General features: G+C 40.8%; 11 protein-coding genes across 11 annotated transcripts; 2 read left to right on the top strand and 9 right to left on the bottom strand.

Moving 5' to 3' along the window:
- Window positions 1-7,470: 7,470 nt before the first annotated feature.
- LOC115379537 (olfactory receptor 1019-like) lies at window positions 7,471-10,303 on the bottom strand. The gene is made up of 2 exons (XM_030080244.1): window positions 10,268-10,303; window positions 7,471-8,328 (listed from the first exon to the last, which is right to left on the bottom strand). The coding sequence occupies exons 1-2, from the start codon at window positions 10,301-10,303 to the stop codon at window positions 7,471-7,473; spliced, it is 894 nt and encodes a 297-aa protein (XP_029936104.1).
- A 761-nt stretch (window positions 10,304-11,064) lies between these two features.
- LOC115379536 (olfactory receptor 1D2-like) lies at window positions 11,065-12,024 on the bottom strand. The gene has a single exon (XM_030080243.1). It carries the CDS (start codon window positions 12,022-12,024, stop codon window positions 11,065-11,067), a length of 960 nt encoding a protein of 319 aa, XP_029936103.1.
- Window positions 12,025-18,478: 6,454 nt separating this feature from the next.
- Window positions 18,479-19,411, bottom strand: LOC115379951 (putative gustatory receptor clone PTE01). Its single transcript, XM_030080936.1, has one exon. It carries the CDS (start codon window positions 19,400-19,402, stop codon window positions 18,479-18,481), a length of 924 nt encoding a protein of 307 aa, XP_029936796.1. The 5' UTR covers window positions 19,403-19,411.
- Window positions 19,412-28,000: 8,589 nt separating this feature from the next.
- Window positions 28,001-28,939, bottom strand: LOC115379535 (olfactory receptor 1D2-like). Its single transcript, XM_030080242.1, has one exon. The coding sequence runs from the start codon at window positions 28,934-28,936 to the stop codon at window positions 28,001-28,003; it is 936 nt and encodes a 311-aa protein (XP_029936102.1). The 5' UTR covers window positions 28,937-28,939.
- Window positions 28,940-36,959: 8,020 nt separating this feature from the next.
- LOC115379534 (olfactory receptor 142-like) lies at window positions 36,960-37,895 on the bottom strand. Its single transcript, XM_030080241.1, has one exon. It carries the CDS (start codon window positions 37,893-37,895, stop codon window positions 36,960-36,962), a length of 936 nt encoding a protein of 311 aa, XP_029936101.1.
- A 3,863-nt stretch (window positions 37,896-41,758) lies between these two features.
- On the bottom strand, window positions 41,759-42,679 carry LOC115379533 (olfactory receptor 6N1-like). The gene has a single exon (XM_030080240.1). The coding sequence runs from the start codon at window positions 42,677-42,679 to the stop codon at window positions 41,759-41,761; it is 921 nt and encodes a 306-aa protein (XP_029936100.1).
- A 1,682-nt stretch (window positions 42,680-44,361) lies between these two features.
- On the top strand, window positions 44,362-45,282 carry LOC115379532 (olfactory receptor 6N1-like). Its single transcript, XM_030080239.1, has one exon. It carries the CDS (start codon window positions 44,362-44,364, stop codon window positions 45,280-45,282), a length of 921 nt encoding a protein of 306 aa, XP_029936099.1.
- Window positions 45,283-49,689: 4,407 nt separating this feature from the next.
- Window positions 49,690-50,598, bottom strand: LOC115379982 (olfactory receptor 6N1-like; the record flags this gene model as incomplete). The annotated part of the gene is made up of 1 exon (XM_030080980.1): window positions 49,690-50,598. A coding segment is annotated over exon 1 (909 nt), but the record flags the coding sequence as incomplete, so codon positions are not given.
- A 4,835-nt stretch (window positions 50,599-55,433) lies between these two features.
- On the bottom strand, window positions 55,434-56,369 carry LOC115379531 (olfactory receptor 10J4-like). The gene has a single exon (XM_030080238.1). The coding sequence runs from the start codon at window positions 56,367-56,369 to the stop codon at window positions 55,434-55,436; it is 936 nt and encodes a 311-aa protein (XP_029936098.1).
- A 5,578-nt stretch (window positions 56,370-61,947) lies between these two features.
- Window positions 61,948-62,880, bottom strand: LOC115379530 (olfactory receptor 10J5-like). Its single transcript, XM_030080236.1, has one exon. The coding sequence runs from the start codon at window positions 62,878-62,880 to the stop codon at window positions 61,948-61,950; it is 933 nt and encodes a 310-aa protein (XP_029936096.1).
- Window positions 62,881-70,092: 7,212 nt separating this feature from the next.
- LOC115379529 (olfactory receptor 11A1-like) lies at window positions 70,093-71,028 on the top strand. The gene has a single exon (XM_030080235.1). The coding sequence runs from the start codon at window positions 70,093-70,095 to the stop codon at window positions 71,026-71,028; it is 936 nt and encodes a 311-aa protein (XP_029936095.1).
- The last annotated feature ends 322 nt before the right edge of the window (window positions 71,029-71,350 follow it).

Raw genomic sequence — 71,350 nt, 5'->3', positions numbered from 1 at the left:
CTGGACCACTCACTGTCAGATGGCTCGATCACCCCGAGATCAAGCATCTTCTGGACCTCATCCTTTAGGCACCCCACCAACCGTTCTGGAACGCAGTACGGCCTCTGACGTATGGGAGGAGTGTCTGCCTTTTGGAGACGGATGGTGTGCTGGATCAGTACCGTTCGTCCTGGACCATCTCGGAAAAGACCAGTCATCTCCCGGAAAAGCATCTGCAACTCCTGCTGGTGTGGTGAGGGCAGGTGCTCCAGGTTGGGGGTTTTTGGCTGGAGAAGTTGTTGCAGGTTAGAGTCAGACTCACCATCTTCCTCTTTGACCTGACGCACCAGCAGCACCTTGGCAGGCTCACGCTCCTTCCACTCTTTGAGCAGGTTGATGTGGTAGACCTGGGTTGCTTTCCCCTTGTCTGGGTGAGCCACCTCGTACGTCACTGGTCCCATCTTCCTTAGCACCTCATAAGGCCCCTGCCATTTGGCTAACAGCTTGTTGCAGCTGGTTGGGAGTAAGATCAGGACCTTCTGACCTGGTGTCAGCTCCCTCTGCCGAGCCCTTTTGTCGTACCAGAACTTCTGGTCCTGCTGCGCCCTCTTCAGGTTGGCTTGGGCCTCCTCATGGTACTTCTCAAGGCGTTCACGCATTTGGAGTACATAGGATAGGATACCTTCTGGTGCTGGTTTCTTGGTTTCCTCCCACTCCTTCCTCAGGAGATCTAGTGGCCCCTGCACTGGCCATCCATAAAGTAGCTCAAACGGGGAGAAACCGGTTGATGCCTGGGGCACCTCCCTGTAGGCAAACAAGACAAAAGGTAACCACTTGTCCCAGTCACGGCCAGTATCAGAGACAAACTTACGCAGCATCTGCTTCAGCGTTTGGTTGAATCGCTCCACCAAGCCATCAGTCTGTGGATGGTATGGAGTCGTCCGAATGCCTTTGATTCCCAGTTCCTTCTGCAGCTGCTTCATCGTGCCAGAGGTAAAGTTGGTAGCTTGATCTGTGATGATCTCATCTGGCACTCCTACACGGGAGAAAAGCTGGACAAGGGCACTGATTATCTTTGGTGTTTTTATGCTACGGAGAGGAAAAGCTTCTGGGAACCGGGTGGCATAGTCACAGACCACAAGTATGTACTGGTAACCAGAGCTACTTTTCTCCAGAGGACCCACCACATCCATGGCTATGCGCCGGAAAGGGGTACTGATAATGGGTAGTGGGTGTAATGGAACCTGTTTGGCTTTGATGTGTGTGGTGACCTGACACTCTGGGCATGTGGTGCAGAAATGTTTGACATCATTAAACATTGTTGGCCAGTAAAACCGTGACCCCAACCTCATGTATGTTTTCTGCTGCCCTAGATGGCCTGCCCATGGTACTGTATGTGCCAGATGTAAAACAAGAGGCCTACAACTGGTTGGTACCACTAAGCGTTTACCTGCATCCCCCATTGCATACAGAATGTCATTTTCCACCATAAATCCTGGACCACAATCTTGTTTGCCCCCCCCATTCTCAACCTGCTTGTACAAAACAGACAGAGTAGGATCAGACATTTGCAACTGGCTTATGTCATTGGGAATGTCCCAGTTAACACTCACAGGCTCGGGATAACTTTCTACCTTATCAAGGGGGCCTTGCATTTTCTCAATGCAACGTTGTCGCCTTGGTTTTCTTGGGCCTTTGAAACCACCCTCACACAGATCACCATCAAGATCTGGGAGGGGCTCCAGGCCAGCTTTAACCTGAGACCTTGTAACCATAGCACACATTTCAGTTTTCTGTTGTTTTTCTGCAATTAGGTCTCGCAAGATTGGCAAATCCCTCCCGAGGACACAATCAACAGACAAATGGTCAATAACCCCCACCTGCAGCAAAAATGCCTGCCCATCTACCCCTAGGGTGACTTCAGATGTGGGGTAGGGTTTCTGGTCCCCATGAACACATTCAATGTCAGTTTTGTTCCCATAGTCAATACCAGTGTCTGGCAGATAGCATTTCTTAATCAGTGACATGGAACTCCCACTGTCAAGCAAAGCCAACACTTGTACCCCATTAACAGTAACTGGATGGAATGAGGCATCTTCTGAGCACATGTTACCTGGATCTCTAGACACTTCTCTGTGGGGAACATAACAGTAACCAGACAGTTTAGGTTTTTTGAGAGGGCAGTCTGAGGCCTTGTGGCCTGGCTGCTGGCAGTAATAACAAATGATTTCCCCATAGCTGGAACTATCCTGCCCATATCTACTAGACCCCCGAGTCCCCTGACTGGCACTTGCCTGCTGTCCACCTCTGCTGACCCCTACATTCCCCTGTGTCCCATAGTTCTTAAACTTCTGACCTTCTTGTCGGCTGTCCCCTTGTCCTCTGTTAGGCTGGCGCTGTTGGGACCTGGTCTGTACTGGCCTCCGGGCGTTGACATACTGGGTTGCAAGCTTGGCTGCTTCTAAGCCCGTGGTGGGCTCACGCTCCTTGACCCACGTGCGGATGTCAGGTGGAAAGACTCTCAGCAGCTGCTCCAACACGATGGCTTCCCCGATGTCCTCCACACTGCACTGGTCTGGCTTGATCCAACGTCGATACAGGCCTTTCAAGCGTTGGTAGGTTTCAGTCGGCGTCTCTCCATGGGGTACAGCTGGATCTCTGAAGCGCTGGCGATAAGTCTCCGCAGAAATGTCAAATTTAGCCAGCAGGGCCTGTTTAAGGTCTGGGTAGGAGTCAGACTGCTCCTCATCCATGGCGGAGTAGGCCTCCAATGCCTTCCCCGTCAGCAAAGGAACAAGCCTGTAGGCCCACTCAGTCTCTGGCCACGCCCAAGTTTTGGCAATCCGCTCAAAGCGGAGGAGGTAATTCTCAATGTCCTCACCAGACTGGAATGGAAGCAATTTGGGGTCCTTCCGTGGGGCTGGTACTGGTGGCTGCTGCTGTATTATTGGTGTTGCTGATGGCTGCTGCAGGGTGTGAAGAGTTGCTCTGGATGGGGCCCATACTGGAGGTTGAGGTGTGGGAAGTGCTATTAGGGAGGCAGCGCTCCCCATGCTGGGACTAGAGCTGGCTGCTGGTGTAGCTGGCTGACTGCTGGCTTGGATGGCTGTCCGTAGTCCTCTGAGTTCCCCTAGGAGTGCTTCTTCCCTGTCCCTCTGAGCACCCATAAACTGGCGTAGCAGATCGACCATCTCCTGCTGTGGCGGCGCTGCAGGGGCCGGCTCCTCCTCCTCATCAGTCTCCCATTCCTCACCCTCTGCATCTGGTTCAGCTGACTCAGGATCTGTTTTGAGTTTGGCTGTCTTGCTCCTGGTTTGAATTTTCCTTTGGCCCCCCCTGGGGGCCTTTCGGGTGGCCATCCCACCACTGCCACCAAATGTCACACTCTGCCTTCGAGTGTGGGCAGTTTGGCCAAAGGCTAGCTGAAAAGGTGCAATTCAACAAAAAAAAAATGCTCCAAAAAAGATAGCAAAGTCGATTTAAAGGAAGAAAATGAGGTGTTTTATTGTCCTTTCTTACCAGCAGTAAATAAGGCAAAAAAAAAATACAGCCAGAAAAAAAAACACTATTTACAAAAATCAGTCTTGGCACCACTAGGTCTGCACCATACGCCAGCCCTTCGCTGACTGACTAGGAGGGGGTAGATCCCCTCTATTTAAAGGCAAGGCCCCTCCCACTGGACCATACCACCTTTAATTGAACATAGGAACAATTATTTTTCCAAACAAACAAAAACATTTAAACCCCTGTACATGATTGAAGTACCTTAAATCAGTCAGTCACATTACATTATTAATATTACACCATTACCAGGTTACATTATATTTTTATTCACTGGGATGGTGCAGTATAAGCGGACAAAGCACCTGCCTACTCATCAATCAGGCAGTATAAAAGGCTGCCTGAAACTGTGCTTGGGTCCTTTGACACTGCCCAGGACCAGGAAGCACTGCGGTAAGGACAAGGACACATTAGAAAACAACTCAAAATATCATTATCATTATTTAAATAAAGAGTTCTCACCTCACTTAAGTGTTTGTGTGTGTTTGTGGTAACCTTAACATGAACAAATAGCACAGGAAACAGCATTGTTGTCATATGTAGCTCAGTGTGTGCACCCACCAAACTATACAGAAGCATGCTACCTGGCTACCCTGTTGCATGTGGAGTGAGTGATGGTGTGGTGTGCTGCTGTGGTGTGTTACTAGTGGCAGGGGAAACTGCCACAGTTATCATCTCTAGAATAAAGTCATCAGTGATACTCATGTTGGAGATGTGTGGTTTGATGTCTCGTCTGATGTATGAACATTTCTCATTCATTCCCTGGTAGAGTGAATGGAGGAACACTCCCTGCACTAATGTGCTGTCATACTGAAACCCAGTCCTTTTTTGGATGCAAAAAGCACACGCTGTTTCAACCCCATTAGCCTGTACATAAATTGTTGTGGACTCTCTTTGTCATGTTGTTTTGCATTACTCAGCTCCTGGAACAATTCAGTACTGCTTTTTTCTTTAAGGTGTGCCCTGAGAAAACGCTTCAGCTCAGCTACAGTCAGGCCATCTTTTGTGATGAGCATGTCTTTAAAGGTACCAGACTTAATGATCTTAAACACAGTTCTAATGATCTCAGCCTCTGTGAACCCTTCAGCTAGCCCTTCATCAAGTTGTTTACACAGATTGTTAAAACTCAAATCAGAATCAGCATCAGAAATTTGACCACCATGAATCTTATATTCTCTACGCGGCAGCAATGCTGCGACATCTGTCAGTCTCACTAATCCAGTTACCTTGTCAGCAACCACAGATGTTGGTGCTGCCTTGTTCATCACTGATGCTACAGCTACTGGTTCAGTCTCTGAAACCAACTCAGCTTCCTCTTCATCAGATGCATGAGTCTGTCCAACAGTTCCCTGAGGCGATTGCAGATCATCGATGAGGTCACGAAAAACAAGCAGGCGAGCCATCCCTTGGTCCTCAAGACTCTTCAGTTGTTTACTTCTCAAAAAGTCAACACGGAAGTCAAAGAGTTCCACGACGGTCGCTTCCATGCCTGGCAGGTCTCCTTCCACCTCGTCCTTGCATGATTCGGCAAGCTTGCAGAGGATGTCTGTTCTGGCAGAGCTGGTCAGCTGGTGAAGCTGTTGCTGGATGTCCCATCGCAGTTCCTGTAGAGAAGCCATCTCTCGATACCTGAAGTCTGTCGCTTAGCTCATCAGCCCAGGAAACAGCAAATCAGGATCCCGCAGTTCTTGGATGATTAGCACCCGTCCACCAGGGGGCGCTAATCCCGGACGAGCCCCCAAAATTGTTGCCTCCCTAACTTGGTGGTCAGGGGGCAGCAGGTTCTCCGTCCTGTGGTAAGCAAAGGAGAAACACACACGTTGCACTGGTGTTCACAGCACCGCAGGAGGATTTATTCTTCAACAAAACATACTTCAGGTATCAAATATATTTTTGTCACCTAATGACCTTAGCTATAGCTCTGGATCTTTATAACACTGACATTTAACATCACTGAGCTATAACAGTGACCATTTTTCTTATAACACTGACATTTGGCAACACTGAGCTATAACTCAATTATGCTGCTCAAACCCCTTAAACACATTCCTATACAATATTTTCAGAAAACACATTCACCTGAAAATAACAAAATATATAAAACAAGCCATATCTCTGGCTAAAACATATAAACACAGTAGCAGAAACACTACAGCAATATAAACAATTTTTTTATAACATTTAAAATAATTTGCCATGTATTTTCACCTTTTGACACTATTCACTGAAACACAATATCAAAACCATCCCATGAAATATGTCTAAGGTTATTCATACTCCATATGCATTTTTTAGATATTGGCAATAAACCATGAATATCAAATTTAGTTACATATAATAATGCAAATAAGAAGGAAATAAATTCTTACACAACAAACTGCTAATGACTTTAAGTGCATAATGATTTAAGTGTGTTTAGTGGCTTCACACATTTATTTTCTCAGCCATTTGGAGCTAGCTTCTTCCACACACACACATACACATACTATTCCACACTCCAAAAGTCCGCTAGCATTAGCAAAAGTTCGCCTAGCTATCCATACTGATTCACATCACATTCTCTAACAAATCACTTCTGTGACCTACATCTGCAAAACGATCTCAGAGGTTACATGTTTAACTCTTAAAATCTTTCATGTACACTCATTTTAAGTCGTATTTACTGACCTGTGGTAAGCAAAGGAGAAACACACACGTTGCACTGGTGTTCACTGCACCGCAGGAGGATTTATTCTTCCTCTACGCATGCCGGAAACTCCTCTATACCACCCAAGCGCAATGCGCCCTCTAGCGGCTTAAATGTGAAATAGCAGTATAACAATTGAAATGTTGACATACAATGACATTATATGCACAATGAAATCAATGAAAATAAATGAAAAAGATGAATTAAAAAAAAAATAATAGGGGGTGTCTTTTTTCTTGCTTTTATCATATTTATTTTTCTCTTAACTGTTTTTTTTTTTTTTATCAACTATTTTCAACCCTCTACATTAGGGTGATGTTAGGTTTAGGTGTAAAGTAAAAAGGTTCAGGTTAGGGTGATGTTAGGTTTAGGTGTAAAGTAAAAAGGTTTAACGTTAGGGTGAGGTTAGGTTTATATGTAGAGTAAAGGAGGTTAAGGTTAGGGTAAGGTTAGGTTTAGGTTTAGAGGAAGATTATTGTTGGGTGAGGTTAAGGTTAGAATAGGATGGGGGTTATGGTTAGGTCTAGGATATAGGTTAGGGCCTAGTCTCTCTGTTCGCTAAAAAAAAAAAAAAAAAAAAAAAATTAAGCTGTTAACATGCATTGTTACATGCAGTTGGTTGGCAGTTGGACTTGCAAGATGGGAAACCCGGAATTTTGGTTAGTGCAAGACCATGTGGCAGAACCTGACGCCCGGTACTGGGATCCAGGAACTGTCAGACTTAGTCAATTTTTTTTTTTTTTTTGGGCTGATTTTGAGTTTGGGTGGCAGAGTTTTTTGATGCTTGTTTTTAAGTAGGGGGCTGTATATATGCACCCATGTTCACATACACACCCACACATAAGTCTATGTGTATGTATATGCATGACATCAATGCACCCAGACCTCTCCCCATTTTTGTTCCTAAATTTTGGGTGGCTATGGAACATTTCATCAGTAGTGTCACCACAGAATCATCGAGGGTTTTGGCCGTTTACACACTAGACCCTCTCCTCTGTGGTGGCCAGCTGGGGTGATCAAATCCCAGCTAATGTTCCAGGTTTTTTTGGAATTGTTTTTGGAGTTGTTTATTTTAGTATTTCTTGCCAATGTTTCGCTATTTTTTGCGCCATGCTTGGGGTCCAGTGGACTTTGTCTGCCAAGGTTAGTGCAGCTGGGATAGATTTTGAGAGGTTGGATGTATATAAGTAGATCATCCGCATGAAGTGAAATCTTTTGTTCCAAGCCATTCCTGGTTATACCTGTTATCCGAGGATCTGATCAAAGCGAAATGGCCAACGGCTCAGCTTGGTCAGTTTGAATCCATATATAAGAGGATTCATAACTGGAGCAATAAGGAGAAATTCTATAGCAATGAAATCTTGAAGGATTTGAGGTAAATCTTTTGAGCCAAATTGCATGTGCATAAAATGAAAAACAATTGTAACAAGAAACGTGACTAAAGAGATTAAGTGGGGCACACATGTCTGCATGAACTTTGTCCTGTCCTCTTTGGATTGCACACATGTTTTCATGAGGTACACATAAGACCATGTTATGAAGACACAATGACATAAATAGATGCACACTGAGAGATATGCAATTACACTGTTTGAAGCAGTGCCAGTGTTAGAGCAAGCAAGTTTAACAATCATCCAGTTTATGCACATGAGTCTCTGAATGTTTGATCCACACAACTTCAGTCTAGAAGTTAGCAGTATGTTAATGGAGAAAATGAAAAGAGGCATTATCCAAGAGAAAAGCAACTCACAGAGCCTCTTTTTAGTCATGACAGAGTGGTACTGCAGGGGTCGACATATAGCAAGATATCTGTTATAAGCCACTGCAGCGAGAATAGATATATCACTTAGAGCAAATGAGTACACTACAAAAGCTTGAAAAAGGCACCCAGCATATGAGATGACATGGGAGGAAGAGAGTAGATCTGAGAGGAATTTGGGGGAGAAACCTGTGGTCCCATAAAGTCCACTGATGCAAAAATTGCACAGTAGAATGCACATAGGCTCATGTAGGTTTTCATCAGTGATGATGGTTATGATGACAGAAACATTAACAAATAAAATTATACAGTACCACAGCAAAGTGAGCCTTCCTGTGGGTATCTACCTTATTGTGGTAGGAAGGTTTGTGTGTCACAATGACCCTGAAGGCTATGCCATCTGGGGCTTTATGCTCCTGGCAAGTTTAACCTTGGTGGACAGGCGGATGGAGAGTGGCCAGACGAAAAGGTGAAGAATACGCAACAGCTTCCTCCAGAAAGCTGTTAGACTTTTAACTGTTGACTTTACCCGTCACTCAGGGATCTCAAGTGAGAAATGCTATCTCATTTTGTGTGCACTATTGCTGTATGTGCAGCTAAATGACAATAAAGCTTGATATAATTTGATTTGATTTTGTCGGATTGATAAAACAGTTGGTGTTGAAATGAGCCCAACAGACGAGCAAATCTGGACTAAAACCCTGCAAGAACCGTGAAAACGGAACCCTGAGTGTGATGTTATACAACCGTACGATCCCGAACCACAGACAGCAGGAGAAACCAAACCACCTCAAATCCGTTTATCACAGGATGTTTCAGAATGGCAAGTTATTTTTGTTAAATATGTTGTAAATATGTTGCCCTGGGAGCTGAGGGGTACTGGCTAAGTTTGCTAGCTTGTGAGCTTGTTGGCCGGGGAGTTGAGGCTAACTGCCTAAGTTCGCTTGCTTGGTAGCTGGTTGCCTGGGGACGCAGGTGCTGTGGGCGGAGTCACTGACGTCAGGACAGACACTGACGTCAAGACTTACAGGAAGTGCAGTCCACTCATTTTACAGGGACAGTTTCAAAAAACGGGCTGTGTGCACTTCTCCATTTACATAGGTGAAATGCCTGGGACAGTATTTATGTGGCCCCAAGACCTTCTCTATCACACAAAAACAACGAAAACTCTCGCATAGTGTGTCCATAATGCTTCCACACTTGAGTTGGTAGTGGACATGGCTGTGGTGGCTCACCCACTGGCAGACTAAAAGTTATACGAAAACATGTCAGTTTCTTTTGTCCAATCAACCTGAGTGACTGAGCTCTCATTTCAGATTTCAGATTTCTTTACTGTCATTGTATAAACATACAACAGAATTCAAGTGCACTCAAGGACTGGGCTCATAAAAACTGACTTATAAAGAGTAATAAAATAATAATAAAATTAATAAATAAACACCTCCATCTCATTCACATTGTACACAATTGTAGCCACACTTCATGTTTCGTGCTGTGCTTTAGTCTGTTCCCATCATACATTGTACATCCATTTGGCAGGTGTATGGTATATAGTATATTTTATATTGTACTGTATTTGAATCATTTAGTAATTTATTGTGTAATTTCAAAAGTATTTGACCATACAGTTGATATGATCCTTGCCGTGCTGTGAAAAACTGCTGTTTGGGGAAACCCTGATTTTTATAAATTGCATCAACAATTTGGCAAATTCTACAGCATTCTGTGTTTTACAGTTGATGCCATTGTCAATATGGAATTCTGTGATTCTATCCAAATTTTCTGCATCACAAAAATTATATGACCCTGTGCTCAGAATGATACCGTCAGTGTGACAAGCAGCTTATAATAATAAAAAAAAAAGCCATATGTTTGTTTTATTTGGGAGAAAGAAGCAGAAAACCGTTTGATTATTTTATTTTTGACTTTTTTCCACAACAAACACATGAAAAAGAAAAAACAAACTGCTAACATTATCAGTAAAATAGGCTTCCACACCTTCAAGAAATAGTTTAGTGAAATTTCTTTGCTAAAACAAATCTGTTCCATATTAACAATAGAAAGCAGAGAGATAGAGACACCCTCCTGAAACGTGGGGGTAATGGAGACTTCCAGTTGATTAATATGAATTTTTTAGGTGTAGCTGTGCCTGTCTTAGGGCCTTTTTTTAGGTGGGAGAGAAACACCCTCATCCTATCAGAACAACCAAATATTGGAAGACCAATTAAAAGCAGAATACCATTTGGACTAAATTTAGCAAACCCTGCAAATTTTTGGCTTACCTGTCCTTCCTGCTCTTCGACAAGCACGTAGCACATCACCTACACACAAACATCACTTTATCACAAATCACAGTGCCATATTAGCCTGCTTTTACAGTGTAGGCTGTATTCATATGGATGCAAGGCACCTTACATCAATAGGGTCAGACGCAACTTGCCACAAAAAAAAAAGAAAAAAAAAAAAAAAAGCAGTGAGAAAGTAGTTTGCTAGAAAGGTTTGCACTGCCATCTGGCTGCAAGCCAGTACTTCTAGTAAACCCTGCATTTTATTTTAAAGTATTTAGTGAGACTGTAAGAAGTAATTTAGGCAATGTCCCAATCTGCATGTCATCTATAGTATCTAAAGCATCTAGTATCTATAGCATCTAAACTCATAAGGAATAAATTACATAATCTTTTTGCTTGTTTAGATATCCAGCCAACATCTAGATATTTAATAGTAACTATACAATATCTATGTTGTCAGTATCTATCTAATATTGTTTCTATAGTAACAAGAAAGTGCTGAAGCTGATGTAAAAGACAAGAATGTGTAAATTTCAGAAATCTCACAAAGGAAATCAGGAAGCATAATTGAGAAAGAGATCTTGATAAGTCAATAGTGTGTGTCACATGCATAAGGCACTGTCAAGTAAATAAATGAACACAGTGCACAAATGTGCAAGGGGATGTTAATTATAAATGAACCCTGTTAGAAACGCATTATGAAATACATTCCAAGTAATTATTACATTTAGAAAAGAACTGTTATATGAAATTGCTGTTCTTTTTTATGAATAGGTTGACAGCTGAATGTCTCATCTTTTTTGAGCTGCCTTGTCTACACACTTCTGATCTTTTCCTCTATCATGAATCACACCTAGAATTCTGTTTCGAATCTTGGTCAGTTTCAACCCATATATTAAAGGATTCAGAATTGGAGGAAAAATGAGAAATTGTATTGCCATGAAGTTCTGGAGGCTCTGAGAAACATCTCTTGGCCCAAATCGCATATACATCAAATCTAAAATCACAGCAAAGCTATAAGTGAAGAGTGAAAGTAAATGTGGTACACACGTTTGCATAAACTTGCTACTATTAGTTTGGGGTTTTATGCACATTCTGATCAGATATATATAAGACCACGCAATAAAAAATGAATGGCTAGCATAAAAAGCAATGTTAAAATAAACAATAGCACTGTTTACAATAGTGACAGAGCAAGCGATTTTGCCTATCAGCCAATTCGAACAGTAGAGTTTATGTATGTGTGAGCCACATAATTTGGACTGAGAGATTGTTATTGTGTTCATGAACATGCAATAAAGGGGTAAGAGCCAAGAGAAAAACACTAGCAGGGAGACTCTTTGTTTGGTCATTACAGAGTGGTACACCAGAGGTCGACATATTGCCACATATCTGTCATAGGCCATCACAGCTAAAATGGATAAATCACAGCCAACCGAGGAGTAAATCACAAAACTCTGAAGCAGGCATCCTGCATATGAGATGACATGAGAAGGAGACAGCAGATCCATGAGGAATTTGGGGTAAAAGCCTGATGTCCCATAAAGTCCATTGATGCAGAGATTACACAGGAAGATGTACATGGGCTCGTGAAGGCTTTTATCCACAATGATGGTTACAATGAGGACAATATTTAAAATCCAAATTATTAAGTAACATAACAAAGTGAGAGAGAAGAGAGTGACTTTTTGTTCCACTGTGCAATTTAACCCTAAAAGAATAAGCAGTGATGTCACAGAAACATTATCCATTTTATGAGAGCTCTCTCAACATTTTGTCCATATGAAGTTTGACAACAGTTAAATCTTGGAAATGTCCATCCCACACAGTGCCATTTCAGATAAAAACATTTGACATAGGATCCTGGGTTGCTGGAGCAGTAGAGAACATCTTGTGCTGTTTGTCTCTAGCCTTACCAAAATGGTTGTTGTTCTTTTTAAATCCCCCTGCTCATGACAACAGGAAGCTGGGAATGCAGACAGTCCAATCAGTGCTTTAAGCTAAAAATATCAGTCAGTATGTCAGCCAATGTATTTGCTAGATCAGAACTGGCCATAATCCAGTGTACTGGCTATAACAGTTCAAGTAACATTAGCAGTTTGGCTTAGTGTAGCAACCTGTAAGGCATTTATAACTATGTTGTAAATGAAGAACACGCATTTGCACCTCAAAAGAAAGGAAATTCATTCAGTACACCCCCATACAACTACAACTGCTGCAATCCTATGGTTGCGTCTGCCCAAACAGCCTGTACTCACTAAGAGGCAGATTCAAAGATTCTCTCACGTAACCCAGTATTATTATTTGTACTTTATTCTCAAATTTGTAACTTTCATCAAGGTTATCTGAAGTCCTAGTTTATGCCATAAAGGTACCGAACTTTGATGCTCAACCCTATTGATATAATGTTTAGGAATCTGTGTGTTGGTGTCTCAGCAAACCAAAGTCCTGGTTACATGGTGACGGTTGACCACGCTGACCACGGCAGAGCGCCACAGTTCAATACATTACTGAACTGTACTTGGGTGGCCGTTAACATACCTGTAACATGTGTATGGGAAACACTGTATTGGTAGTCTCTGCCATCAGTTTCTGTGTGTGTGTGTGTGTGTGTGTGTGTGTGAGAGAGAGAGAGAGAGAGAGAGAGAGAGAGAGAGAGAGAATGTGAGGCAGACATCGTAAAGTGCTTTAAGTGGTTGGTAGACAAGAAGAATGTTATAGAAATGCATTCCATTCATGTCTTTTGATATTTATTCTGTTTTATTATATTGTAGTTGTTGAAGTTGAATCAGATTTGATAATGAAGGTGGAGGGATTTATTTTGATAAACTGTCCCATCCTCTGAGTCACATCCTTTAAGGTGCGTGATAGAACCTTTTCCAAATTGGCAGACAAAACTCTGCACATGCTGCATTCACTGGACTTGGCAGAAGAGTAGGGCTATCACTTATAAAATTTTGACCACGGGTTGTTAATGGTGTCAGCTCAGGAAAATGGATGCTCTATTCCCTCATCTATGCTGTGAAGGAAAGTTTTCTTGTTTTTGAAAGCACTCATTTCGTCTGAGGTTACATACTGAAAGTATCACAAGTTGGAAAGTGACAAGACGGATATTTTACAGTCCAACTTCCCCTGAGAGCAGCATAGCCTCTTCCATTGGTGGAAGTAAACAAAGGAAGGTGTGTCATAGTTAATGCTGAATGAACTTGTTAGAAAGCACAGTGTGCAAACTGTTTTTTGGCTGGGTTGAACACACTAAATTCACGGTGAGAAATCAAAGAAAATGTGATTTTGGAGTGAGGTTCAGTGAATGCAGCCATAAGTTCTCCTGTTTTCATCTGAGCTTCATTAGCACAGTTAATGTAATGACACTCCTGTCCAGAGTTTTAGTGATTGCCCCCACTGTGTCAGCCATTACAGTGCAGCTGCAGCTACGTTTCTACACAGAATTTAACTTCAACTGTGTGTACACGTAAAATCCATCATCCTCAACAACTGACAGAGGCTGCATGTCGAGGGCGACCATTTCCTTAATTAAGTTGTTAATTGCTTCGCTTCGTTGCTTGTCCCATTTTCTGGATATGAAATCCTTCATGCTAGCTTGCTGGTGTTGTCCTCCACTTGCACCTGCACTGATACCGGGCTCTGTCCCCAGGTTATTTGTGTGTTTCCATTGCAGGTGGTTTACCATTGATCCTGTGCTGCTACCCTTAAAGGCTTATTCAGCATGACTCAGTGCACACTTAACAATGTTTCCAGTTACGTTTCTTTCAAACAATTGCCGAACAGTGCTTCTATTTTTGGTGGATGCCATCGCGCTCGTGAGTGAACAAACAACATGTTAGTGTTTTTTCTAAACATTTATGATTGGCTAACCGCGTACAAGTGTACAAGTCCCACCCCTATTACACACTAATGTTGTTGTTTTTTTATTCACAGGCCTTCTGTGATTAAAAAATAAATTATCACAAGTTTAGGCCTAAGTGTGTAAGTGATGAAAACTGCTTTGACCTATGTAAGCCTAAATTCACAGTTTTAACTGGTTGCATCAGACATGACTGAATTACTGTAGGACCATTACATGTGACAGCAGTGTGCCCACCACCACCATCTTTGTCTCATTTTGTGACAGGAAAAATTCCCAAAAAATGCATATTAAACCTAAGGCAGTGTGTGTGTGCATGCTAGGGCTGCATGATACGGACAAAATTTCATACCTCGATATTTATGCTAAATATCTTGATAGTGATATGATATGACTATGGTTTCACACTTATTTGAAATTTTAAGAGTAGCAACAGTAAAAATTGAGCTTCTTCAAAAGCCTTCTTCAAAAAAAACATTATAATAATTCCAATTGGATGTAGAAAATGCAGTAACTTAACAGTTTTTTTTATTGATCAGAGCAGACCAATCATTACAATACATTTTTTTTAAAAATTGAGCAACCGTAACCCTAATGCAATTACTTAATAATTTATGTATATATATATATATATATATATATATATATATATATATATATATACAGTACAGGCCAAAAGTTTGGACACAACTTCTCTGAAATGGTTTTCACTTCACAGGTGTGCCTTATCAGGGTTAATTAGTGGAATTTCTTGCTTTATCAATGGGGTTGGGACCATCAGTTGTGTTGTGCAGAAGTCAGGTTACTACACAGCCGACAGCCCTATTGGACAACTGTTAAAATTCATATTATGGCAAGAACCAATCAGCTAACTAAAGAAAAACGAGTGGCCATCATTACTTGAAGAAATGAAGGTCAGTCAGTCCGGAAAATTACAAAAACTTTAAATGTGTCCCCAAGTGGAGGCGCAAAAACGATCAAGCGCTACAACAAAACTGGCACACATGAGGACCGACTCAGGAAAGGAAGTCCAAGGGCTCTAGTTTCGCAGACCAGGCGAGGCGGGGGCGGAGCGCAGATGCGCTTCGCCAACTGGGTGTGGCCAGGCGGATTTTCCAAGTTTGGCACGCCGTTCTCGGTGGCGCAAGTACTCCGCCATCCCTCCTACCGGCGGAGGGGAGGAGAGAAGGCATGGAGTGGGTTTGACACAGCCGATTCACATGTAACAATCAAATGAGCCCCTGTCCTTGCTTTTAAAATGCGCTGCGTGAAGGCGTAATGAAAGTTTACACAGCTGACATGGAGGTCTATTGCCGCAGGCGGAGTGGAGCTCAGGAGACAGGCGCGGAGCGGAGACCGGCGAGCAGTGCGGACACGTCACCAAAACCTCACAGGCAGGCTTCCGGGATGTTAGACACATGAACGATGCAATAAATACCGAAAAAAACACTATTCAATGCTACGATCACAATCAGCACATACATATATCTCCATATCAACTGTCCCGTCACAGCTGATGTCAGATCAAAGGAGATTGGCACCGTTTGTGCTGATCGTGAGGTTTTGGTGATGTGCGCCAGCCAGCCAAACTTCCACTGCGCCAGCTCCGCTCCGCCTTGCGCTGAAAGTAGACGTGGTTTCAGACGGCGAGCTTTTGGCGCACCTCGGCGAAGCCTTTTGGCACGAAACTGTCACTGCGCCAAGCCGAATCTGTCGGCACCTCCCCCCGCTGTGCCGCCACTCCCATCTTGGCGAACCTCCGCCTGCGAAACTTGGACACTGTCCGCCTCTCCCGCTTCGCCGGTCGAAACTAGCTCTGCGCGGGGTTCACCTCACTGCGCCACCCCGCGCTGCGCCGGGAAACTAGAGCCCCAAGAGTCACCTCTGCTTCTGAGGACAAGTTCATCCGAGTCACCAGCCTCAGAAATCACAAGTTAACAGCAGCTCAGATCAGAGACCAGATAAATGCCACACAGAGTTCTAGCAGCAGACCCATCTCTAGAACAACTGTTAAGAGGAGACTGCGCGAATCAGGCCTTCATGGCCAAATAGCTGCTAGGAAACCACTGCTAAGGAAAGGCAACAAGCAGAAGAGATTTGTTTGGGCCAAGAAACACAAGGAATGGACATTAGACCAGTGGAAATCTGTGCTTTGGTCTGATGAGTCCAAATTTGAGATCTTTGGTTCCAACCGCCGTGTCTTTGTGAGACGCAGAAAAGGTGAACGGATGGATTCCACATGTCTGGTTCCCACTGTGAAGCATGGAGGAGGAGGTGTGATGGTGTGGGGGTGTTTTGCTGGTGACACTGTTGGGGATTTATTCAAAATTGAAGGCACACTGAACCAGCATGGCTACCACAGCTTCCTGCAGCGACATGCCATCCCATCCGGTTTGCGCTTAGTTGGACGATCATTTATTTTTCAACAGGACAATAATCCCAAACACACCTCCAGGCTGTGTAAGGGCTATTTGACCAAGAAGGAGAGTGATGGAGTGCTGCGCCAGATGACCTGGCCTCCACAGTCACCGGACCTGAACTCAATCGAGATGGTTTGGGGTGAGCTGGACCGCAGAGTGAAGGCAAAGGGGCCAACAAGTGCTAAACACCTCTGGGAACTCCTTCAAGACTGTTGGAAAACCATTTCAGGTGACTACCTCTTGAAGCTCATCGAGAGAATGCCAAGAGTGTGCAAAGCAGTAATCAGAGCAAAGGGTGGCTATTTTGAAGAAACTAGAATATAAAACATGTTTTCAGTTATTTCACCTTTTTTTGTTAAGTACATAACTCCACATGTGTTCATTCATAGTTTTGATTCCTTCAGTGAAAATCTACAATGTAAATAGTCATGAAAATAAAGAAAATGCATTGAATGAGAAGGTGTGTCCAAACTTTTGGCCTGCACTGTATATATATATATATATATATATATATATTTATATGTATATATATTCAGAACAGGCAAATCAGTGTCTCATAAGCCTTACTCTATGCATTTAAACTGCTTAACATTAATAAACATTTTATAATGGTTGGAGGAATTAAGCAGCACAAAGAGCTAAAATATCATTTCCCTATAAATCATTAATAATATATCAGAACTACATGACAGTTAATTGTTGAAAACATTCTGAAAGCATTCACTGGACCTAAGGGGCAAAATTTGATAAGATTTTAGACAACTAGTCACAATCAAAACAATTAAGTAGGCAAGCCACCATAGCGGCAGAGCTGTATCATCAAAACCGTGCTGGATTCTGTTTTGACAATAAAAATGCATCGGAGCTATTTATTAATAATCAGGGTTTAAAATCTGCTCTTTCGTACAGCTGCTTTTTACAGAACTGAGGTTAGAACAGACACCCAGCCATATACTAGGTTTTGACCTTGTCTTGTTTCCATGAGTATTTCAGTTGCTAATAAGTCTATGTAATCATGGCCACAGTGTGCACAGGCCAGATCCTTTTCTTTTTGGCTACTGTGGTGATCTGCCAGATCTGTGAAGGCTGTGAAAGGAGAATAACATGAGAAACTTCCTTAGTTGTATTTACAATGTAAAGATTGTTGGTAGCACCGATAAATAAAGAGTAGGCTGTCCATTCTATGAGCATTTTGTTCACATTATAGTGCAGTTTCACTTTGACACTACACTTTGACACTACACAAGTGTTACAATAAAAAAAAATAGACATGCAATATCCCATTTTTTTCTTTTCTTTCTTTTTTTTCTCCAAAGAGTTGCATCAAAATGATCTGTCTGATCTAACCTTCTGAGTATTTTACTCTAATTTGGCCTTAAATTGCTGTACAAATGCATAGTGTAATTGGAAATGAAGTTGAATTCAGATTTCTGCATTAAATACTCTCAAAAGCTACATAATATGCAATAGAAAATTTGAAGGACAAGTATATGAGATAAGAAACCTGAATGATGAGGCACAGATGTCATGAAAAATGATACTAACGTAATGTGATAAACTTGCACAAACATATTAAAAAGAGGAAACATCAATAACAGATCAAGTCAAATATGTAGACCTTGTGTATCCTTCAAAATATTAGACCTATATTGATTTCTTTCTTGTTAGCAGTTTCCATAAACTCACCTTATTGTACTGAATAATGGTGCTGGACAAATGTTAACCGATAGATGATATTACTGATACTTCATCTGAGTGACACTCAAACTGCTGAAATAAACATAATGAATTTAACAATGCTTTTTGTAAAAATCCAATTAATGAAGTCCATGTATATTTGACAAAACATGTTCATTGTGTTAAAATCATGAGCTGGAGCTCCTCACAGACCAGTTCATGGTTATTGTCTAGATACTTCAGTCAACTTTTGCTCCATATAACACCCAGAATTCTGTTCCTAATTTTGGTCAGTGTGAAACCATATATTAGAGGATTGACGATTGGAGGAATGAAGAGAAATTCTATTGACATGAAGTTCTGGAGGTTTTGTGATAACTCTTTTGAGCCAAACCGCGTGTACATTAAATCAAAAAGCAAAGAAACAACAACATTGAGTAATGACAGCAAATGTGGCACACATGTTTGCATAAACTTCCCCCTGTTCTCTTTGGATTTTATACATGTTTTGATTAACAACATATAAGACCAAATGACAAAAATAACATGGCACAAATAAAAACTAATATTAAAGTATGGAATAACAATGTTGGCAATTGACATAGAGCAAGCTAGTTTTCCAATTAACCAGTTAACACAGTAGATCTTGGGTATGTGTGAGCCACATAATGTTAATCTTGCTGTTGTTATTGTGCTCATGAACAACAAATAAAGTGGCAAAAGCCAGGTCAAAAACACTAAAAAACACACTCTTTCTTTGGTCATAACAGAGTGGTACACCAGAGGTCGACATATTGCCACATATCTGTCATAGGCCATCAGAGCTAGGATAGAGAAGTCACCACAAGCTGAGGAGTGTATCACAAAACCCTGTAGCAGGCATCCGGTGTAAGAAATGACATGAGAAGGAGACAACAGATCCATGAGGAATTTGGGGTAAAAGCCTGATGTCCCATAAAGTCCATTGATGCAGAGATTACACAGGAAGATGTACATGGGCTCGTGAAGGCTTTTGTCCACAATGATGGCAACAATGACTGTCACATTAACCAGCCAAATCACACAGTAACACAACAGAGTGAGGCAGAAGAGAGTGACTCTGTGGTTCGCTGTGCCATTCAACCCCGACAGAGTAAACACAGTCATAACTGAAACATTATCCATCATGCTGACAATAGGCAACTGCACTTGACCTAACCTACCAAGTTGCTGGAGTAGAAATGGCCATCTTGTTGCCTCCCCATCCCTGTCATGGTGTGTTGTGATTTGAGTCTTGTTTTTATCCTCACATTGCAGCAACAACTAATGACATGGCTGAGATGGGAGATCATTGTCATAGCTTTATTCATTTAGGGCGGGTCAATTGAGAGCAAGCTCTCTTTTGCAGTTCTGTTCTGATGACAATACAAATGTACATACAATACAAAAGCAATTAAAATAATAAATAAAAGTGAATAATTTACACAGTAAAATGTAAATGTAATAATAAATACACAATCGATGTTAAAGACATAAACATTAAAATATCAATTCAATACAGCAATAATAACAGCATTACATCATGGTACAGACAAAAAGCATTTGGCTTTTGGGTTCACTGAAGAGTAAAAACCTAGAGAGGTAAGTAAATGTCACCACTGAAGTGCCATGTTGAGGTTTTTTTTTTTTTAAATCAAGCAGTGACTAGCAATTCTGGACAATGTAGGGCATCTCTTGGTCTGAGTAGATGAGTCCAACACTTACAACAGTGATTAGCAACCTTTTAACGTTTGAAGTGATGTCTTTTAGTGACACGAGACAAACTAGTTTACTCTATTGCGCCCCAAGTGCTTGTGACTGACCACTGGCAAGAACTCCTCTTTGTGCAAAGGAACTATACTGAGCAACCTCTGTGTGCCAAGGAATTGTCATATGTTAACGTGGCTGCTCTTGAGATGGCGAAGGAGGACCCCCTCATTAGGCCGGCGACGTGAACGACACCACTCTCAAGGCTGGTGCCGTGCACGGGACCACAACAAGGACCGGTGACATAGGTGGAACGGGTCTAGAGGTCAGCTTGTCTGAATGTAGGAGGACACATGTCAAGGATCCTTGGATGGAAGAAACAGGAATTGTACATCAGGAAGCCAGAGGGTTGACCTCAGGAACCACATGAGGTTGAACCACTGAAGACTCAGGAGGTGAAGCCAGGAAAATGGGCCACTGGAAGCTTAGGAAACTTGGTCACTGGATACACAGGAAACTGGAAAACCAAGACTGCTGCAGACTCTGGAGGCATGGGATGCTGCAGGCTCTCTAGACCCAGGAAGGTTACCGGGTTTACAGGAAGTGGAACTGTATGGGGATTGGTATAAGGCAAACCATACAGTACAGGCCAAAAGTTTGGACACACCTTCTCATTCAATGCATTTTCTTTATTTTCATGACTATTTACATTGTAGATTCTCACTGAAGGAATCAAAACTATGAATGAACACATGTGGAGTTATGTACTTAACAAAAAAAGGTGAGATAACTGAAAACATGTTTTATATTCTAGTTTCTTCAAAATAGCCACCCTTTGCTCTGATTACTGCTTTGCATACTTTTGGCCTCCAGCATAGGCACTGGAGGTTGACGTGTTGCCGATCTAGCCAGCATAGCTGGATGGGGTGACACAGGTTGGACAATCTCTGGTTGCAGTTAAGCAGAAACTGGAAGCAGGGCTGAAGCATGAGCAATGGGCACTCGGGCCGGAGCTGCCACATGCTTCAGTAAAGGTACTGTGGTGTGAGGCTGCTGGAGCTTGTAACTAAACTGCTTGAGCTGGTAAAAAGTCTGCTCAGGCACAGAGAGTGGAGGGCTGCAGCTACTATTCACTATTACACACACTAGGTCTGCCCAGTGTACACATTTTGTCCATAGGCGGAGTTTGAAATTTGCGCTGGGGGGGCCAAACATTTTTTTTTATTATTATTTTATTTATTACAATACCAAACATAATGTAATTCAGATTTATTTCTGAAAATAATCTTATTTTATTGCATTGCTTAAATGTTTGTAGATATGTATACAGAAAAAAAAATATTGGACCTATTTTTGACTCAATGTAGTGACACATTTCAGACGCTACGCCCCCCCCCCCCCCCCCCCCCCCCCCCCGCAAACTCCGTCTATGATTTTGTCATAAAGCAATCATATTAGATTTGAAGATTTATTTTCTTTCTTCATTTTTGCCACTGAATCGAAATCTGCACTGTACAAGCAAAACTGACCAACATAATGCATGATGGCACTTTATTCTGTTCTTATAAATGCATATTTATTCCATCCATACACAACAGATAATGTTACAGTAATGTCATAATATTGCAAGGTGGGGCTAATTCCCTCCCTGTCTCCATACCTGTCACTCTCTTGTCGTGCCTCTGATAGGTTTTAAGGTGAAGGGCAGGGATCCCCAACACCTTACTTATTTTTTTTAGGGCAGCATACCCCAGACCCAACTCGTGGGCCAAGAGGACCATCCTCACATTGACGTCAAACGCCACATCACTACGGGATTCATCTTGAAGTCGCGGCGACGTGTAAACACTCCTCCTGTACTTGTCTGTGTGACACAGACGGCACTCCAGCAACAGGCTGCTGCAAAACCCCTGATTTTTCTCATCTATAATTATTGTCAGCCTTGACCCAGCACAATTTGGACAAACTAAATCATTTATTAGCTCGTTCAGTCGGGCGACATGGACAAGCAGCCACTGCTGTGTGGCATGCGTGTCGGTATTCACAAGATCCAACTCCCCCCGGTTTCCCATCGACAGTTTACGCGAAGAAGCGCTTCCCGAATATTTTTCACGGGGTAATTCATCTGCTTTCTTCCTTTTGCATTCCCTGGCTTTTAACAGTTGTTGTCTCCTCTTTACTGATTTTCCCGACATTGCGTTCATTCATTGACAACAAATCCCGCGAAAAGGATATGTCAAATATACCGCGTGAAGCGTCTGAACGAATCATGATACCAGAAACCAACACAGACCAATGAGATTACGCTCCTAGCTTTAAATACCCCTTTGGATGTTCATGATTGGTTGCTGGTAGAAAGGAAATGCCCTTGTTTGGATAACATTGCGTTGTGTGCATGTGTGGGAGACGGAGAGCGGAGACTCCGCTTCAGTGAGAGAGCAGTGGACTGGAACTCCGCCCAGCGCGGAGTAAATTTAACCCCTCTAGCAGACCAAACGCGATGAAATAAACACATAAATGTATAATTTGGACATTTTCTTCATGGTAGTTTGAAAGATTACATGTTCATGGAGTGAAAGAGCCCAAAATCTCTTTGATTGACCTTAATTGACTTTAATTGACCACTGCATGAAAAATCGATGATTTTGCCTGCCGTGTCTCGCCTTAAGGGAGAAGTTGACACTGGGGGCCCACAGGCAGAATCGAGTCTCTGATGGAGCCTAAAAGGACACACGCCACATCTGGCAAAGCGAGATCCCCCAAAAGCCAGACAGGTGCCCCAGAAGGGGTTGGTCTCAACAGGGTCTGTCCTTGGTGCGATCATTCTATCACATGTAAACTTGGCAGGGGGACCAAGTTCAGAAGATGAGGCAAACTTCCCTGAAGTGAATCTTTGATTTACAGTGCACAGGTGAAACACAACGCTGATAAATTGAATATGATGAGCTTAGGGATACCTCCACAGAATAAGGAGGGTGCCTGGTGATATCCCTCAAGCATTTTCAGATATTAACTTCTTTATGCCTGAAGCAGCCCTGCGATGGACTGGCGACCTGTCCAGGGTGTTTCACTGCCTTCGCCCTATGAGCGCTGGGATAGGCTCCAGCAACCCCCCCGCGACCCTAGTGAGGATAAGCGGTTTAGAAGATGAATGAATGAATGCCTGGAGCACCGAAAGCCCCGGAAAATAGATGTTTATGCGATTTCATGCAAAATAGTCAAAATGAAATGGATCAAATTTACTTTGCAAGATGGTTATTCACAAAGGATTTCATGTGCAATGTATTTTTATAACAAAGTAAGGAATATTAACACTTTTTGCCCAGTGACATTTCTTGAGCATTTTCAGATATTCAATCCATTTTCAGATATTAACCCACAAAGGGCTCGCCAAGTAGTTACGGTTAGAAGAGCTTCAGAGGCTGATCTTAGTATGACAGGGAGCAGGACCATTGTCCCTCAGGCCAAGACAAAAGCACTCTACATACCCCTGATGGATATGAAGCCATCTGATCCCAATGATGACAGTCATGGCATGGGCCATATCAGGATGTGTCACTGTGGGGTCTTACTATGGGTTGGAAAAAGGCTCTGTTGTCAAAGTCGTGTAAGCGGGTTTGCAACTATGGAGGACTAAAAGGGACAGAATGAAATAAATAAATACATCTTTAAATACTTAAAAGTGTCATTAATTAATTAAAATGGGAATTAAATAAATAAATGTGTCATTAATTCATTAAAATACCAGCTCATTTAATGTAAAAACACATATATAATTATTTCATTATTTATTTAATTATTTTATGGACCGGTGTTGCAGTGCTTCATGAATTAATTTTATCTGTCAAAGTCACCCATCAAAGTCAGTGGGCGGGACTAACGCGAATATAGCCTAATCGATTGCTTAGGTCTGAAGCCTGGAAGTCTGCCGGAGCCGGAGGAGTTTTGCTGAGAGCCTTTCCAGTTAAAGTTGCTGCTTCTCTGAGTAGTTCTGGGCAACTTCTCGACATTTTGTGGCTGCACCTATCTAGCACGCATCGCGCACCGCAATAACATTTGCCCCTGCAAGTCCCCCATTTGCTTGAACCGAGTAAAGGTTGCGCCACCAAGTGTGTCAGAATATCAAATCAAATCAAATCAAATCAAGCTTTATTGTCATTAAGCTACACATACAGCAGTAGTGCACACAAAATGAGATAGAGTTTTTCACTTAGGATCCCCGACTGATGGTAAAGTTAGCAGTTTAAAAGTCTAACAGCTTTCTGGAGGAAGCTGTTGCTCATTCTGGCGGTTTTGCTTTTCACCGTTTGCCTGATGGCAGCAGCTCAAAGTATTTGTGGAGCGGGTGAGAGGGGTCTCTGGCAATGTTCAGTGCTCTACTCCTGCAGGGATGGGATGTTTCCATGGAGCCATGTCTCCGCAAAAGCAAGCACACAGCAGTCTCTCTCCTGCGGGTGTCTTAGCAAGCGTAGCTCGTCCAGCTTGTTGTCGAGGGAGCGAACATTAGAGAGCAAGAGCCACGGTCCTGCTGGTCTGGGGAGGTTAGCCTTTAGCCTGTAGCCTTTAGCCTGTAGCCTCTAGCCTCTAGCCTAGCGTGGATCCCGGCTCTCTTCCCCTTCCTTTGTTTACGTTCGCACCGCTTGCGCTCCCTCCTCTCCCTGGTGACGGCCGGTGTAGACGCAGGTAAAATCCCGTGCTGGCGTAGTGTGTCCACATCAAAGCAGAGAGCCTCAGTTCTTGCAGCATGCTTTACTCTGATGTTTAGTAAAGTCTCTCGGCTGTAGGTTATGCAACCTGAGCGTCTGGGTTAAGCAAAACAGTTAAAAACTTTCACTCTAGAATATGTTTACTTGCTCTGCATCAATCGCTTATATGAAGTCGATCTGTCTTGACTTGCTGTGCTGGGTAACCAATCAGGTGTTAGGATCCGCCCACTGACTTTGATGGGTGAGTTTGACAGATAAAATTAATTCATGAAGCACTGCAACACCGGTCCATGAAATAATTAAATAAATAATGAAATAATTATATACATATGTTTTTACATTAAATGAACTGGTATTTTAATGGATTAATGACACATTTAATGACACATTTATTTATTTAATTCCCATTTTAATTAATTAATGACACTTTTAAGTATTTATTTAAAGATGTATTTATTTATTTCATTCTGTCCCTTTTAGTCCTCCATATGCAACTACTGGCCATTGGCAGTATGGACTTACCATTCCAGCAAGTCCTCGATGAAGCCACTGTCTTTATCTCAGCCTGTTATGGCTTAAAGGAGAACATGGACATGTTACACATGAGGGTATTTATCTGGGAAAAAAAGAAAGGGAAAGGACATGTCTGCTTCAAATCTAGCTTCTCTACTGCTAATGAAGAAAGCATTCATTGAGAATGATAAGAACACCCACTTTCAAGCAATGTTATGACAAAATCTCAATGTAAATCTGCAGCCCGTGTTGAGACTTGATGAATTTGGATGGAAAAAGACAAATGCAACAGGTCACTTAGGCCAATCAATGTACGTGAAGATTACAAGATGATCAGGTGTGGCTGCAAGAAGTGAAACTGTCAGTGCACGGCTTGCCGTGCACAATATTCTATGCATGTTTCAGGGTAGGACGCTCAAGGTCTTTTTCTACATGTTAATAAGCAACGGCTCAGTGGGTGCACAGTAAGGTTCATCCACTGTGATTTGTATTGTCATCAAAACTGTTTTCTGGAACTCAGGCAGGAACTCTGTCTATTCTCAGTTGACTTTGCTCAGAGACTGTATTTTGACTGCTCTGTGTATGTGGGTGGGTGGGTGGCTGGGTGTTTGGACAGGCTAAGTCCCGCCATTGGTGAAACACAGCACAGTGGTGGGTAGGTGTCATCGTTCATTTGGAAGTTTCAATTCATTTTGGTCCATTCACCAAAATGATTGGGTCATTAGTTAGTTCAGTGTTTCTGTATGAGTGCCATGTGCCTATGTCGCTTCTGAACACTGAGCCTCAGCATAAAAAGGGCAAAACACAAATGCTAGATTAAGTCTGCGTCCTCAGATATAATGTTTATACATATGAGCTCTGCATTAGAAAATGATTAATTCTGCAGAAACTTTCTCACTTGGCGCCGTAAGGTTTATTTGGTTTGCCAGCCGGTTGGTGGCCAAGTGTGCTGCCTTTTCAGTCACTTGCTTACAACTCCCTTATCCATTGCTCCAGCTTGTTACCTCCTGGTAACCAAGGCAGTGGTAGGGGAAAATGCAGGAATTGCTATGGAATACGTTTACATTTAATGTATCCTTGTATATTTTTGTTCTTTTAATAAGACGTTTTGTGTGGTTTACGACAGCGTCATGTAACCTTGCACATAACGCCAACCAGCATTAATAACAATAATCCTTGGAACTGGATCAGTAATTGATTTCATTTGATACCCAAAGCCCAGGTAACGGAATCGGACCAGAACAGAAAAAAAGCTGAAGAATAAAAGTTGTCTATTAAAAAAAACAATGAAATCACAAAGTACAATGAAGACATATGGTACAAAAAACAGTAACCTCACAGATGTACAATAAAGCATTAGCAAAATAACAAAAAACACTAACTTCCCCTTCTACAAAACCTACGCTCTCATTCATTCTCACACACATACTCTATAAATGTTTCATGTTCCATGCATGCTTTGTATGCGTCACACCTGGCCGCATATATCTTACTCCAGTGCTGAAATTCAGTGTGTGTGCTGCACCACCCTACCAGGGTTAAGGCCCTGTCTTTGTCTAGTTTTGTGCATTACCTGTTGTGTCTTCCCTGGTTCAAATGTACTCAAAACCAACAAGTTACCAAGATATAAAGGTAGATCTCAAATACAAATACGTGGGATAGGATGAAACTTCATAACTAATAATTAAACACAAAAATGATGTGATGGAGAAGTTGTCCTTAGCTGTGAAGCTAACACTCATGAACACTACTGGCCTAAAACTATTATTATTTAAATGTTAAATAGTGATAAAATGTTGTTATTCTGGTAAAAAAAAAAAAAAAAAAAAAAAAAAATTATCAGGACAGACTAGATATAAACACTCAGCATTTATTGATTGTACTCATTTGTAATATTATCTACTCACTGAAATGTAAGCAACCTATGTAATCTTTAAAATCATCTTTAAAATATCAAGGGCATGTACAAACAACAAAATTTGTTACATGATATTGAGAGTTGGAGATCTCTGTGGAAAGAAATCCCGAAATTAGTAAAGATAAACTCTGACATTAACAGTTCTTCCATTCTGTGTTAGGGCTGAGCTCCTCCACATACACAAACACTCATAAACAGGGAGCGGACAGCCAAGCAGAGAGGCTGTGGTGGATTGAAAGATAATATTCTACTTGAACTGACAACAACTATGCGTTAATGTAACTGCAGTACAACCTTTCATAAATAAAAAGCCAGTACTTTAGCAATATATCTGTTCATTAAGCATAAACATGTAGGAAAGGGATATTTTCATCTGCTTTGCCCACAGTCTCATCCACTGTTGTCGTTTTGCATAAGCACAGCATGCTAGCTTAGCTAAGAGTGGATTGTTACAATCAAACTAAAACAAAAGCTGGCTGTAGTCTTTTATCTGTTTAAGTTTACCAAGCATTCTTGCAAACTTCGCTCCTGGCCGACACAAAGCAGCCCCTCCTCCCTCTGCCTGAGGACAAAGGACAGGATGAATGACTGAGAATGGCTGATGTCAGGAAACTTTAATTTATTAACATTATAGATTTATTTCCAATGAGATATCAAAGTCACTTTGCTATTGTGAACTTTGCTTTTGCTTCTGTAGAGACATTTAGTTAAATTTAAATTACAGATAAAGAATAATCCTATCTTAAATGTAATCTTTTGAAAATATATATATTTAAAAAGCAATTAACTAATGAAAAAGAACCAATAAGCATACTGATAAAGAACTCAACCAATAAGGAGTATCATTAAGAGTAGTATTATTGATAAAATCCTAACAATACCCGTCTGTACTCATGATTTTTGTTATGATACTTTCCAACCTAAACTACAGGCAAAACTCAGAATTCTGTTTCTGATTTTTGTCATTTTGAAACCATATATTAGAGGATTGACAATTGGAGGAATCAAGAGAAATTCTATTGACATGAAGTTTTGGAGGTCTTGTGATAACTCTTTTGAGCCAAACCGCATGTACATTAAATCAACAAACACAGAAACAACAACATTGACTACAGAGCATAAATGTGGCACACATGTTTGTACAAACTTCCTCCTGTTTTTTTTCGACTTTACACATGTTTTTGTTAAAAACATATAAGTCCAAACAACAAAAATAGCATGGGACAAATAAATACCAATACCAAAATATGGAATAACAATGTTGGCAATTGACATAGAGCAAGCTAGTTTTCCAATAAACCAGTTAGCACAGTAGATCTTGGGTATGTGTGAGCCACATAATGTTGATCTTGCTGTTGTTATTGTGCTCATGAACATCAAATAAAGTGGCAAAAGCCAGGTCAAAAACACTAACAAACACACTCTTTGTTTGGTCATAACAGAGTGGTACACCAGAGGACGACATATTGCCATATATCTGTCATAGGCCATCAGAGCTAGGATAGTGAAGTCACCACAAGCTGAGGAGTGTATCACAAATCCCTGTAGCAGGCATCCGGTGTAAGAAATGACATGAGAAGGAGACAACAGATCCATGAGGAATTTGGGGTAAAAGCCTGATGTCCCATAAAGTCCATTGATGCAGAGATTACACAGGAAGATGTACATGGGCTCGTGAAGGCTTTTGTCTACAATGACGGCAACAATGATAGTCACATTAATCAGCCAAATCACACAGTAACACAACAGAGTGAGGCAGAAGAGAGTGACTCTGTGGTTCGCTGTGCCATTCAACCCCGACAGAGTAAACACAGTCATAACTGAAACATTATCCATCATTATTGACAATAAGCTTAATAGGTAATCTAATTCCACAACACTCCTCTGTAGATAGGTACACTTGACCTAACCTACCAAGTTGCGGGAGACGAAATGGCCATCTTGTTGCCTCTCCATCCCTGTCATGGTGTGTTGTGATTTGAGTCTTGTTTTTATCCTCTCATTGCAGCAACAACTAATGACATGGCTGAGATGGTAATTCAGACAATCCAATCAGTAGCTGGGTCTCCATCCACCTATTTTTATTCGCATTTTCAGAAATTGCGAGAAAAAAAAACTTGGATGGAAACGCCAGAAATTTGAAAAACGGCTGAAAATTCGCAAAAAAGTTTTTACGCTTGGAGGGGGTGGTTTTCTCAGCGTGTTGATAAAAGAAAATGCGACTTTTTGCTGTGGAAACAGGTTTTGCGAATAAACGATGAATTGAAGAAATGGAGCCGGATCCATCATTTTCGTGAAACCGGTTCCCATAACGATTCCTGGAATTTCTCATCTGCATTCATTTTGCATTCATTTTTCAGTTGTGTGCACTGAAGCGACTGCGGTGACGTCACCTCACCTACAAGACTGAGTGGGCTCGGGCATATTCCTGCTCATTCATTGGTAGATGAATTGTTAGGTCTGTTTGATAAGTAATTTACGTTTTTAAAACAAATAATAATTTAACATATTGTTAAGTAAGTCAAGCTTACTGGTAAACATCTACTCTTTCAAGATAATTTATTATGTTCTACAACATGCACTAACACTACATTACACTAACACTACCCCCCACACAGCAAAATCAGCAAACATAAATCTGTCTGTACTTAGTTACAACTTACTCAACTGCTGTTAAATTGGCTCTAAATTAATCATTCATTAATATAATGTTACATTTTTCTATAGAAAGTTGAGATAAGAGTAAGACCAGCAGCAACAGTCAAGTCAATCCATTCAAGCTGGCAGCAGCTTATTGTTTATTACTTGTTTATTTTAAGTATAATGGTGTCATTAAAAAAATACAAAAATGTATATATTTGGAACCGTTATCGGAACCAGTAGGAACCGGAATCGTTAAGAGGGAATCGTTAAGGAATCGGAATCGTTAAAATCCAAACGGGTCCCAGCCCTAATGCTGGTGCCTGCGGTGGTTGCCAGTGTAAGTGCCATACAATCACTTTCTCACTCACCCAGCACCGAAGTATAACTAATCACTTCATCAAAGTGGATGGTCAATAAGTTTTTTAGGCTTATGCAAGCTAAGTGAGATGCAGTGCAGCAGAAATGTAATTTGTGGAGCTGCTGGAGTATGACAGCATTTGCGGTGTCTTTTAAAGCCACAGTGGTGCTGGCTGTCAACAGTATTGTCAAAATAAGTTCAGTTTTACAAGGGCTGGAGATCATGTGTATGTTAAAGGCAGGATGAGTAGAATTTTCCTGTATACCTCTCCATCATGACCACTGAACCACAAGCAGTGTGTGTTGGTGTGTGTGTCTTCAGAGACACTGCCCTTTGCCTGGATTTTTTTTATTTTGCTGAGCTTGGGACTCTTCTGGGCTTTGGCCTTTGGGCAGTGGGTGTGTAGCTCCCAGCTAATCACAGTGTGCAGTGCCAGATCAATAGAACCACATTTAATAGAAAGCCACAGAAATTATGGACTGTGGAAAAAAGGAAATCTAGCAAGGTGAAATGCCAGGTGGACAAAGCTCGTTCCACAGTGAGAGTGAATCTGGGGTTGGCTCTCACCTGCTGGTGAGCACTGTTGGACAGGGAGGTACCAGTGGGCAATGGAACATTTTACATTAGTTCAAGTTCAAGTTTATTTAGAGCCCAGTATCACTGTTTACAGTCTCAAAGAGCTTTACATGCCTACGTTTGCAACAAAAAGGACGACACCGTCCACTTTAGTCCTTTCCTGTCCTATCTATTTGAAGTGATGCAAGAAAAAAAACCTTAAACCCAGTGAATTTCATCTTTAATGCATTTAGATTCCAGTGTTTGATGTGCACTCGCACAAAATATGAGACACTCAGCTGAATTTTGTTTCTTTGCTCTTTTAATCAGACTTTAGAAGGCCAAATTGACAGCATAAGCAGAAAAAATTCTCATAGAATTGAACATCAAAAATTAGATTTTGAGGAAAACTGCTTGAGTAAAATTGATCAGCTGCTATTAATTATGGTTAGTTCTGAACCTCTTAGGGCACAATAACAATCCTTACATCCTATAGTGTGACAGTATGTTCACTTGAATATATACTCATCAAAATTTCTGGCACACAGGAATTTCATACAAAGGTATGTTTGGGTCATTGAGGTGGAATACTGCATTACACAGCCTCGTGAAGCATAGATGCGTGCATGTGGGAGAGAGAGAGAGTGGTTACGTTGAGAGGACGCTGGCATGTATGTCGCCGCTTTTCAATCTGTCTGAATCTGAGTCGTTTTTTTGTCATTTCTTGTGCCTTTTTTGCTCTTTACCATCACTCTGCTGAGCTACCATGTAAAGATTACAAAGTTTTTTACTGACTCGCTCACCGATCCACTGTGGCTGTTATGGTTTATCGATCTGCTCCTCCACCAATGGCTGCTCCTCCATCCACAGCTGTCACCTGACTTACCACGGTGGTGGCTATCTTCACACTCGTGCTGGCTGCCAGGTGTCCAGAGGGACTGCTGCGTCTGCCATGGCATCTGGGTGATCCGGACTGCTGGGACTGCTGTGATTCTGGCGAAGTTTGGACTACTTGGGCTGTTTTCCATCCAGCACTAGCGTTAGCCACTGTTAGCTGTTGCTCTTCCTTGGCCATGGGAAGGATTCAGTACACCTCTGTGGAGCTCCACGATCTCATCACCCATTCCACACCGGACTCTGTCGCTGTGATCAAATCTCTTCGACTCCTTCGCCGGCCCCGGTATATTCACCGGGGCTCCTGATGAAGCTTCCAGTACCACACTGGGGCTGTGAGCACTATCCCCTCCATCTGGTCTGTCGCACCTGTGACGCTTCATCCAAGCGCTGTCGCACCTGGTGTATGTACACAGAAGATCTCCGCACCTCAGCATAGGAAACACCGCGAGATTTCCACATACCCAGCAGGCCAGAAGACACGGACCGAATTACAGAGTGCGAGGAGTGGAATTTACCCTATTACGACCTGTACGGAGATTCACCTCCCCACGCATGGTTGAACTGGAATTTCTAAATGTACAATCCATAAACAATAAAGCATCTTTCATTCAAGATCACATCATGGATAAGGGGCTACACTTGATGTGCCTTACATAGACCTGGAACCAGCTAGAGGTGTACTTCTCTAAATGAAGCCTGCCCTTCTGGATATAACTTCTTAGAGAAAGCTTGCAGCTGGGGTCGAGGTGGCAGTACCGGCAGGAATCAGAACTGTCCCCCCTCCCTCTGCCCTCACTGTTCTCAGCTGAATGCCTTGCATTCAAATGCAAGCTAACCTTCTATACAATACAATACAATACAATACAACTTTATTTGTATAGCACATTTAAAAGAACCACAGGGGTAGCCAAAGTGCTGCACAGTAAGACATATAATTTTTTTTTTTTTTTTTTTTTTTTTTAAGTTTATTTATATAGCACAATTTAACACAAGGTAATTCAAAGTGCTTTACAGAAACATTAAAAGCAACAAGACACAAATTAAAACAATAAAAACAGTCAATAAAAAGGGAAATAAAAATTTAGAATGATAGCAATAATAAAATACAGTAACATAAAATATAAAATAACATAAAATAACAACAGGCTCAGTACACTGCCTGAGCTAGACGGCCAAGGGCCCAGGGCGTGATAGGCCTTATCACCCCTGCGGCTCCTTGCCACCAAAAGGCAATAGGCCAAGGGTCCAGGGCGTGATAGCCTATATCACGCCCGCGACTCCTTGCCACCAGACTAGACAAAATTTGAGTTTAAATTCAAAACTAGCTCTGTCAGAGATTTCAGCTAGTATCTCTTGTCCCTGGCTCTGAACCATCAGGAATTTGGTTGGTCGGGTCTGTTTTTTTTTTTTTTTTTTGTAAGGGACGTCGCCCTTAATAATACATCACACTATTTGCTCTTGAGTCCTTCACTCAGAGTCTTACAGTCCCGCTGGACACAGGTTCCACACTCTGGTCTTATTCAGATCGTAATGAACTCTAAAGATCCATCACAGGACGTCTCCCTTCTAGATCTGAATTCACAGCCTGCTCCCCAGTGTCGAGTCACAGCAGTAGCTGACTCAGACTTCCCGGTCACCCCCCGCAGGGATGCCGACAGCCCAACCTCTTAATTCCTTAGACTCTGAAACCTCTCCTATTAGAGATTTCAGCCCGGACTCAGTCCTCAGCCCTGGAATCTCTGACATTTGCTGCTGATTTAACAATGAACCTAAATAAAACAGTCAGGATAAGAAACAAAGTAAGAAAAATAAAAGGCATAAATAAACAGTGCGTTTATGTTTTTTTATGTTAAATGTTTTATATAAATAAAACATTTAAAAACAAGAATAAAGAACAAGTCAAGGAAAAAAAATGGAGAGACAGAACAAGCTCACAGCAGGTGCCTTTTTACAAGATAACAGCCTACAAGGTATTAAAGGCCACAGAGTAAAAGTGTGTTTTTAAAAGGGATTTAAAAACGGGGAGTGAGGAGGCCTGTCTGACCTTTAAAGGCAACTCATTCCAAAGCTTGGGGGCAGCGGCGTGAAACGCTCTGTCACCTCTGAGCTTTAGCCGTGTTTTAGGGACTGCCAGCAACAGCTGATCGGCTGATCTTAGGGATCGAAGCGGGCAGTAAGGCTGAAGCAGAACAGATAGGTAAGGAGGGGCAAGGTTGTTTAGGCATTTAAAAACAAGTAACAGAAGTTTAAAGTTGATTCTGTAGTGCACGGGGAGCCAGTGTAGGGACGCCAAGATGGGAGTGATGTGCTCACACCTGCGGGACTGGGTTAGCAGGCGTGCAGCAGAATTCTGCACGAGTCGGAGACGAGCAAGGGAAGCCTGGCTAATTCCTATGTACAAGGAATTACAATAGTCAAGGCGGGTTGTAACAAAAGCGTGGATTAATTTCTCCAAATCGGGCTTAGATAAAATGGGTTTCACCTTTGCTATTTGACGTAATTGATAAAAGCTTTTTTGTACTACACCGCTGATTTGTTTCTCAAATTTAAAATCAGGATCGAACTTAACCCCCAGGTTAGTGACACAGTCCTTGAGATACGATGATAGCGGGCCAAGGTCAATGTTGGAGGGGGGGGGACAGCAACTTGGTCCAAACAGCATTACTTCAGTCTTATTCTCATTTAGGGGGGGGGGGGGCAAATGTCCATGTTGGAAACACACAGACCATGCTAGAGCACTAAGTAGAGTGTGTGCCCGAGTTCATGAGTAGGACCAGACACAGACTGCACGAAGTTAAAAGAGTCAATAACATTTAAAAAGTTCCTGGAGATTGGCTCGTCAGGACAACAGGTGTGAATATTAAAATCACCAATAATAAGGACACGATCGTATTTTGGCAGAATTTCGGCCAGAAATTCGGAGAAGTCACTTATAAAGCTCTTATTGTACTTTGGTGGTCGATAAATGACAGCGCACAAGCTAACATGAGAGTGGCCCAGTTCAAATAGGCAGAGTTCAAAGCTTGTGATGGAGGATTGGAGGTAGATCTGCCGGCATTTAAAGTCATTTTTATAAACAACTGCGACTCCTCCTCCTTTTCAGCCAGATGATTGCGGGGAGTTAAAATAGCAGCAATCAGGTGGTGAGAGATCAGTAAGAGGGGTGGACTCACCAGTACTCAGCCACGTCTCCGTTACACAAAGAAAATCCAATCCATGGGACATAAAGAAATCCCTTAAAATAAATGTTTTATTTGCCAGTGGCCTTGCATTGACAAGGCCGAACCTGGCAGGGACCGGCACTTCCGAGACACCGGTTTCCTTCCACTACTGGACTGTCTCAACCTCCGACAGCACATTGATGTCCCCACACACTTAAAGGGACACACTCTAGACCTGATCATCACAAATTCCGCTCCCATCAGCAACTTGCAGGTGTATGATCTGGGTGTATCAGACCACAAGACCATCTCATTGGAGCTGTCTTTCCCCTCCCCATACACCAGGCCCAAGCGGGAGATCCATTTCAGGAACTTGAAAAGCATAAGCACAGATGCCCTGGCCTCTGACCTTCAACATCTCTCCTCCAATCCTGCGGACCTCGCCTCAGTCACGGAGGCAGTTGAATACTACAACCAGTCACTAAACACCCTGCTGGATTTCCATGCATCTCTGAAGACCAGAACCTTCTTGCACTCAGCCCCATGGTACACCAGTGAGCTGTGGGAGGTGAAGAAGGCTGGGCATGTCCTGGAGAGGCGCTTCATAGCATCAGGGCTGACCATACACAAGCAAGCCTATAAAGAACATCAAAAGGCCTATGCTAAATCTCTCAGGGATGGAAGGTCACAGTTCTACTCAAACATCATCAACAATAGCCCTGGCAACTCCAAGAAATTGTTCTCCACCTTAAACCATCTCCTCAAACCACAAGGACTCCCCATCTCTGATATCTCAGAGGGGCGGTGCAACAGCTTCATCACTTTTTTCAGGAAAAAGTTGCCTCGTCATCTTCTGATGACAGCTGACACCGGCTCCCCATCCCTCTTCAAACTTTTGGATCTTACAGCTGCATTTGACACTGTGGACCACAACATCCTCCTCACTCACTACCTGCCTGGAGGAGATAAAGGCATGGATGAAGCTAAACTTCTTACAACTTAACAGCTCCAACACTGAAGCCATCCTTGTTGGCACTCCACACCAGGTCAGATCATCCACCCTTATCAGTATCTCTTTCTCCAGTGAAAACATCCCCCTGTCTACTTCAGTCGCCAACCTCGGTGTTAAAATGGACCCTCACCTTACATTCGAGACCCACATCAAACACCTGTGCAAGACTTCTTTTTACCACCTCAGGAACGTTGCAAAACTCCATCCATCACTCAACCTGGCAGATGCTGAAAAGCTCAACCACACCTTTGTCTCCTCCAGGCTGGACTACTGTAATGCACTCCTCATTGGGATCCCTAGTAAAAGCATCCAGAGGCTTCAATGCATCCAGAAAAGCGCTGCTAGGGTCCTGACGAGGGCGCGCAAGCATGACCACATCACACCCATCTTCAAATCACTCCACTGGCTGCCCATTGAACTCAGAATTCAATATAAGGTCTCCCTCATCACACATCAGTGCATTCATGGACATGCTCCACACTATCTTAAAGAACTCCTCACTCCTCAGACTTCCTCACGCACCCGCCGCACTGCCAACCTCCTCAATCCCCCTAGTACCAGACTTTGCACTATGGGAGACCGGGCCTTATTATTATTATTAGATGCTTTAAAATCAAAAAGACATCCGTTTAAGCAAATAAAGCATGTGCTATGGTGTAATAAGGAAGTTGTCTAACTTTTATGATCACATTGGTTGCAGTACTGTAAATTTAACCGATACACTTGTAAGAATTCTCATCTCAGTGTCACTCTACTCACAAAACGAGTAATTCAAAATCCTTTTACAAGCGATACAAGCATACAGATGAAATCCTTACACAATATAACATGCATCTGAAAAAAAAAAACATTGTGTATAAAAGATGTAGCAAACCCTACTCCTAAAGAGCAGAGATTTTATGCATGCAAAAATTCTCGCTAATCCAATACAAAGAAACCTACATAAGATAATACACCATGCATGATATTTAAATTACTTCTTTTATTAGGTAAGCAGGTTTAGTAATCTTGTCAAGTCTTTCAGTGGGTAAATGTATAGTCATGATGTAGTCACTTTGTTTTGCAGTGGAATTGAAGAAGTGAGGCTCTGTTTTGAGTTTTACACTTGAAGTTATGGCTTACACTTCTAGACTTGGATTTCTAGTAGTTAAAGTGACCCTCAGTCAGACCTTTCTACCATTTTAAGAAATGGTACAAATTGAGAAATTAAAAAATGGAATTTTTTAGAGTATCAGTCTATATAGTTGTTTTTGACCATGGTAACATTCTGACAATATGTCTTCTGATTTCTGGTAACTTAAGGCCGTAGACAAGAGGGTTCAGAATTGGAGGAATCACCACAAACTCCAGTGATAACAGTATAGCAACAAATGGATTTAACTTTTCAACATTAATTCGACTGAGGGCAATATCACAAAATGCAGTGATGCAGTAATTAACAAAGGAAACAGTGTGTGGTAAACAGGTTTGCAAAACTTTACCCTTGAATTCTGCTGAGCTTTTCCTACACACAAGCAGAATTCGCAAGTAAGTATACAAGACATAAGCTAAGGGCAGGAACACTGTTGTTGTGGCTACTAACAAGCCAACAATGTTGTTGATAACAGTACTAACGCATGACAGTTTGGCAATATTCCAAATGGCACAGAATACTTTTACAATCTTATTACCACACAAAGGAAGTCTGATTGTCAAATAAAGACATGTTGCGACAGAAAAGGATGGACAGATCCATGCAAAAGCTGCCAACTTACAGACTGTTTTAGAGGTCATTTTACTGTGATAGTGTAAAGGATGGCATACAGCAATATACCTATCATATGCCATGATGCTCAGGATGGTAAGTTCAAATGATGCGTAGGTATAAATCACATAAATCTGAGTGTAACAAGCTGAATGTGTGATCAAATGAGTATTTGAAAGAAGGTCCATTAGGAATCTAGGAAAGAAGCCTGCAGAACCATACAAAGAGTTAATAGACAGACATACAATGAAAAAGTACATGGGCTCATGTAGTGTCCTCTGTTTTGATATTACCAGTATAATGACAAGGTTAGCAGAGACAATCATGGCAAACAACAGGAGACAAAACACAAAGGCAGGGTAGCGGTAAGATCCTATGTTCACAAACATGGTGAGGTTGAAGTTAAAAAAAAGACTACCGTTTTCCATTTGAAACAAAGATGAAAGCAAACCCACTTTGAGAAAGGGGAAAAAGTCAGTATTTAGATCGTTCTTGTTATTTAGCCTTCCGTCATCGTTTCCCCTGTTTTGAAATCAGAACTCACCAGTCTTTGATTGAGGTTGTGGCTGTTGTGTAGAGGAAGACTGAAGCAGATATGTGAATAATTAAATAAGTAAGTAATTAAGTAAGTAATTAAATAAGTTAGTGTAGAAATACTGTTATACTCTGTTACCTTTAGCCTTGGTCCTATACAATGATATTTACTAACCTGGTGCCTTAGAGAAGGTTTACATTTAGCTGTTTTTCAGACATCTGTAGACAGACAGGCCACAGTGAGTTCATGGGTGGAGCTGAACATGTCTTTATCTTGTTTGATCTTGAAGGTGTGACTACAGTAATACCACTCTAGAGAATTTTTAAAACTTTCCCCCAATGCATTTTTTGGTTTTTTGATGTTAGATTATATTTTTCCCATACTAAATAAACGTCATTAGATCATTTACAAAGAACAGAGTTTCACACAGAACATGGATTGTGCCATAAAAAAGCATCAGTCAACACAAATGATGAAACCCCCGGTGAGGTCAGTTTTTAACAAATGTTGCCTTGTTTTGATGGGCACTAGAAGTGCCAATAGTAGTAGGCTACATATTTTGAATGAGTAATTAATATTGTTTGCATGACAAAGGTTTGTCTCTTCCATGCAGTCCATGTGTTTGATACTGTAGTCCTTGGTTGAAAGGGTTTGAAGGTGGTGAATATTTGTTGATAAACCCCAGTCATATTTATGTTTGGAGTGCACCCTTAGAATGGAGTGATATTGAAACAACATAGTTTCAAATGTGAGCAAGCAAAAGGGCTGGAAAACAGTGTCTAATTAGTCCCCAACAGAATATTTTTTCAGCTTTGGGTTTGTTGTTAAAAAATCATGTTCAGAATCATGAATATAAGCAGCAAGGTGGTGATTACACTTTGCCTCATGAGAACAGGTTGGATGGGCTTGGAATGATAATGTGGACACCATGAATCAGGAACATGATCCCATGGGACTCCGCCATTCAAATGTCTTGCCAGGTGATCTTCCACTCCAGCACCTGCTCCCACTTTATCCAGGCTCCTTGATGCTTCAAGGCCACTGTTTGCTGGTTCTTTCCTCCTTGATGGCAGCTCACACCTCATCCAGCATGTCAAATCATTCTTCAGGTTCTCAGCTTTCAGATAATGTATACCACTTCTATTTGGCATCTGCTGTGGACCCCTAACCTTAATCCTAGGCACATACCAGATGGGCGTTGAGAGACCCAATCATAGGCCCCGTTCCCATCTGGTAGTAACTTCCGTCCTCAGAAATCTGATAACAAGTTGACATCTCTAAGTACAGGTGGAAACAGCAGCAGTGCGTCCTCAATGTGTCCTGAGGGATTGGATCTCAGGACGCGTTTGGAGGGCTGGGACACTGGTCCACATGGCATGTGGAGACTGTTAATGCCAGGTATATGTACAGACAGACTGATAGCTGCCAACTTGTGTTTGGAACACCAAAGACGCAATTTGATACCAGGTGGGAACAGAGCCATAATGACCCTGAGTATAAAGACCCCCCCCCCCAACCCCCCCCCCCCCCCCCCCCCCCGAGGAGACTGAGGAGGCAGATCACCCGGCACAGCCCCAGCCCCTACACAGGTTCAGTTTACAAAGTAGACCTACGTCAGCACTCCAGCCCTGCCCCCCTGACACATGCTGACAAAAGAGTAGTGCCTACAAGTGAGACATTTCAATAGATGAAACATTTCAACAGATGAAAGTTAGTTTAGCTAACAGCTACTGTGAGACAAATCACAGACAACACAAGATTGACAAGATTGGTAGCCACTTACATAGTTGCCTTTTATAATGAGGATCATGATTACTGAAGATTTTGTATAGTGAAAAACATAGGCAGAAACAGACCATTGTAACCACTATCATACATTACTTAGCCATGTATAATGTTATTGCTGAAAATGCCCTAAAAACATCAGTAGAGAGAGAGTAAAAGAATTTGAGGGAAGTTTTTTTGTCCTATAAACTATAGCAGTTAGCTGCAACACCACAGCTTTTATCTACAAATTATAGCCTACAGACTTGCAAAATAACTTTCAGAAACAGAAACAAATGCAGCAAGATTGAACTGCAGTTTTTTTGAAAAAATAAAATGAATTATTACTAACCCAGTCTTTTTTTTTTTTTTTTTTTTTTTTGAAATTTGACTCCGATATTAATCAAAATTACAAATGTAAACAAGATGTGGGCTAAGCCCCAAAATACAGCAAATTCATTTCATCTTTTCATTTCTTTTTCATCTTTATTTGTTGTCTACCATTATTACTTGAATTGAGGGCTCAATCAGTCAACTAAAGAATGAAAATATGTCTTAATTCATGATTGTTGTTGGTGGTGGTTAGCATACCCATTTGTTTATTTTTGGATCTCAGATGGATCTTTTCTAATCAGATTATGAAGTATGAAGGCATACTGTATGATGATTTCATATTGGTCAGTGGGGAAAACTGTGTTTATTTGCATGCTGTACTTTATGTTTAAAAACAGTTGGCTCATTGTGTGGGCCCAATATTGTTCAGTAAGCTTGTACTTTTGCTGTAATGCAGACAGTTGGTGGTGTTACAGGCTGGTTTACATTAGGGTTGAGCTGGATACTCGGCTGAAACGAGTATCCGGTACGGATAAAGCACTTTTGCCGAGTACGAGTATGATCCGAGTAATATGAGTCAATATCCGTGCTCGTGATGAATGAAAATCCTCACTGCGTAGCTGACTGTGTCCACATTGTGTGATAGGCCAGTCACACACAGCGCCCCTCCCCTACGCCGTGTGCCCCGCTCACACACACAGCTCGCTCTCCCCTCGGTTTGTAATCACTGATGGTCAGTAGAGTTTCTGCTAAACTTGACTGGTAAGAGATGCGCTGCTTTTGAGCAGAGTTAGGGTTAGGGTTAGGGCTGAATGCGACTCGCGTCGCAGAGTCACTGTCTTAACACACACACCACTTACACACACACATTAGCTGAACACACAAAGGACTTTATTATTTGTATTTTATTTTGGCTGCATGCACTGAGAGTCTGACACTTTCTCACTGTAGTTCATAAAAAATAAATATAGTAGTAGTATACAATTTACAAATTAAGCTTTATATAGGCCTCTATCTATCTATCTATCTATCTATCTATCTACATAGAAATGTGTGTGTGTGTGTGTGTGTATATACATATATATATATATATATATATATATATATATGTATATATATACTCTCTCTCTCTAGTACTTCATAATTGCCTACTGCATGTGTTGTATTCATTGATGCACTTAAGAATATTCATGTTCTGTGTTTCTAAAAAATTTGTTCTGTAAATAGTTCATTTACTATTGTGATCAAAAACATTGGTCTGAAGCTCAGTTCTGAGGCTGTTCTGAAAATAGTTTTCCAATAAACAATAAATATAGCAACTTCTGATCAACTTGTATCAATTACAGGCTTAGAATAACATACCGGTTAAGCCCCACCCATATCCGGTCAAACCATGCCAACTTCTGGTTTAAGGACCGCCCACTTACGGATCATAAGGAAAACCAGACACTGGTAAGCCTAGACCTACAGGTAAAAGAATGAAATGTACAGAGTATTTACTAACAAGCATAACATGTTAATAACAGTGATAGTTTTCCAATATTCTACATGACACAGTAAGCTATTCAAAAGATGCAAAGGTATAAAAAGTTTTTTTCCCCACTATTTTAGGTTTGCCATCAGGCATTGCCAGTATGATAAGTTTTTTTTTTTTTTTTTTTACCATGATAACATTTTTGAGATATGTTTTCTAATTTCTGGTAACTTAAGGCCATAAACAACAGGATTTAGAAGTGGAGGAATCACCACAAATTCTAGTGATAAAATTACTGCTACGTATGGATTTAGTTGTTCAATATTTACACGGCTGAGGGCAACATCACTAAATCCTGTGATGGAATAAATCAGAAATGTAACTGTGTGTGGCAGACAGCTTTGTAACGCTTTCCCTTTGAATTCAGATGAACTTCTCCTACAAACAAGAATAATTCGAATATAGGTATAAAATACATAAAACACCACAATAAAAACTGTTGTTCCAACCAATAATAACCCAACAATGTTGTTGATAACTGTTCTAACACATGACAGTTTTGAAATATTCCACATGGCACAGAACACTTTATGTATCTTATTTCCACACAAAGGAAGCTTGGCAGTCAGACTAGTTAATGTTATATTGAAAATGGCTGAGCAGAGCCATGCAAAAGCTGCCAGCTTGGATACTGTTTTAAGGGTCATTTTGGTGTGATAGTGTAAAGGCTGACAGATAGCAACATACCTATCATATGCCATAACGCTCAGGATGGTGAGTTCATTGCACGCATAGGTATAAATCACATAAATCTGAATGTAACAAGCTGAGTGTGAGATCAAATGAGTATCAGATAGAAGGTCCATTAGGAATCTGGGAAAGAAGCCAGCAGAACCATACAAAGAGTTAATAGACAGACATACAATGAAAAAGTACATGGGCTCATGTAGCGTCCTCTGTTGTGATATTACCAGTATAATGACAAGGTTAGCAGAGACAATCATGGCAAACAACAGGAGACAAAACACAAAGGCAGGGTAGCGGTAAGATCCTATGTTCACAAACATGGTGAGGTTGAAGTTAAAAAAAAGACTACTGTTTTCCATTTGAAACAAAGATGAAAGCAAACCCACTTTGAGAAAGGGGAAAAAAAATCAGTATTCAGATCGTTCTTGTTATGTAGCCTTCCGTCATCATTTCAGCTGTTTTGAAATCAGAAATCACCAGTCTTTGACTGAAGTTGTGGCTGTTGTGTAGAGGAAGACTGAAGCAGATATGTGAATAATTTTGAAGGAAAGTATTTAAAGTAAGTTAGTGGAGAAATACTCAATTATACTCTGTCATCTTTAGCCTTGGTCCTATACAATGATTTTTACTAACCTGGTGCCTTAGAGAAGGTTTACATTTAGCTGTTTTTCAGACATCTGTAGAGAGACAGGCCACAGTGAGTTTTTGGGTGGAGCTGAACGTGGCTTTATCTTGTTTGATCTTGAAGGTGTGACTACACTCATACCACTCTAGAGAATTTTTAAAACTTTCCCCCAATGTATTTTTTTTTTGTTTTGTTTTGTTTTTTTGATGTTAGATTATAATTTCCCCTACTAAATAGACGTCATTAGATCCTTTACAAAGAACAGAGTTTCACACAGAACATGGATTGTGCCATAAAAAAGCATCAGTCAACACAAATGATGAAACCCCCGGTGAAGTCAGTTGTTAACAAATATTGCTTTGTTTGATTGGCAGTCAAGAGTAATACCTATCAGTTTCTGTCAAAATGATTTACAACTTTGACCTCTGTCCCTGAGTTGCACCCTTGTATCACCCCCCACCAAAAAAATCAAACATTTCTCCCACTTTCAGTCTTGCCCCTCTCTCTCTTCTCTGTGTCATCACACACACACACACACACGCACACTCACTCACACACGCACACACACACACCCTTCCGGCTTTGTATTTGTCAGGGTATACACACATGTTTCATTGTGCGCATGTGTCATAGCAACTGTTAAGAAACGAGAAGTCAGTGTTGAATGTTGTGGTTTCCAAGGGAAATGGATAAACCTTTATTTTTATGTTGAAGTAAAAGGCAAGCTAGTGTACCTGTGTTTGTGGGAATGGGCTGACAGTGATGAAAAAAGGCCAATCTCACTCAATCATGCTGTCTCCTTCCATTGTGATTTCTAATAAAGCAAATATGACCAATCTTTAAAAACAACTGTATTGATTATATTTTCAAAAACCATAAATAGAAATGAATTTTGGGTTTATCAAGAAAGAGACATTTGCCTCCTTAGAACTCTCACTCAGGGACTTCAATATCAAAGAATATGGAAAACATGAAACGGACGAAAAAAGCTGTTAAAAATTCTCTGGTGGTATGAGTGTAGTCACACCTTCAAGATCAAACAAGATAAAGCCACGTTCAGCTCCACCCAAAAACTCACTGTGGCCTGTCTGTCTACAAATGTCTGAAAAACAGCTAAATGTAAACCTTCTCTAAGGCATCAGGTTAGTAAATATGATTGTACTTACAATAGGACCAAAGCTGCAGATAACAGAGTATTCACTACATATTGCTCCAGTATTCCCAATGATTTTGCTTAAAAATGAATGACAAACCTATTTCATTCTTCCTCTACACAGCAGCCACAGCCTCAGTCAAATCAGACTGATTTCTGATGGCATAACTGGTGAAACGATGACCAAAGGTTGCAGGACAAAAGGACTTAAATACAGTTTTTTTTTTCCTGAATCAAAAAATATCTGGTTAAGTCTGTCTGAAATGGAAAACGGGACTCTTCCATATTACTTCAACCTCACCATGTTTGTGAACATCGGATCTTACCGCTACCCTGCCTTTGTGTTTTGTCTCCTGTTGTTTGCCATGATTGTCTCTGCTAACCTTGTCATTATACTGGTAATATCACAACAGAGGACGCTACATGAGCCTATGTACTTTTTCATTGCATGTCTGTCTATTAACTCTTTGTATGGTTCTGCTGGGTTTTTCCCCAGATTCCTAATAGACCTTCTATCTGATACTCATTTGATCTCACACTCAGCTTGTTTCACTCAAATCTATGTGATCTATACCTATGCATCCAATGAACTCACCATCCTGAGTGTTATGGCATATGATAGGTATGTTGCTATCTGTCAGCCTTTACACTATCACACCAAAATGACCCTTAAAACAGTATCCAAGCTGGCAGCTTTTGCATGGATTGTCTCAGCCTCTTCAGTTACAACATGCACTTATTTGACTGCCAAGCTTCCTTTGTGTGGAAATAAGATACATAAAGTCTTCTGTGCCATCTGGAATATTTCAAAACTGTCATGTGTTAGAACAGTTATCAACAACATTGTTGGGTTATTATTGGTTGGAACCACAGTTTTAATTGCGGTGTCTTATGTATTTTATACCTATATTCGAATTATTCTTGTTTGTAGGAGAAGTTCATCTGAATTTAAAGGGAAAGCGTTACAAAGCTGTCTGCCACACACAGTTACATTTCTGATTTATTCCATCACAGGATTTAGTGATGTTGCCCTCAGCCGTGTAAATATTGAACAACTGAATCCATACGTAGCAGTAATTTTATCACTAGAATTTGTGGTGATTCCTCCACTTCTAAATCCTGTTGTTTATGGCCTTAAGTTACCAGAAATTAGAAAACATATCTCAAAAATGTTATCATGGTAAAAAAAAAAAAAAACTTAATAGGGTCTTCTACAATTTCTATAATATTTCTAATTATTTTGCTTTGAAGTAAATCACATTTCTGCTTGAATTTTACTGTACACAGAAGTGTAAATGGCAGTGAAATCATACTGGCGATGCCTGATGGCAAACCTAAAATAGTGGGGAAAAAAACTTTTTATACCTTTGCATCTTTTGAATAGCTTACTGTGTCATGTAGAATATTGGAAAACTATCACTGTTATTGACATGTTATGCTTGTTAGTAAATACTCTGTACATTTCATTCTTTTACCTGTAGGTCTAGGCTTACCAGTGTCTGGTTTTCCTTATGATCAGTGTCTTTTTGGTTTACATTAAAAATTATTACTCCATCAATGTCTTTTGATGTAGGCCTGGCCTGGTCTACCCATTTTATTGATGTTTATTTTACTTTGTGTTCCACTGAACAGTTTTTTATTCACACCATTTAGTCAGTAGATAGGCTTGCATTTTATGCACACTGTAAGGAATTTCACTGTAAAATAACAGTAAAATACTGGCAGCAGGGACGCCAGTATTTTACTGTTATTTTACAATCAATCTACTGTTATTTATTTTAACAGTATATTACCGTATTTTGGATTCTTTCTTTCTTTCTTTCTTTCTTTCTTTTTTTTTTGCTTTAAAGTAAATGACATATCTGTACACAGAAATCTAAGTCTCTTTAAAATCAGTCTGGTGATCTCTGATAACAACCCCAGTGAAATAGTGAAAATGTTTTTATACCTATGAATCCTTTGAATTTACCATTCTGACCCCAATGGCATATAAGAAGGATATTGTTTTGTGTCAGCCTTTACACAGTAAAATGACTTACAAAGTCGTTTGCCAGTTGGCAGTCTTTGCATGGATCTCGAAGGCCTTTTCTGTATCAACATGTCTTTATTTGACCACCAAGACTTCCTTGTCATAATAAGAATGTAAAAACATACTGTGTCATGTAGAATATTGCAGAGCTATCACTGTTATTTACATTTTATGCTTGTTAGTAGCCACAGTGACAGCCACTCTGCCTTAGTTTATTGTGAATTTTGTTAATGTGTATGAAAAGCTCATCAGAATACGAAGTACTGTGTTTACAACACAGTACTTTGTTTATTTAATATGGTCAACACATAATTGTTTTTATTGTGTAAATGTGCCAGATTTGGCCAAATATTTTATTTCCACCTGTGTCCCTGGAAGTTTATAAAAATAAATTAATTTACACAAGAAGCTGAAATACAACACTGAAGCCTATTAAAGCAGGCTGATGTCAAATTGTTACAGACCATACAACATAAAAACAGTATATTTAAATTGACTGATTCTTAATTGACACTGATATATTCCATATATCAATAAATAATATTTTTTCAGGAGGCCATTTGTCAAAAGGAAGAAGACGAAGAAGAAGAAGAAGCAGAAGAAGAAGAAGAAGAAGAAGAAGAAACTTTATTTGGATAGCAGTTTGCAAAGTGTTTCACAGATGTAAAAACAGAAAATACACAATCTAACCAAGAAAGGAAATACTTGAAAGACAATGAAATAAAAATCTTGAGAAAAATTAAATGAATAAAGGGATAACTCAAAAAGAAAAAATAATAAAAAGCCATTTTCTAAAAATTAGTTTTAGTAAGAGTTAAAAAGAGGACTCTGAGGTAGCTTGTCTGATTCTCAGTTCAAGGTTATTACACTGTTGTGGAGTCTTGCCTTGTATATTTACCGATGAATATAGCTGATGAAGGTCAGAGAGAAACATTGTAATGTATAATAAATAATTCAGCAGGAAGCAAGACAGTGTGCGTGATTCTTCTCATTGTTTCAAACACCCACAAGGTTTTTGAAAGAGGTTTCTGACTTTATCTTGGGATATTTTAGCTTTTTTTTTTTCAAGTCTTTATCTTCAGGGGCTAGGTGACTGTGGTGTTCCTCTCATTGTTGTAAACTTCCACCTGTCTTGGACGCACCTGTCACACATTCAGGTGTGCAGAGACTTTTTTCATATAACCCTGTGGGTAAAACATCTAAAGGAGAGGAGGAGGAGGATTTTATGTCATTAATCAAAATCTGATACACCTCATTATGATGTAGAGTTAACAGAAATGGCATGATTGACAAAATGGAGAAAAATGTCTCATATCTCTCAGTAGAAGAGACTTCACTGAATCAGGAGGCCGGGGGATAAGGGAGTTAATGATATAAACAGCATCTTGAAGTTATGATGGTGTTCAGCAATAAGATATGAAAAGTATCTGGACCTTATGTCCTTTATAGTTGTGTTAAAACTCTTTTAAAAGCTCTTCCATTGCATTAAAATTGTACCTGAATTAAGGTGGTAGGTAGTGAATGAGGCTGGCTCAAAAGAGATAAAATTGGCAACAACAATAGGTGTAAATTTTTGGTCGGCCATCTAAATGCCAGCAGCACCGACACCTCCCCACCCACCCACCCACCCCCAAAATCATTAACAATAAGGGACTTAGGTCATCCACAGAACACCATTTGATAGCAGCTCCATGCCAGTTATATACAGTAATTAAAGTGAGTGGAACCAAACTGACAAGGACATCAAATACAACAGGACTGGTCACCCGTGAGCTCGACTTTAAGTGGTGAGGCTTGTGCCTGGAGTTCCCTGGCACAAAGTGGGTGCTACATCGAAGGCTTCAGTTATTTTTAACCCCTAGCAAATGGAACACTGGATTACCGTCTTTAAGAGCAAGTGCAGCAAAACAGAGTCCCTGTTTTGTTTTGCCTTCCCATGACATCTAGCTGGCCAACAAATTTGACATCCTGGAGGATTCCGGTTCTGCAAATGAACCCCAGGGTGTGGGTTACTCCAAGGCATCCTGCGTCCCATCACACCTCTCCATCCTCACCCCGGCCATCTCCTGGCATATCACATGCTCGACCCCTCCCAAGCCATTCACATGAACCTTTTCATTTAAAACAATGAAAAGAATCCCGCACACTGTCTTGCTTCCTGCTGAATTATTTATTAAAGATTACAACGTTTCTCTCTGACCTTCATCAGGTATATTCATCGGTAAATATCCAAGGCAAGACTTCACATCATATAATATCGGACAAGCTACCTTTGAGCCCTCTTTCTAAACTCTTTTAAACAATGTTTTTAGAAAATGGCTTTTAATTAATTTTTCTTCTTGTGTTATGCTTTTATTCAATTATTCTTAAGATTTTTATTCTATTGTCGTTTATCTTTTTTTTCTTGATTGCATTGTGTTTTCTGTTTTATTGTCTGAAACTGCTATATTCTTCTTCTTATTATTATTATTTTATCATTGTTGTTGTTGCTGTTATCATTATTATCCTTTTCACAAACTGGGTCCTGAAAATATATTATCTATTGATATGTGGAATTTATCAGTGTCAATAAAGAATATCAGTCAGAATATTTTTATGTTGTGTGGTCTGTATCAATTTGACATTAGCCTGCTTTTAAAGGCTTCAGCTTTGTATTTCGCCTTCTTGTGTGAATTCATTTATTTACATAAACTTCAGCTTGTCCAGGGACACAAGTGGTCAAATCTGGCACATTTACATGATAGAACTGATTTTGTGTCAACCCAGTAAAATAAACAAATTAAATAGTGTGTGGTAATCAGGTTTTGAACACTTTGTCATCATATTCTGATAAGCTTTTTGTACACATGAATAAAATTCACAATTGAATATACAAGACATTGCATGTTGACTTTTCCTAAGTTCCATACTAAACTTGCCTAGAACCAGCTGCAGACTGATTTGCAGTTCCGTGAGATGATTTTAAAAAATTGCAAATGTTATGGAGGCAGATTCCATTGGAATCTGATACTGTGTCCCTTTTAGCCAAATATTCTTCATATCTTTTGTTTTGTATGTTTTATAATGTATGTTCTTAATTTATTTGTTGTGACTCATTTTGGAACTGCTGCTGTTTTCTTGGCGAGGGTTCCCTTGTAAAAGAGATCTTGCAATCTCAGTCAGACTAACCTGGTTAAATAAAAGTTAAATAAAAGAAAGATATAAGATAAAGGCAGAGTGGCTGTCATTGTGGCTACTAACAAGCATAAAATGTAAGTAACAGTGATAACTCTGCAATATTCTACACGACACAGTATGTTTTTACATTCTTATTATGACAAGGAAGTCTTGGTGGTCAAATAAAGACATGTTGATACAGAAAAGGCCTTAGAGATCCATGCAAAGACTGACAACTTGCAGACCCCTTTGTAAGTCATTTTACTGTGAAAGTACTGAGATTCCTTTTTATCCTTTTTATATGCCAAATTCAAGGGATTCATAGGTATAAAAACTTTTTCACAATTTCACTGAGTTTATTATCAGGCATCACCAGTATGATTTTTTTTTCTTTTTACCATGATAACATTTTAAAAACATGTTTTCTTATTTCTGGTAACTTAAGGCCATAGACAACAGGATTTAGAAGTGGAGGAATCACCACAAATTCTAGTGATAAAATTACTGCTACGTATGGATTTAGTTGTTCAATATTTACACGGCTGAGGGCAACATCACTAAATCCTGTGATGGAATAAATCAGAAATGTAACTGTGTGTGGCAGACAGCTTTGTAACGCTTTCCCTTTGAATTCAGATGAACTTCTCCTACAAACAAGAATAATTCGAATATAGGTATAAAATACATAAGACACCACAAAAGAAACTGTGGTTCCACCCAATAATAACCCAACAATGTTGTTGATAACTGTTGTAACACATGACAGTTTTGAAATATTCCACATGGCACAGAACACTTTATGTATCTTATTTCCACACAAAGGAAGCTTGGCAGTCAGACTAGTTAATGTTATATTGAAAATGGCTGAGCAGATCCATGCAAAAGCTGCCAGGTTGGACACTGTTTTAAGGGTCATTTTGGTGTGATAGTGTAAAGGCTGACAGATAGCAACATACCTATCATATGCCATAACGCTCAGGATGGTGAGTTCATTGCACGCATAGGTATAAATCACATAAATCTGAATGTAACAAGCTGAGTGTGAGATCAAATGAGTATCAGATAGAAGGTCCATTAGGAATCTGGGAAAGAAGCCAGCAGAACCATACAAAGAGTTAATAGACAGACATACAATGAAAAAGTACATGGGCTCATGTAGCGTCCTCTGTTGTGATATTACCAGTATAATGACAAGGTTTGCAGAGACAATCATGGCAAACAACAGGAGACAAAACACAAAGGCAGGGTAGCGGTAAGATCCTATGTTCACAAACATGGTGAGGTTGAAGTTAAAAAAAAGACTACTGTTTTCCATTTGAAACAAAGATGAAACCAAACTCACTTTGAGAAAGGGGAAAAAAAATCAGTATTCAGATCGTTCTTGTTATGTAGCCTTCCGTCATCATTTCAGCTGTTTTGAAATCAGAAATCACCGGTCTTTGACTGAGGTTGTGGCTGTTGTGTAGAGGAAGACTGAAGCAGATATGTGAATAATTTTGAAGGAAAGTAAATAAAGTAAGTTAGGGGAGAAATATTCTATTATACTCTGTCATCTTTATCCTTGGTCCTATACAATGATATTTACTAACCTGGTGCCTTATAGAAGGTTTACATTTAGCTGTTTTTCAGACATCTGTAGACAGGCAGGCCACAGAGAGTTTTTGGGTGGAGCTGAACGTGTCTTTATCTTCAGTGGCGGTTCTGCCCATGTTGCCGCCCTGGGCGAAATTGCTGCCTTGCGCCCTTCCGTGTGCACCCCCCCCCGCCCCCCCTCCCACACACACACACACACACACACACACACACACACACACACACACACACACACACACACACACACAACGAGAACTTCCCCGGTGAACTACCGGTGCCCCTCCAGCCGCTAGAGGCGCCCCTCCTAGAGCAGGGACCCTGGCAACTACACAAATACCTTAAAACTTACCTTAAATAAAATAAATCCCCCCTACCCAACCTTAAAATGCTAAATAAAATAAAAAATAAAATAAATTCCCTACCTATTCATGCCCTTAAATGCCGACCGGTGCCGCGCCCACCCTGTCAGGTCTGCCGGATCTGACAGGTGAGCGGCGCATACAGACTGCCATATATACCTTTCATCATAAATCAACTTTTGTTCATACGCGGCTGCAGCAGCACAACGGACAATGACACAGACAACATGGTTGATTAGTGACTGCGCAATGCGGCTATTCGCCGATAATCGCGGCATCAGGCGAGCCTACCTACTGGTTTACATATGCAACAATACATGTGTATTTGCTTAGACCCCAATATTAGACGAGGGTGTTTTTTCAGGGCATTTTCAATGGAAAAAATATCGTCTTATACAGGGACGGTTTCTGCTATATGCAGTGTGGGCAACTGCCCAGGGCGCAATCTACTTAGGGGCACACGAGAAAAAAAAAATCGCCAGTTTTCTAGACTACCGTATTGACCTGCAATATGCCGCGGCACCATCAGTCGGCATCACGCGAGCCGGCCGCGGCACCGGCCGGTACCACGCCCACCCGGTCAGGTCTGCTGGATCTGACAGGTGAGCGGCCTGACTCCGGATGGTGCCGCGGCCAGCTCGCCTGATGCCGACTGATGGTGCCGCGGGGGCGGGGGGGTTGGAGTAGTAACATGAAAGGGTGCAGGCCAGTAATTTCGCCTAGGGCGGCAACATAGGCAGAACCACCAAGGTCTTATTTTCAGATGAATACGGTTATAGAAAACTTTTTTTTTTTTTTTTTTTTTTTTTTTGGCGCTCGTGCCGCCCCCCACGTGACATGAAAAAATGCCGCCCCGGTTCGCCCGTGCCTAAAACCGCTACTGTTTATCTTGTTTGATCTTGAAGGTGTGACTACAGTCATACCACTCTAGAGAATCTTTTGAGGTTTCCCACAATGCATTTAATGTATATTTACATTTGCCAATATGAAATAGTCATCAGTAGATTTCCTGATGAAGACCCCTTACAAAAAAACAGAGTTAAACACAACATGATTTTGCCTTAATCATCCATCTTCAGGCATCAATCAACACAATTGATAGATCCCCCACTGATGTCATTCACTAATAAATGTTACATGGTTTTAACTGGCAGTAGTACTTGCCAATAGTATTTATGTTGAATATACAGTAAATTTGCTTAGCATGAGAAAAGTTTTTTGTTTTGTTTTTTGCATGTGCGAACTGGGCAATGAGGCAACTCCGCCATTGCGCACAGATGGATCTGCTGGGATCTCTGGCACAACATTGAAACACAGAATATCAGATCTACAGAAGAAGGTGATGAACAGACTGATCCCAGCACAGCTGCTGACCAGGATCTGCTCCGTATGTTGCAGTGTTTTGAGGCTATGTGCTGAGGATCTCCACATCCATGGCCTGTTAACCTCGTTGCTGCTCTTTATGCCTTCTCAAGATTGGATGGAGTTGATGTTTTCTTTTGTCTCGTATTGGAAATTTCACAATAATAGAAAAATAAAACGCATGGGACATAGTGTGCAAGCTTTCTGTGTGTAGAAATTGATTGGATGGTCGTGGCATAGGCCTTAACAGTGTGTAGAAATAATATAGACGGACTTCCACCTTACTGCTATTCTGTTATCGCTCCATTGGCTTCCTGTGTAGTGCAGAATAAATATTCTGCACTACATGGTATTTCCCCAAGTTACATCTCCTTGTTCCTTACTCTCAGCCTTTTATCTATTCCGTGCTCCAACAGAATAGGACCACGCTTTTGCAGTTTTATCCCCAACCCTCTGGAATCATCTTCCCCAAACTATCATATTTGCTGAATCTTTTGACTGTTTTCAGTGGCTTCCAAAAAACTCATCATTATAGGCAAGCCTTTTTGTAGATCTTCATCCTAGACTTATGTCTAGGGTGACATGTGCCTTGTTTCATATTTTAATTGATTTTATGTATTCGTTGGTGTTTTTTCTTGTGTGTGAGGCATTTTGTAACTGTTTTAAAAGGTGCTATATACAGCAAATAAGGTTTTACTTACTTTATTTTGAGTTAATGCATTTTAAGAAAATCCACCCATTTTACAAGCACTTTCAAACTCCAGTAAGTGTATCCCAACTTCACATGGTCTTGATCAGATTTCTTCACTAATAGTTGCTAAATCCTTTCCAGTTGGTCAGGTTTGAAGCACTTTAACAATGCCACATCGTCTGCCATTCAAGGGCCAGTAATGCAAAGATGAAGATTTCAAATTCATTTCACAAACTACACATACATGCAAAACATCCTGAAGAGCACTTTTCCTGTCCTGCACCATAGTTAAAATTATAAAAATGACAACAATTTAAAGCTTATCAACAAATGGTTTCATGAACTAACTAAGACAAAAACCAGTGGAAGTACAAAGACTGCCATGTCATTTATGGCCATAAGATTTCAGGCCTGCTGTTTGTGTGGCTGAGGAATTAGTGACATCTGATTTCTCAGCAGGTTCTGACTTCACTTTCACCTCTGTGTATACAAGTTTGATCAAGATGCTAGCTACTTGTCCTAAATACGATATTCAAATAAGATACAGTACAGGCCAAAAGTTTGGACACACCTTCTCATTCAATGCATTTTCTTTATTTTCATGACTATTTACATTGTAGATTCTAACTGAAGGAATAAAAACTATGAAAGAACACATGTGGAGTTATGTATTTAACAAAAAAAAGGGGAAATAACTGAAAACATGTTTTATATTCTAGTTTCTTCAAAATAGCCACCGTTTGCTCTGATTACTGCTTTGCACACTCTTGGCATTCTCTCCATGAGCTTCAAGAGGTAGTCACCTGAAATGGTTTTCCAACAGTCTTGAAGGAGTTCCCAGAGGTGTTTAGCACTTGTTGGCCCCTTTGCCTTCACTCTGCAGTCCAGCTCACCCTAAACCATCTCGATTGGGTTCAGGTCCGGTGACTGTGGAGGCCAGGTTGTCTGCCACAGCACTCCATCACTCTCCTTCTTGGTCAAATAGCCCTTACACAGCCTGGAGGTGTGTTTGGGGTCATTGTCCTGTTGAAAAATAAATGATGGTCCAACTAAACGCAAACCAGATGGGATGGCATGTCGCTGCAGGATGCTGTGGTAGCCATGGTGGGTCAGGGAACCAGGCATGTGGAATCCATCCTTTCACCTTTTCTACGTCTCACAAAGACATGGCGGTTGGAACCAAAGATCTCAAATTTGGACTCATCAGACCAAAGCGCAGATTTCTACTGGTCTAATGTCCATTCCTTGTGTTTCTTGGCCCAAACAAATCTCTTCTGCTTGTTGCCTCTCCTTAGCAGTGGTTTCCTAGCAGCTATTTGACCATGAAGGCCTGATTGGCACAGTCTCCTCTTAACAGTTGTTCTAGAGATGGGTCTGCTGCTAGAACTCTGTGTGGCATTTATCTGGTCTCTGATCTGAGCTGCTGTTAACTTGCGATTTCTGAGGCTGGTGACTCGGATGAACTTGTCCTCAGAAGCAGAGGTGACTCTTGGTCTTCCTTTCCTGGGTCGGTCCTCATGTGTGCCAGTTTCGTTGTAGTGCTTGATGGTTTTTGCGACTCCACTTGGGGACACATTTAAAGTTTTTGCAATTTTCCGGACTGATTGACCTTCATTTCTTAAAGTAATGATGGCCACTCGTTTTTCTTTAGTTAGCTGATTGGTTCTTGCCATAATATGAATTTTAACAGTTGTCCAATAGGGCTGTCGGCTGTGTAGTAACCTGACTTCTGCACAACACAACTGATGGTCCCAACCCCATTGATAATGCAAGAAATTCCACTAATTAACCCTGATAAGGCACACCTGAAGTGAAAACCATTTCAGGTGACTACCTCTTGAAGCTCATCGAGAGAATGCCAAGAGTGTGCAAAGCAGTAATCAGAGCAAAGGGTGGCTATTTTGAAAAAACTAGAATATAAAACATGTTTTCAATTATTTCACCTTTTTTTGTTAAGTACATAACTCCACATGTGTTCATTCATAGTTTTGATGCCTTCAGTGAGAATCTACAATGTAAATAGTCATGAAAATAAAGAAAACACATTGAATGAGAAGGTGTGTCCAAACTTTTGGCCTGTACTGTATTTCTGGCAGGTTGTGTTGAGATCAGTCTAGGCTGTAGTGCTGTTCCAAGTGGTCATTTCTAAGTGACAGTTCTAGACCATGGCAACATTTTTAAAATATGTCGTCTTATTTCTGGTAATTTCAGGCCATACACAAAAGGGTTCAGAACTGGAGGAATCACTACAAATTCCAAAGATAAAATTACAACCACAAATGGATTTAGGTCCTCAAGATTATAACGACTTATAGCTATATCGCAAAATCCTGTAATGGAATAAATCATGAATGAAATAGTGTGTGGTAGACAGGTTTGGAAGACCTTTGCCTTGAATTCTGCTGAGCATCTCCTACAAACTAGCAGAATTCGCAAGTAAGTATACAAGACATAAGCTAAGGGCAGGAACACTGTTGTTGTGGCTACTAACAAGCCAACAATGTTGTTGATAACAGTACTAACACATGACAACTTTACAACGCTCCAGTTAGCACAGAACACTTTTGGTATCTTGTTACTGCACAAAGGAAGTCTGATTGACAAATACATGATTGTTGTCATTAAAAAGGATGGACAGATCCATGCAAAAGCTGCCAACTTAAAGACTGTTTTAGAGGTCATTTTACTGTGATAGTGCAAAGGATGACATACAGCAATATACCTATCATATGCCATAACGCTCAGGATGGTGAGTTCATATAACGCATAGGTATAAATCACATAAATCTGAGTGTAACAAGCTGGACGTGAGATCAAATGAGCATCAGATAGAAGGTCCATTAGGAATCTGGGGAAAAACCCAGCAGAACCATACAGAGAATTAATAGACAGACATACAATGAAAAAGTACATGGGCTCATGTAGTGTCCTCTGTTGTGATATTACCAGTATAATGACAAGGTTAGCAGAGACAATCATGGCAAACAACAGGAGACAAAACACAAAGGCAGGGTAGCGGTAAGATCCGATGTTCACAAACATGGTGAGGTTGAAGTATGAGGGATGACTACTGTTTTCCATTTAATCCCAATCTAACCAGTCAGTGATATAGTGAGATAAGTAGAACACCAATAACTTGTTTTTTCTTTCTTTCTTTTTTTCTTTTTCTTTTTCTTTCTTTTTTTTTTTTTTTTACCATGTTATGCAGTCTTTAGTACCAATCAAGAGAAAGCCATCTGATTGGACTGAATTCATGACAGCAAGGTAAAGGAGAATTAAAATAGATAATGGGAAAATTTTCAACTGAAACACAGGAACCTTTTCTAGCATAAAAACATTAAAATGTAAGGGCCCACTGTCTTTACCCCTCGTCTCACACAGAAGTGTTATATTTACCAATCCAATGGACAATAATCTTCATGTCGGAGAAAAGGTCTGCATATGCTGTTGGTGAGTGTCTGTGCACAGCAGGCCACAGCTGGGAGTGCATGGGAGGAGCAGTCAGTCTCTTTATCTTGCGTGACCCCCACAAATGTCACCACACTCACCATGCTCTGGAGAATTTTGCATTCAAACATTTCCAATGTCTAACTCTAATTAAACAGGTATGATAAGCGTGATTCTTTATCCATTAATTTTCAAGTATTGTGAACCCTTTGGCAGCCTGGAAGGGATCATGCATTTAGTTTTGTGTATCGGTCTGCCCTTATTACTGCATACTACTGGGCCAAATATTTTTTTGTGCACAGTTATGACTGTATGCTCAAGGACCTCGTGTTGTTTGATTCAAAGCCTGTGAAAAACCTCTTTTATAAAGCAAATGAGTGCTAACTCTTAAGCCTCTCAACCGGCTTAGAGGCCATAAGTAATCAGCAACTGCTTAGGTTTGGAATCTTATTTATTTATTTATTTATTTATTTTCTGTGTGGGATAACCAGTCATCTCTTATTGCAACAAATTCAGATGCAATTACAATTGTGTCTTCTTTCCAGAGATTCAAAACTTAATAACTTCATGTATAAGCCGGGATATGTTATTTGGCAGATTCTTCTGTTGGCATTTTCTTTTTGAAATTTGCATTTTAAATTGCTGTCCAGATTTGCATGCTAAAATAAGATAATTATGGTATTTAATCATACAAAGAAACACTACAGCCATTTTCAGTTAACTTACCATTTATGACAGTGATACACAGAGTAACCTTTTGGTCACATGATGAACAGCCATGCTCGCAGTTCCATCCACAGAGCTCTGCACTGTGCTGAGAGCAGACTTATGGTTTATTTATTGAATTGTGAGGTGTTTTTCATAATAATGATGATAGTAATGATAACAACAACAAAGCAACAATTATCATCATCATCATCATCGTTATTGTTGTTGTTGTTGTTGTTGTTGTTGTTGTTGTTGTCAGTATTAAACCTTGACTACAGTCTTCCGTAATCGAAAAATGTTTTACTTGCCTACTTGTAAATGTTAGTGATACCCTACTGTTACAGCCCTTGAACTGTATTTGGCTAGCTAACTCTGGACATACAAGAGGTAAGCTGTAGTTTTTCTTCTAGTTTGTTGTGAGCCTAGATGGGTATTGGCAGGGACTCTGTGATAGGATACGATTGGTGACATTTGGGTCTCAAATACATATGTTTTGTGATTGTGTAAGTATTGTAGTTCTATTTTATGACATTATGCATTTTTTTAAACACTGGACTATGGAAAAGAGCTTAATGATGCTTCCAAAGACAGTTGGAAGACCATGAGCAGCTCTGTCAAATTTACTTTGAGCTTTTAACATTTATTGCAGGCCTGAAGATAGAAACCAACTAGCAGAACACACAAAAAAACAAACAAACAAACAAACAGACAAACAACCATGTCAGCCCCCCTTGGGCCAAACTCCCTTTGTGTGTGTGTGTGTGTGTGTGTGTGTGTGTGTGTGTTCTCTTCAGCAGCTATGGCTGCTGGTGGATGAGGATGTCGTTTTCAACTCTAGTTAACCAGCTGGAACTGAGGAGATTTGCGTATCTGTTCTGATGTTGCCAGCTCATCCCCAAATTCTACAGACTGCAAGGTGTCACAAAATTCACAATGACAAATAAATCAAACCATGGCTTGGAGCGAGTTTCAGTGAATCCAGCCATAAGTGCTCTAAGCTTCATTAGCGCAGTTAAAATGATGCCCCTGTCCAGTGTTAGAGATCATTGAAGTGTGACACAGAACAAACACACACAGGATTATTATGTATTTTAGGCAGTTAGTTTATGTTGCCTACGCTCATGTGTGCAGTGCAGAGGAACACTAAGTGTCTAAGTTATCCATATGTTTCTGTGTGTGTCTAAGTGAGACAGACAGACAGACAGACAGACAGAGAGGGGAGGTAGAGACAGCCATGTGGACTGCTCACATGTGCCACCCAGTGGTTGTTTATGTACACTGCAGCTAGTGGTGGCTAACAAAAGGCCCTGTGTTCCCCCAACACTGCAGCATGTGTGCCAAATGGAAGTACAAACAGCTGTATGTCTTTCTCCAAGCACATCACAGAAGGACGAGTTGAACAATAATATGTGTACAATAAAACTGTTTTGTTTAGATGCATCAAGGGCAGTCTTAACTTTATTTTAGAGTAGTATAGAGTAGAGGAGGTCAGTATGCAAGTTTGTCATGCTGTTGCAGCACAGCAAACAGCAGGGCCCACTGCATACTAAAAATGATGTAAGGTATTACATTGGTGTGTGTGTGTGTGTGTGCGTGTGTGTGCGTGTGTGCGTGTGTGTGTGTGTGTGTGTGTGTGTGTGTCTTGGAAGGATAAATGAAAAGTTTCCAATCACTGTGCATGAAATGCAAGTGTTGTAATTAGCCAGCTGTAGACAACAACTTTGACAACAATAAGCCATGCGCAGAGGCCCACAAGTGATGTAAGACTAATGTAATGAGAGTCATTAGGTCCTCTGTTGTCCCCAGTGTCCACCTCTGCTGTGACCTCCCTGGTGTGCCATCTCACAGGGCTGCAGTCAAACATAACTAATTATGACCCAATGGTCACTGTGTACTGGCCTCAGGGGATGTTTTGCTGAACAAATAACTTGTATCTCTTAAAAATGAATTTAAAAAAGAGCAAACTAAACCATTCAAAATATGTTAGTAAAATCGTTTAACATTCTTGTTCTTGTCTGCTGCTTTGATGATGATGAGGAGGAGGACTTTGATTGTTGACATTATAAGTTGTCCTAAAGCTTTTATGTCTCAGTAGCCCATTTAATGAGTCCTACACAGGGGATGTTGGAGCTTTTGTTGAAGCTTTTGTTTTTTAAATGATACACTGCCCCCAGAGAACAATTAAACTAAAAGTTAACCGCCATGAAGGACAGCAAAACAAAGATGCCCTTTGATCTAGTGAAGTGCCAGTAGAGTGATCAAACTTTTGATTAACTTTGTGCAAATGAAACTAACAACAAGTTCACTGAGCCATTTTGGAAAGGCCTGTTGACTGATCCTACTAGGCCTACACACTTGTGTATAGTACTTGTTTTTGTTGCAGATCACTTGTAATACAGGACAGCCTTATTACTGCTAGAGCAAAACCAGTACATTTTTTTTGCAACCACAGTATTTCAGTTCACACATATGGATGATCAAAATAAATAAATAAATGAATAATAATAATAATTGTTTTTGAATATCTATCATCTCTCATTATCTAAAGCGTGACACATCCACAAGGCCATGGATTTTTCAAGGGATTTTTGCAGTTTTTATTAAAATATTAATGCTTTGTTTGCAGTTCTTCACTGTATCTCATTATGTTTAACAAGTTGGTATGCAGTTGTGATAACAGGGTACCAAGGCCTATGTTTCAGTCAGCATCAACTAGCGAGTCTGTACAGTTAATTGACAGAGATAATTAAAGTCAAAATCTAAGCACATGCCACATCATGTTAAAACAGTGTGAATAAATCAGGTATCTTTGTTGTCTGGCTTTCAGATACTGTGTTATTTATGCAGGAGCATGAGTAAAATATTATGCCAACTATAAATCTAAACATTATTTCTCTGTCACTAATTTCTACAGCCCATCAGACACAGATACAGTCATACAAAGCCATTATTACCCAAACAAATGACTTGATGCAGGGCACCACGCCACGACATAATTACTGTTTAGCTTGAGATGCTGTTTATTTGAACTTGGCATGTTTACATAGTGTGATATGGTAGCTGTGACTGAATTGTAGTGGTTTGAGAGAGCAAAGGAGAGGTTGGGTCAGAAATGATCATGATGACCTTTCTTTACACTGAATTTGTGTTTGGAGTGGGGAGGCCTCTTTTTTTGAGTGTTTTGTTACTGGCAGTGGTGACAAATATCCATCCATATATCAGAGTGGGTTCAGTATTTACTCTCTAGACATGAGAAACATGCACCACAATGTAACTCATTGTAACCACTAATGAGAAAGAGGAACGAACAGCAGTGTGGATAAGGATGCAGCCTAGTCCCAACTTGGACTCAGATATTGATCTCATCCCTGTTCAGTTCTGACTTTTAGACTGACTCAGACCTCAAGGTGCAATTCCCTGATGTTCCTTCAGGTTGTGTGTCACTATCATCTGTGACAGAGTCTCTGTTTACTCTCTCTAAATAGTATAACATACTTACCACCCAGTCAACTAAGGGGGCAGCCACTGATTACTAACAGTGACAGCAAGGGCAGAGACACTCAGTTGTAGGCAGCCCCTGTAGCTGAACACACTGTAGTCGCTACAGATGTGCAGTGGATCCGGTTTTACATTTAATAAGTGACAGGCATAATAATAATAACAACAACAACAACAACAACAACAACAATAATAATAATAATAATAATGGTAATGATAATGATAATAATCATCAGTATCAGCATCATCATCATAATAATAATGATAACTTGAAGTGTGCACTAATCAGAGTGCAGATCTCCACCTGGTGTACCTCCCCTTCGCCAAACTATAGGTTACCACTATGTGCAAACCACAATGCAGGAGAGACTCAGCAGCCAAATGTATTGTCAAAATATTGTCAAATTACAAATTTAATTACTGTATTATTATGTATGATTCAATTATAATGAAGTACAGTAGCTTGCAAGCCATTTGTGGCTCTTTTTTAAGAAGTCCTATGGTTTTTGACTTTTTTTTTTTTTTTTTTTAAGCACAAATTAAAATTGCAAAATTCAGAATTACTACTAAGGTCTTGCTCTCTCCACACACTCATACACACTTACACACATTGGGCAATATGAAATATAAAACCGCAGTGGCTGATTTTCCATGTCTTTTTTTATAGTGTTGAGATGTCAGGCAGGGTAACCTATTGACAGCAAAAAATGCTCCCATAGGTCATTTGTACAAGCAGCCTATTTTGACCTATACTTATTTACATACTCAGGTATGCTGTTTTAATTGTGTGTCCACATATTATTTGCTTCTGGCATTCAAATCCTGGAAGCCGCCCTGTTTAACAAAAGCCTATACAGAGAGGGGAGAAATTATAATCTGTGCGACAGCTGCACATATGATGATCAGGTTTCATGCTCACCTCTCTTATCCTTAGACTGCTGTCTACTAAAGTTTGGTGTTTTGTTATAAATAGCAAAAGAGATCTGAAAAGTCAAATTTCAAGTCCTTATCTAAACTTTTGACCCATCATCATAAACAAACTTATAATTCTCTTGCGAATTTTAGTCAGTTTAAGTCCATAAATAATAGGATTAATAATAGGCGGTATCATGAGAAATTGTATGGACATGAAGTTCTTAATACGCTGTGCTACAGATTTTGATCCATATCTAACGTACATAACATCAAAAAGCAAAGCAGCTGTCACATTAAGCAAACACAGTAAGTGTGGCACACAAGTCTGCATAAACTTCCTTCTGCCCTCTTTGGACTTTAAAGATGATTTTATCAACTGCACATATGAGCACACAATAAAGACATCGTGCCCCAAATAGAAAGAAACAACAATCAGTCCAACAACATTGTTTACTGTCGTTGTAGAGCATGCAAGTTTAACAACTGACCAGTTCTCACAATAAAGTTTCTCTATACGGGTGCCACATAATTCCAGCGTGGACGTCAAAGTTACCACCATAACCTGACAGATCATAGGTATCAGCCAGGACAAACAAACTAACATAGCAATCCTGTGTTTGGTCATGAAAGACTGATACTCCAGTGGCCGACATATAGCCACATATCTGTCATATGCCATTACAGCTAAAATAGTGAAGTCAGCTGTTGCAGAGGAGTATATAGTAAAGATTTGCAAAAGGCAGCCAACATATGTTATGACATGAGTGTGAGACAGCAGATCAAAAAGGAATTTGGGGTAGAAACCTGTAGTACCATAAAGTCCATTAATGCACAGACCACACAAAAAAATGTACATGGGTTCGTGGAGGTTTTCATCCAAGATTATGGTTAAAATGAGGAAAACATTTACCACCAGAATAACACAATAGCATAGTAAAGTGAGGGAGAAGACAACAGTCCTGTAGTTTGTTGTCTCATTCAAGCCAAACAGAGAAAATACAACTACATTAGATGTATTACTCATTCTGCATCCGAAAAATGAAAAATCAAATTGATTAAATTATCCCTGTTCAGTTGTAGATTACCTTCTTTTTGTTCATTAAAATAGTCTGCATCAGTGACATAAACAGCATTTAGAATTCAGGAGGCAGTACTAACAGCAAAGCATTAAGGATGTTCACTGCTGACCAGGAAATTGTCAAACTCTTTATTCTCTCCTCAGCATTGTCCAAATGTGCAGTAGGAATTTACATCCAATCAGTGATCAGTTTACTTTGGATCTTTGTACGAATACACAGGATTGGATGTAACCATACTCAGAGTTATTTTTGGATGAGCACTTATGTAGAAACCTAGTTTAGATGTGAAAACAGCATTTCTTTTCACTGTAATGTTTCGAATTGCTTATGCAGTGGAGTATGCACTACCAAGAACTGCTTCATTATTTCTTGAGACGCATTTATCAAAAAACTAATTCATCTTATTTACTCAGATACTTCTTTTCAAGCCCGGAGTGGCTAATCGGGAGGACCGGGACAATTCCCAGTGGGCCTGTCTGATGTTTGGGCTGCGAGGGCCAGTGTTCACTTTCTTTATTTTTTATTTTTTGGGGGTGTTCAGTCATGGTAGTGGGTTGATCACGTATGCTGCTTACCGCTGTCCCTGGGCCACCTCTGCCTCCACTGGCAGCTCTTTTTTTTTTTTTTTTTTTTTTTTTTTTTTTTTTGCAGACGCACCCTGACGTAACGCGTCCATGCACTCAGTCAATGGTGTTTGAAAGATGGAAAATAGAAAGAGCAAAGGTGGCACGGAGAAGGCAAGAATTAAACAGAGGAAAGCTCTGGAAACAGACACAGCCAAATGTGCTAAAATTGGCAAATTTTTCACTACAACAAGCTCGCGAAACGACAAATGAGGATGATGAAACGGGTAGGCCTAAGGCAAAATGTTGAATTTTGCCTGCAAACCACCGTTCAAGTTAATTAATTATCAAGTCAATGAATTGTGTGGCATTGTGGCATATAACATAACGTTATATAATTTAAATAATAGTATGATGCGACACCACATAACTGGGAAACTTTGTCTTGTAGCCCCTCAGAGTCAGAAGCAAGATCCAGCACCAAGCACCAGCCATGAGCCCACAAGTCCAGAGTGGGCAGGCAGGATTGCTCATTGAGTGAATATTATTAGAATTAATATAATGAAGAGTATGGTGTAGACCTGCTCTATATGAAAAGTGTCCTGAGATGCTAGATGATTCAGAACTACATTAATGAAACTGACCTGAATTGATCAGAAGGCTTTGTAAAAAGGGGAGATTTGTGCTGAGAATTATGACAATTTTTAAAATGTGATTTGGTGTCAGAGGCAGAGCTAGGAGCCAGTAGTGATGAGGGGATTGCTCCTGTCAGTATGCAAGTAACAGGTGAGCTGTTGTAACAGAGTGTGTGAACAAGCAAGCATTAGGTCCAGTATAACCACTTTCTATGCCCAAATGATACTAGTGACCCGTTATATATATTTTTTATTTTAATAATGATAGGTTGCGTAAAGCGGGCCGGTCTGAGGCATGAAACTCCAGAGTTGAAAATGAGTCCCACTCCGGCCCTGCTTCTTATTGAACTGATAGTAATCAAAATGTTTAGATCTTTGAGAAATGCTCATGAGAAAATGCTCTGGTCTAACACTTTTCTTCTGTCATTTCTCGTCTCTTGATGACAGTGAGACACAAACTGATGGCCATTTTGCGGCTAATTAAATGACAGTTGTGATTCCCTTTGGGCTTACCTATTAAAGTGGGTCTGGAGGTTTACTTGCAGACGTAATTGAGACTGTCCATGGTGCTTGGACACAATTCACCAGTATATGCTATGAGGAAGCTTAGGCTGTAATTTTTACATTTTTTTATCCAGCTTGGGTTTCTGATTCGACCATTCATAAACTTTGTGAATTATACTGTGAACAAGAATTGAGTCTAAAGTCATTAAGATTCTCGTGAAGACGTGTGTAATTCTCAAAATAAAAGATTTATTCATTCATTCATTCTTGGCCACTTATCTGGAACCAAGATGCGGTGACAGCAGGCAGAGGAGGTCAGCACAGACTGTCTTTGCCATGGCCACATCCACCAGCTCCTCCTGTGGGGATCGTAAGGTGTCTTGAGTCTGCCCCAGGGCCTCTTCCCAGGTGGTCGTGCCCAGAACACCTCGGAGGAGCACCAGCTCTACTTTGAGCTCTTTGAGGATGTCCAACCTCCTCACCCTATCCATAAGGGTGCACCTGGCCACCCTGCAGAGGAAACTAATTTCCACTGCTGGTATCTGCAATCTCATTTTTTCGGTCATTACCCAGAGCTCATGACCATAGCTTAGGGTTAGAACAAAGATCGACTGATAAACCAAGAGCCTCGCCTTTTGGCTCAGCTCCTTCTTCACCACAACAGTTAGGTACTGCGACACCATAACTGCTGTCGCTGTCCATCTGCCTGTCAATCTCCCACTCCATTCTATCCTCACTCGTGAACAAGACTCTGATATACTTGAACTCCTCCACTTGAGGCAGTAGGTCACTCCCCTCTCGAAGAGGGCAAACCACCTTTTTCTGGCAGAGAACCATGGCTTTAGACTTAGAGGTGCTGATCCACATCCCAAACACTTTTCACTCGGCTGCAAACTGCCCTTGCACATGCATGATCGCAATGGGACTGCATCATCCGCAAAAAGCAGGGATGCAATTCTGTGGTCACCCAACTGGACACCCTCCACACCCCAATTGTGCCTTTAAATCCTGTCTATAAAAGATTATAAAAAAAAAAAACTGGGGACAAGGAGCAGTCCTGGTGGAGTCAAACACCCACTGGAAAAAAGCTTGAATTAGTGTGCACAGACATAGCTCTCACTGTAGTTTAACAGGGACTAGATTGCCTGCAGCAGCATACCCAGTACCCCATAATCCTGCAGCAACCCCCATAGGACCCTAAAGGGGACATGGTTGTAAGCCTTCTCTGAATCCACAAAGCACATGTAGACAGGATTGTCAAACTTACATGATCCCTCCAGTAACCATGCAAGAGTGAAGAGCTGGTCCACAGTTCCGTGGTCAGGATGGAATCTGCATTGTTCCTTGTGAATCTGAGGTTTGACGTTCAGCAGGGGTCTCCTTTCCAGCATCCTGGAGTAAGTTTTCCCAGGGATGCTGAGCAGTGTGATAACCTGATAATTGAAGCACACTCTTCGGTCCCCCTTTTTAAAAATGGGAACCAGCACCCTTGTCTGCCACACCCTGGGCACTGTCCCCGACTTCCACGTAACATTAAAGAGACATGTGAGCCATGACAGTCGAACAACATCCAGAGCCCTCAGCAACAAAGGTGTGTCAGTACAGTTTAGGAACTCCTTGAAGTGCTCCTTGCACTGCTCAACCACATCCTCAGTTGAGGTCTGAACCTTCCTATCCCTGCTGAATAAAGCATGGATGAGGCCCTGTCTGTCCCTCCTGATTCGCCTGACGGTTTGCCAGAACCTCTTTGAGGCCAACTGAAAGTCCTTCTCCATGACCTCTCTGAACTCCTTCCATACCTGGGTTTTTGCCTCCACGACCACAGTTGCTGCAGCCCATTTGGCCTGCTGGTACCTCTCAACCAATTCTGGAGTCCCCCCGTGCTAGCCAAGGAATGGCGTGCATGATCTGAACCCCAGCGGTGCTTTGTTGTTGCTCTTCTGTGTGAGTCATGAGCTGTCCATATTGAACACCATCTTTGAGCATAAGGTAGCATATAAGTGTACCTGGTAACAGAGATCCTTGGGCCAACGGTCAATGATTGACTTTATAGTTGTTTCATCAGACCTACGGCTGTATGCTCTGGACATCTGGGTGAAGAGAGGGGCAAGCTTTTAACTGATCACTACCTGGTGGTGGAGTTGGTTCAGAAGGTGGGCGAAGCTGCCAGATAGACCTGATAAACCCAAGTGTGTTGTGAGAGTGAACTGGGAATGTCTGGCTCAGAGCTCTGTCCAGAAAGTATTCAAGTCACATGGCCGGAGGAGCTTCTCCCTGATCCTGATAGAGGCTGGGGACATGGAGTCTGAAGTGGCAGCTTTTGAGCTGTGGCCAGATGGTCATTGGTGCCTGTCACAGCAGCAACTCAAGGACCCAGTCGTGGACACCATCAGTGAAGAGGCTGTCAAGTCAAATAAAGATAAAAGAGCAAAATAGTCGACAGGGTTTAGAAAGTACGGCATACCCAAAAGCCTAATAATTTAAATCTACAGTGCTTTCATATGTACATATTCAATATTATTGTTTAAAGACTCTCTACTCAAAAATGTGTTCTTAAGTTTATGTTCCTGAAAATGTCTGCAGTGTTTGTGTTGCATATATATACTTCCTCATGCAGCAGTAAAACAAAAAACAACATGCAGTTTTTTTTTCTTTGGGAAAGTAAACTGTAAAGTTTGGAGTTTTCAGGAAAGATGCCATGTTGAAATTTGGAATATGGCAAAGCTCAGAACATATTGTTTGATAAAACACTTGTTTTGCACTGAAAAAAATGTCAAATTTAATTCATCAAATTGGAAAACTCTTCTGGCCCGGTTGAGGTGTGGTATCTTGTCTTTGCATTTTGGCGTTGATTTGGTGACAGTTATGTGATCTTCACAGAATTTGAAAGTCGAGTTTATGTTTTGTTTTGTATTATTTCATGGTTTAAGTAAAGTTTTATTAAATAAGGACAAGAATGATCACTATTGTCTACTTGAGGACTATGAAGTACTTGCAGACTTCTTGGGAAAAAGTGTGGACTTGTGCCGTGTAGGTAGTCTCTTTTTATTGTGTGAAACTGTGTGTGTGGTAGGCATTTTTTTTCTTTCTTAAACCCAAATGCTGGAAGTCTAATTAAATATGTGTTATCATTTTAAATATGTCTTGCCAGTCCCATGTGTAATGGGCAATGGATCTCACATGACACAAAAAAAATCCTTCATTCAGTCCTAATTTTAATATGAAGCAAGAACAAAGATATGATTTATACATTCAATGTAGGCTATATCCCGTCCTTTATTCTTTTGCTGCCTTTTTGTTCACTTTTGGATCTTTAATCCCAGATGGTTTTTACCACGTTTCCAATATAGAATAAGACTTTAATCGTGTGATTGGAGTGTAAAAAAACAGTTGAAATCATCCTGAAACAGGAGGTGATGTCACTTGTTGAAACAGTTCAATGTTATGTATGGAACTGTATCAGAACATCAGTGAGCAGAAGACAGCCCACTCTGATGCTTTTCTCATCTTGGCTGGGGATTTCAACCATGCAGACCCAAAGAATGTGCTTCCCAAAATATATCAACACATAGACTTTCCAACACATGGAAATAACACACTGGACCATGTCTGCACCACCCAGAGAGGAGCTTATGGCCCTTTTCCACTAGTACCTACTCGGCTCGGCTTGGCTCGACTCTACTCGGTTTGAGAGCTTTTCCATTACGTGGTTGTACCTGGTAGCAGGTACAACCACCATAGACCATCACGGACTGCAAACCCCCACTGCGGACCTGCGACAGTACCACCTCACTGCTGAATGAGCTGAATGACTTTTTTGCTCGCTTTGAGGCACACAACAGCATGCCTGCACAGAAGTCCCCAACCCCTCCTGGCGACCAGGTACTGACACTGACCCCGGACAGGGTAAGAGGAGCACTCAGCAGGACCAACGATCATAAAGCTTGTGGTCCAAACAACATACCTGGCAGCATTCAATACAAACATCCCCCAGCAGCTTGTTCCCAAACTGGACTGGCTGGGGCTGAACACCTCGCTGTGCAACTGGCTGCTGGACTTCCTGGCTGGGAGACCACAGGCAGTACGGGTTGGCAGCAACACATCCAGCACCATCATACTGAACACGGGGGCTCCTCAAGGTTTGTGTGCTGAGCCTCCTCCTCTTCACCCTGCTGACCCATGACTGCACACCGTTGCACAGCTCAAATGTCGTCATCAAGTTCACAGGCCTCAGGAGAGTGCACACCCAACATGTTCCTCTGACCATCAATGGTGCTGCTGTGGAGAGGGTTCCTGGGTTTACACATTACAGAGGACCTCTCCTGGACCAACAACACCACATCACTGGCCAAGAAAGCCCATCAACGCCTCTACTTGAATCTAATCTAAAGTTGAATCTAATCTACTTCCTCCACAAGCTGAGAAGACCTAGAGCCCCGGCCCCATCATGCAGGCTTCCTACAGAGGCACTGTCGAGAGCATCTTGTCCAGCTCCATCACCAGGCTGTCAGGACACTAAACTCTCTCCCTGCTCTGACACACAATCTCTGGCCTCTATGCCTTCTACTTTTTAATACTTTTAGTTTAGTTTTTATATGCCTCTATTTATATATATTTTAGATTTGTAGATAGTGTTTACTGTGTCTTAAATGTTTATTGTCTGCACCGAGGGTCTTAAAGAAACACAGTTTCAATCCTCTGTATGTCCTGTACATACTGTATAATTGACAATATAGCTGACATTGACTTTGACTTGACTTTGAAACTGTCCAATTGATTTAATAGTTACACAAACCTGCTCAAGAACTATGGTATCATGCGAAAACCAAGTCTTAGAAAAAACAGATGAAAGAGAGAAAATTCTGCATAAGTTGCATCAGTTTCATATTTTCCCCTGAGAACTAAATGCTGGCCTCAGATGGGTCTAGGCTGTCAGACTGTGTTCTAGTTTTGTGTATTTGAGCAGGTATAAAGATTCAGCAGCTGCCTCTGTCTGGTTGAGGACTGGGGAGTGGCAAGATACCGAAGTGTGCAGACTTCACTCACTTTCTCATCTCTTGGATCAACTGATAAAATATAAGCTGTTGCAAAGGGGATATGACTGGTATGTGTTGGTACTGAAGCCTGGTTTTTTGACAGCTTGAAATTCTAGGTAACTGGCATAATTCTCAATACTTGTTTCGTACAGTAATTGTTCATACACATGAATTACCGATTATTGTATTATTGCTCTAGAGTAAATTAAGACATTTATATGATAACTATCATTAAACGTCATTATGCTTAATAGCTAAAGGTAGTTTGATGAGGCCGACCAAATTATCATTATCACCAATTTAATCTTATATACTTTTGGAGCAAGCGAATTACAGCATGTCTGTTACTGGTACATTCCCTTTTTTGTTGTAATAACACATGATCAGATCAGTCCATCTTGTGTTTCATCACTGTGGTTATGGAAAACTCAACACAGGTTGTGTCATTTCTGTTGACTGTGTATGGGAACATAGGAAACTTCAAGTACCTGTATTTCATTCTGACACTGTTATTATATATGTTTGTAATTTTTGTCAATGCAGTTGTAATTGCCATTATTTATGTGGACAGAAATCTGCATGAGCCCATGTATCTAATCCTCTGTGGTTTGCTGGCTAATGAAATATATGGTAGTACAGGTTTGCTGCCTTGTTTAATGGCACAAATATTATCTGACACACATGAAATTTCTGTCTTTTACTGTTACATACAAATATTTTGTATTCATACATATGCAGGTATTGAATATGCAGTTCTAACAGTCATGGCTTATGACAGATATGTGTGTATCTGTAAGCCGTTACATTATAATGTGATCATAACAAAAAGAAAAATACAACAAGCTATTGTAGCTGTCTGGATATATATTTTTGTGGAAGTCGGTGTTTTGTTGTCTTTCACCATTCGTTTAAAACTTTGTGGAAATATTATCAACAGAGTCACTTGTGACAACCACCTTGTAGCAAAACTATCCTGTTCATTTGACACAGCAGTGTCACATATACATGATCTACTGTTTGGCCTTGTTTTCACTGTTGCTGTCCCTACAGGTTTTATTTCATTCACATATATAAAGATCCTGGCTGTGTGTTTAAATTCTTCTAAAGAGACCAAACAAAAAGCTGTCAGTACCTGCACTCCACATCTTGTTTCACTTCTCAACTTTAGTTTTGGCTGTTTTTATGAGTTAATCACTCAGAGGTTTGATATGACTTTTGTTCCATATCCACTGCGTATGATGACATCTATGTACATCTTGATATGTCAACCTGTTTTAAGTCCCATCATGTACGGTCTCAAACTGTCAAAAATTAGACATGCATGTAAAAACTTTCTGGCTTCAAAAATGTTCTAATGTTGTATTGTCTTGCACATTAAAATCTGTAGTGTATTGTCAATAAAATGCAAAAAAAAATGTCAGGGGTGTGAGTATAGATAGATAGATAGATAGATAGATAGATAGATAGATTTGTTTTGTCATTGCACAATCATATGCGTATAATAATGCAACGAAATTAGGGCTCAGTCCTTTCGGTGCAGGGGAGAATAGAAAGCATCGTGCATCTTTCTAGTTGAATAGCCAAGTCCAGTAATAGATGGCTGCAGCCATGTCTCTGATATCAGAAAAAATGCAACAGTCACAGAAACTCTTGTTGGATGTGCAAGCACAGTTCGTC

Source organism: Myripristis murdjan, chromosome 21 (genome assembly GCF_902150065.1).
Source record: "Myripristis murdjan chromosome 21, fMyrMur1.1, whole genome shotgun sequence".
Taxonomy (NCBI): Eukaryota; Metazoa; Chordata; class Actinopteri; order Holocentriformes; family Holocentridae; genus Myripristis; species Myripristis murdjan.
This window is presented reverse-complemented; position numbering and strand designations above follow the sequence as displayed.

Bases quoted from the DNA above. Each gene is read 5' to 3' on its own strand.
- LOC115379537 (XM_030080244.1), bottom strand. From the start codon at position 10,303: ATGTGCTACGTGCTTGTCGAAGAGCAGGAAGGACAG. The intron at 8,329-10,267 runs GTAAGCCAAAAA...ACAATAAGGTAG, and splicing joins TCGAAGAGCAGGAAGGACAG to ATACCCACAGGAAGGCTCAC.
- LOC115379536 (XM_030080243.1), bottom strand. From the start codon at position 12,024: ATGGATAATGTTTCTGTGACATCACTGCTTATTCTTTTAGGGTTAAAT.
- LOC115379951 (XM_030080936.1), bottom strand. From the start codon at position 19,402: ATGATGGATAATGTTTCAGTTATGACTGTGTTTACTCTGTCGGGGTTG.
- LOC115379535 (XM_030080242.1), bottom strand. From the start codon at position 28,936: ATGATGGATAATGTTTCAGTTATGACTGTGTTTACTCTGTCGGGGTTG.
- LOC115379534 (XM_030080241.1), bottom strand. From the start codon at position 37,895: ATGGAAAACGGTAGTCTTTTTTTTAACTTCAACCTCACCATGTTTGTG.
- LOC115379533 (XM_030080240.1), bottom strand. From the start codon at position 42,679: ATGGAAAACAGTAGTCTTTTTTTTAACTTCAACCTCACCATGTTTGTG.
- LOC115379532 (XM_030080239.1), top strand. From the start codon at position 44,362: ATGGAAAACGGGACTCTTCCATATTACTTCAACCTCACCATGTTTGTG.
- LOC115379531 (XM_030080238.1), bottom strand. From the start codon at position 56,369: ATGGAAAACAGTAGTCATCCCTCATACTTCAACCTCACCATGTTTGTG.
- LOC115379530 (XM_030080236.1), bottom strand. From the start codon at position 62,880: ATGAGTAATACATCTAATGTAGTTGTATTTTCTCTGTTTGGCTTGAAT.
- LOC115379529 (XM_030080235.1), top strand. From the start codon at position 70,093: ATGGAAAACTCAACACAGGTTGTGTCATTTCTGTTGACTGTGTATGGG.